The sequence below is a fragment of the Salvelinus namaycush genome, chromosome 3, assembly GCF_016432855.1.
Source record: "Salvelinus namaycush isolate Seneca chromosome 3, SaNama_1.0, whole genome shotgun sequence".
Classification (NCBI taxonomy): Eukaryota; Metazoa; Chordata; class Actinopteri; order Salmoniformes; family Salmonidae; genus Salvelinus; species Salvelinus namaycush.
Genome location: NC_052309.1, coordinates 82088871 through 82160959, shown reverse-complemented (window position 1 = coordinate 82160959; position 72089 = coordinate 82088871). Strand labels below are relative to the sequence as shown.

At 43.3% G+C, this 72089-nt stretch overlaps 3 protein-coding genes across 4 annotated transcripts in view; 1 reads left to right on the top strand and 2 right to left on the bottom strand.

The window, feature by feature from the left end:
- The window catches only part of LOC120040941 (hydroxyacylglutathione hydrolase, mitochondrial), a 6068-nt gene extending 140 nt beyond the window's left edge, over window positions 1–5928 (bottom strand). The window contains exons 1-10 of one of the 2 annotated variants that reach the window (XM_038985929.1): window positions 5727–5928; window positions 5330–5391; window positions 4441–4631; window positions 4278–4342; window positions 4009–4126; window positions 3817–3925; window positions 1953–2056; window positions 1627–1728; window positions 1020–1099; window positions 1–800 (exon numbers count right to left, since the gene is read on the bottom strand). The exon at window positions 1–800 is cut by the window's left edge and continues 140 nt beyond it. In XM_038985929.1, coding sequence (XP_038841857.1) covers window positions 701–800; window positions 1020–1099; window positions 1627–1728; window positions 1953–2056; window positions 3817–3925; window positions 4009–4126; window positions 4278–4342; window positions 4441–4545 — 783 coding nt within the window. In that variant the 5' untranslated portion in view covers window positions 4546–4631; window positions 5330–5391; window positions 5727–5928 and the 3' untranslated portion in view covers window positions 1–700. Of the gene's footprint in view, window positions 801–1019; window positions 1100–1626; window positions 1729–1952; window positions 2057–3816; window positions 3926–4008; window positions 4127–4277; window positions 4343–4440; window positions 4632–5329; window positions 5466–5726 lie in introns of those variants that run through there. The other variant, XM_038985927.1, reaches the window with a different exon arrangement.
- On the top strand, window positions 5556–7135 carry LOC120040962 (acylpyruvase FAHD1, mitochondrial-like). Its single transcript, XM_038985936.1, has one exon. It carries the CDS (start codon window positions 5855–5857, stop codon window positions 6509–6511), a length of 657 nt encoding a protein of 218 aa, XP_038841864.1. The 5' UTR covers window positions 5556–5854; the 3' UTR covers window positions 6512–7135.
- Window positions 7136–14677: 7542 nt separating this feature from the next.
- LOC120044073 (heparan sulfate glucosamine 3-O-sulfotransferase 6-like) lies at window positions 14678–38582 on the bottom strand. The gene is made up of 2 exons (XM_038988660.1): window positions 38155–38582; window positions 14678–15940 (listed from the first exon to the last, which is right to left on the bottom strand). Exons 1-2 carry the CDS (start codon window positions 38580–38582, stop codon window positions 15322–15324), a joined length of 1047 nt encoding a protein of 348 aa, XP_038844588.1. The 3' UTR covers window positions 14678–15321.
- Between the last annotated feature and the right edge of the window lie 33507 nt (window positions 38583–72089).

Here is a 72089-nt window from a genome sequence, read left to right as displayed (position 1 = left end):
TGATTAACAAAGAGCATAAGTTGTTATTTAGTATGAGAGATGTTTGGAAGTGCTTCAGTTGATTTTCTATATGTCCAACAATCACACTAAAGTAGCCCTGGCTTCTCTAAAGGGACTATACACAAACCTCTGAAATATTGTCTTGAGTGAATATACCATATTAAAGTAATAAAACACTTGATAAGAAAGCTTTATACAGAGTTAAAAAGTCTAAATTAATTTACAAACATTGCACATTAAGACATCACTTATTCAAGCTTCTACCTGCTTTTTATAGTTCTGTTTTGCTTCTGCAGATGAGAATTGTTGGGGTTTATTAAAATATTATTTTTCACATTACAGAACATCAATACTGTATTCACTCTACAGCAAACTGTACATTTCAGTAATCAAAGCTAAATTAACTTAATTCAAGTCAAGATTCTTAAATCAATCTGCAATACAGATCAAATTTTATTCTGTAAATCCAGTTTATACTCAATCTCCAGTCTTCCTCGTGACGAGACTACAATATTTTGTTTTGCTTGATGCTTGCATTAGGTCTACAAGCTAATGTACAGAATGTGGAAATGAAGTAAATACAGTATTTTATGTAGTGAATGAAACGGGTAGGAAATATTTTGCCATAGTTGTTAGTAACAAGTCGCAGTGCACTGGTACGCATGTAGTGGAACGGATTTCACTAGACTCCATTCTGCAGTCACTCCTTGGGGACCCGGAAGCCATCTTTCTCCTTACGCAGACTCCTCATGGTTTCAACAGGGTCATTCTGCCCAGCATGCTCTTGCACAGACTTCTCTCTGGAATAGAAAGGAAAGAATATGTCACTTAAATTATTTCACTACATACAGAGTGAGCATTGGCACTTTCACGCTAAAATCCTCTCCCTCGTCTTCCTCTGACACAAAGCTCAAGAGGGCACTTGTGGATTGTCTGATGCTCGTATAAGAGATCAGTGCTGCTTGTGCTCACTTGAGCGAGTGCTTTATAAAAATGTCTGAATCGTTAGTTGTTCTTACTTCACTCTCATAAAGGGGTTGAATTTGAATTCTTCAGCCACAGTGGAGGGGATGGTTGGTTCTCCATTACGGACCTTCTCCTACGGATTTAATAAAAAGCAGATTATACATTTTCTTGATTACATTAAAGATCGCCATGGCCATGAGTTCACACAAAAAAATGTCCAATGCAGCTGTTTCTCAATATAATTTCTGGGTAACAAGTAAATAAATTACTGTGATTTTAATTGAAAACAATGGTCAAAAATAGCTTCTTAGCAAAAGGGACATTTCTAAATATTTAGCTATGACTGTCTTGGAGTGGTCTGAGTGGGAGGGGAAAACTAAACATTTGTTGTTATTGGCAGAGAGGTTTGGAACTGTTTCTTATTGGTCTATTAACTAATTTACCGCATGGTGATTTCACCATGGAAGGCCAAAACGCCATCCTACCAAAAACAGCAGAATTTCAGTCTTTTAAAAGCAGCTCTTACACTAAGGGCATTAATCATCTTTTTTTTACAATTTCACAGTATTATTCCAACCTCAGTGAGGAAATGTATATAAAACTCAGGGAAATCATGTTTTTGACTGCACTGGGCCTTTAATGAAATGTATCAAGATATACCTTTGCCCATGCTAGTTTTTTCTTGATGACCTCGTTGTCAGGCTCCACATGTCGAGCGAACTTCAGATTGTTGACGGTGTACTCATGACCACAGTAAACACGCTGGAACACAAACACACTATTGTTCCCATCTGCTGCGTGACCAAGCATGTGTGCTGACAAACTCTGTCACACGTGCTTGGTCGCATATAATGTAATAATAACTGACCTTTTCTAACCAATAAAGACAGACACTGAATAGTGTTAATACATTAGCTGTCATTACATGTAAAGAAAGTTATATCTAGAAGTTAATTTTTAACACCGCGTGATTGCGGTATATTTACTGTTTCAGGGGGCAGACGTCCCAGCACGTCTATCAATGCCCTGTACATCTGTTCAGCTGTACCCTCAAAGAACTTCCCACAGCCAGCAACAAACAGTGTGTCCCCTAAACAGGAAGATAACAAGGGTCAAAGGGCATCCATGAAAATCTGCTGATTTAATAATACATAGATAACTACTGTAGGTTTACTTATGTAACTCATGTTTAATGATCAGAACTGTTTAAGAGATTGAAGTCCCCTGTGACTGGAACTGTATTACGACGAGTCTATTCAGACTTCAATAGAGTTCTCCTAGCTTTAAAAAACAACAAATGAGATAGATAGATCTATCTATAATAGAAAAGTATGTGGACACCCCTCCAAATAAGTGGATTCGGCTATTTCAGCCACACCCGTTGCTGACAGGTATATGCAATCTCCATAGAGAAACATTGGCAGTAGAATGGACTTACTGAAGAGCTCAGTGACTTTCAACGTGGCACCATCACAGTATGCCACCTTTCCAACAAGTCAGTTTGTCAAATTTCTGCCCCAGTCAACTGTAAGTGCTGTTATTGTGAAGTGGAAACATCCAGGAGCAACAACGGCTCAGCCGTGAAGTGGTAGACCACACAAGCTCACAGAACGGGACCACAGAGAAGCACATTAAAATCGTCTAACACTCACTACCGAGTTCTTAACTGCCTCTGGAAACAATGTCAACACAAGAACCGTTTGTCAGGCGCTTCATGAATGGGTTTCCATGGCCTAACATCCACACACAAGCCTAAGATCACCATGCGCAATGTCTAGCATTGGCTGGAGTGGTGGAAAGCTCGTCGCCATTGGACTCTGGAGCCGTGGAAACGCGTTCTCTGGAGTGATGAATCACGCGTCACCATCTGGCAGTCCGACGAAAAAATCTGGGTTTGGCGGATAACGCTACCTGCACCAATGCCAACTGTAAAGTTTGGTGGAAGAGAAATAATGGTGTGGGGCTGTTTCTCATGGTTCAGGCTAGGCCCCTTAGTTTCAGTGAAGTGAAATCGTAACACTACAGCATACAATGACATTCTAGACGATTCAATGCTTCCTACTTGTAGCAACAGTTTGGGAAAGGCCCTTTCCTGTTCCAGCATGACAATGCCCTGTGCACAAAGAGGTCCATACAGAAATGGTTTGGTCGAGATCGGTGTCAAAGAACTTGACTGGCCTGCAGAGCCCTGACTTCAACCCCTTCGAACACCTTTGGGATGAATTGGAACGCCGGCCTCGTCGCCCAATATCAGTTCCCGACCTCACGTCATGGCTGAATGGAAGCAAGTCCCCACAGCAATGTTCCACCATCTAGTGGAAAGCCTTCCCAGAAGAGTGGAGGAGGCTGTTATAGCAACAAAAGGGGGACCAACTCCATATTAATGCCCATGATTTTGGAATGAGATGTTCAACGAGCAGGTGTCCACATACTTTTGGTTATGTAGTGTACCTCAGGAATGGCTGAACGAACCAATTGGGAAAGAATGGGTTTTTGGGATAAACACCAAAAATAAGGTCTGAGGTTAACACAGGCTTAGGAGAGCTTATACGTTTTGTTCTATGAGAATATCAGTCAGTTAACATGACCTTTATGAATTATGAAGACTTTATGTGCTTGTTTTGATTACTTAAATGCTTCAAAATTCACAAAGGGACATTAGCTGATATAGATTATCTCATAGAACAGAACGTATAAGATCTCTTAAGCCTGTGTTTACCACAGTTCTTATTTTCGGCTTTTATCCAAAACCCCTATTAATTTCCCTTGGGCTTTAGCCAACATGTCATTACTATTGCTCTCTATTACAGTAGGTGATACAGTCAAAGTGGAAAGATACCGGTAGCTTACCTGTGAAGACAGCTGGAGGCTCAGTGCTGTTGTCTTTGGTCACAAGGTAGCAAATGTGGCCAGTGGTGTGGCATGGCGTAAACAAACACTTGACTGTAAGTGAACCAACCTGGCAATGAAATAGACACGTTTTTAAAATATTTTTAGGCCTGTTATGGTTATTACATAGGTTATTCTGGTATAAGGCCTTACTTTGAACGTGTTGGAGTGTTTGACTTTCTTAGTGAGGGCATCCACCCGGTCATCTCCTCCGTACACAGTGAGACCAGGCACCAGCCTCACCATCTTCTCATTGCCTCCCGCATGGTCCCTGTAGAGAGAAGGAGACAACACATGGTACATAGAAATCCTATAATGTCAGTATATCTAATCTCAGTGTTATTGGACTGCTCACAATGGTAATTTCGCTGAGTCATTTGCACTGAGTGATATTCAAAACATTGATTGACAACTTGACTTACCAATGGTGATGGGTGGTCAGAACTGTCGTAAGTCTCACACCGTGCTTTCTGATAGCTTCTACAACCTGAAGAGACAATCAAATGATTATATAATGTATATACATAATATCCTACTGTTGATCCATCAAAACGAACCTACAGCAGGCTATATTTCATTTCATACCTTCACTGGTTCAACTGGGTCTATGATGGCAGCTTCCTTTGACTCCTCATCAATGAGAAGGTACATATAGTTGTCAGTGAGGGCTGGCAGCAGTTCTACCTTCATGTCGCTCTGCTCCAGAAGTAAAGACTTCCTTATCGGGATATCAGGAGCTTCCTTGTGTAGAAGGGCTGCTTGGACGTGCGCAGGGGCTACACAATATTTACAATTCATCACATTAGACATAACAGAACTCACTAACCAATTTGTCATCGTAAAAATATAAATAGTTGACATAATATTAACCAATCCATTTTCGTGGAAAAATACAGTTCACATACAGGTTAAACGTGCTTACAATGTACACAAGGGCTACGTGGTTCTTGGAGAACAGCCAAGTAAAGTTTCGCTATTGTAACCCTGTCAGAGAGAGCTTGTTGTAAATTTATTCAAGCTGTCATTCACATGAAAGTAAACAAGTAAGCCAGAGAGCACAAAGCCAAAGTACTATGGAGTAAGATCAGAATAATAAATAAAAATAACTGGAATCCAATGGTTTGCAAATATTTCGATGCTGCCACATTCTATGCATAGTAGCTAAGCCTTCAGTTCAGTCTGTGTGTGAGAAAATGTTAAGAGGAAATGCCAGACAAGGGGATGATGTAACAGCATCAGAGGCTTGCTAAACGCTGACCAACACCAGTTAGCTAGCCCGGGACAGCTGCTTCAAAGATATATGGCTGCTTTGACAGTAGCTAGCTAGCATTTGACTATGCTGTGCAAATTACAAATATGAACGCTAGCTAACCTTACGTTGGCGTGTCATCAGTGACAGTTCGTTTAGAAACGTTCAGGGTTGTTATGTAGCTGTGAAAAGAACCTGAAAGATCGGGATGTGAGCGAAACATACCAATTTTATACGTTGCAGCGGCTCCAAGAACGCCAAGAGTGCAGGCACTCGCTACCAGTGACCTGTAAAACATAGCAAGCAACACTGTAGCTGTTTGCTAATATCGCAATCGCATGTACAGGAACCAGACAAGTTTGGTTTAAAGAAGAGTTCCGCCTTCTTTAAAGTTGACCTCCGCAGATACGCCAATCGAATGCGGGGGAGTAGCTCGTGAATATCAGCTGGTAGGCTGGAGAAAGCGAACCCACAGAACTTTACGACGTCATATTTGTAATCAGGGTTGAGTTTGTAAAATATATGCACTAATTTAGCTTCATTGTAATATTTATATAATGCATTTCCTTCGTATCGAAATATCTCATATTTGTGAATGAACTTTTATTATGTAACACGTCACCTTTTTTTGTCCACTCTGGGATACCGTACGGTTGACAGGTTTGTTCAAGGAAGCTGCAGCGGGCAAAGGTCGTTTTGATGGTAAGAACTGCTTCGGAGCAGCTGTAGACTTGACAAGATTTCTTTACAATGACTTCACGAAATGTATCTCGATATTGGGAGTGGGGAAAGAAAATCATCTGTGTTGGGAGGAACTACGCCGACCATGCAAAGGAGCTGAATAACGTCGTCCCAACAGAGCCCGTGTTGTTCCTGAAGACACCATCTGCATATCTGACAGAGGGCTCACCTATCCTCATTCCCAAATACTCCAACAGTGTACATCATGAAATCGAGTTGGGGGTGGTCATCGGGAAAGGGGGCACCGCTATCCCCCAATCCTCCGCGATGCAACACGTCGCAGGGTACGCCCTGTGCTTGGATATGACCGCTCGGGATGTCCAGGATGACTGCAAGTCTAAAGGTCTTCCGTGGACTCTGGCCAAAGCGTTCAACACGTCTTGTCCCGTCAGTGAATTCATCCCCAAAGAGCGGATACCCGACCCGGGAAACGTGAAGTTCTGGCTCAAAGTGAACGGCCAGATGCGCCAGAATGGCTGCACCTCTCAGATGATCTTCTCCATTCCCTTTCTCATCAGCTACATCAGTGAGATCATCACCCTAGAAGAGGGGGATCTGATTCTCACTGGGACTCCCAAGGGTGTATCCGCTGTGCAGGTGCACGATGAACTACATGCTGGCATAGATGATGTTGTCAGCATGACTTTTAAAGTTGGCAGACGTTGACAGATGATTAGCAAACTCTATTAAAATCTGTATTTTATTGTACATTTCTGTAATTTGCTTTTAATCAGAGCAGAGAGCTGGATGAAATGTATGGAATTACATTGGAGTCATTAGGCAGGCCTATTTCATGCAGAATGGCCACACTGATCCAAGTACATTGTTGCAGTTCTGAAACCAGCAGAGGGCAGTGCTTACTCAAAGATTCTAATACAGAATTACAATGTAGCCTATTAGACCATTTTTTAAATTGATTTTACAATGGGAAATATGATAGATACAAAACTTGAAGTCTTGTTTTGAATTTCTGGTCCAGTAGATTTCACTAAATCAGATGCTCAACAAGTGGGCCAGGTGCTGATCTTAATCTTATCCTGACCAATTGTTGTTTTCTGGTCTAGACAACAGCCTCTGTCACATCACTGTGATCACAGTTAGAATGTTCGTCTTAAAAATCTAGTCTTTTTCTGTTTGTGAGGAACATTGCCCATGGCATTTTGAACTCCTGTCTACTCTACTATGAATAGGGAAAAAATCTGAGGATTTTCTCTTACAGGTCCAATCCTCTTCAAAGCCAAATCAGCCTGAAGAAGTAGTCACATTAAACATTTACAGCCTGTTCATTTATATTGGCGTGCCTTTTATAATCTCAAACATTTCACAGATGAAATTGAGTCTCCACTACAGTGTCACAGATGAGTGATGTTTGAGACGTGACTTATTGAGAGAGTTAAGGGAGGTTTTTGCTCTAGTTGTGTTGTGGGCCTGCTGCATGCTACCCCATTATAACAGTGGAGAGGAGACTGTCTTCATCCACTGGCTTTATGAGACAGCATATTACACCTGTGTTTTTTGGAAGTGATCAGAGTATCAGACTTCAGGCCTGAGGTAACTCCTTGTCACCCTCCATCTCCACTTGAATCTCTATCTTTTGAAGAGGAACAGACTAAAGGGCTTTTCACATAACTGAGTCAAACTAACCTGAGCTTTTCTGTACTGAGCTTGCCTGGTTATGTGTCCACCATAGTGGCTAGTTGATATTGATATCGGAGCCAGCAAAGCTTGATTCGGGTCGGCACAGTAGTGTGAAAATGGTATGATTTCTTTCAACCTGCAACAACTCAACTGGAATGTTTCTTGTCATAGGATCAAACAAGCCTTTTTCATTTAGCTTCTTTCCAGGAAAGGACTCCAGATTTTCAGGTTTGTGTAAATTCTGTCTGACTTGATTACAGTCCGTCATTTCTCAGTTTCTCAAATCCACAGTCAAATGTATCCTCTTATCTGTAACTGGCTCGCGCTGTGCGGCTCAACCGTTGTCCATGATGGCGGTAAATAAGGGCCGTGTGGGTCTGCCAGCTCTGCCCTCTCCGTAACCACATTCTTCCAGGAGTGTTTAACATCTGTTCCAGGTTGAATTACACTTCCCCCACAGGCCTCTGCTATCAGGATCAATCACAGTCTCAGCCTGGCTTGACCCAGGCCTGTCTCTCCCTGTAACCTGAGTCTGTGTGTAGTATACACCTTCATCATCCCACCTCAGAGGCATTCTATCACCCAGTCTCACAACTATATGTCCCAGCAGCCTCCAGGGGACTAGGGTTATGTCCAACTTGTTCATCATCATAGCAACTATGAAAGGTTCTGTTTTAATATGTCTAAGAATCTCACTGTAGCTGTAACTGTACCCAACTATCGTCTATGATACAGTCTGGTGAACTATGATTGGGTTATAGCATATGCATGTGTACGCTTTGTGTAGCTATAGGTGCTCCTTTTAACGAGATATGATTATTGTCATCTTAGCTTATATGTGTCTGTGGGTATTATCCTCTAGTCTCCTCTATTAGGCTTGAACAATGAGTTCAAAGCCGAGTGTGGAGCCATGGCTTAGCATTCAGCACAGTGAAATGGCATGTTGTCATCGAGCGAGAGGCCTGAGAAGGTACACTTAACATTCTCAGGGAGTGGATTACCTGCAGTCAGACCACAGCGTGTCTTCAAACCAACCCAACACTCACACACTGACAGTAACAATGATGTCATTCATTGCAGGGCATCAAGCCAGTGGGGTAAAAGTGAACCAAAGAGTGAAGTCGCTCTTTGAAGAAAGGGAATCCCATTGTGAAAAGAAAACACATAATTCTTTCTTTTGAGTGGGGAAACAAAAGCAATTCTGCTGTGGGGTATAGCTTTTGCATTTCTACACAAAAATAAGCCCCAAGTTAACATGACCAAATACTGACACTCACTCACTCAGTCACACAAGAAAGCTATCAGTTACCATTTAATTTGTCCGAGATGCTTCCCCTGCGTGTGAACGCAGAGGTGAGTGTGGTGGATCTTTAAAAGATGACAGGGCTGGTAGCTGTCATTCCAGGAGCAGGCAGAGGTGAGGCACACAGGCAGGAAGGAAGGCAGATGAGTTTTGGAGGTTCATTTTACACAGACAGTCTGCATGACACGCTACAACACCTTCATCCATCCTCAGCACTCATCAGCAACACATGACTGGGTGGTAGAGGTAGTAGCAGGTAGGTATCTCTCCTCTCAGCTTGAGGACACTGAGTTCCTGCATTTGGGTTCATACAGACAGCAGCTCCCACCTTTTTTGTCGATTTCTCACCCCAAGCTCAAGCTCATCTGTAGCCCGGGCGCTGATTGGGAAACAGTAGACAACTTAAATTTTTTTATTGTGTCTGTTCATGTGAAGTCATTTTTCAAGTGCACTATTGAGAAGGTCCTATAGACTTGACTTTGAGAGTCCTATAGAGTTTTTTATACAGTCTTGCCACGTCGGCGTTTAGAAAATGACAGTTCGTGATGTTCTGCTTGCGTGCTGTGCTGTATGTATGTCACCAGACTGTACTGTGGTGTGGCCATCCTAAGAAAGCAGACGCCACAGGCACACACAGCTAGTGGAAAGACTGAGTGAGGGAGGATTCAATATCACATGCATGACAACAAGGCACAGATATGTCCACAACGACTAGGAAACTATCGAGGAATAGATAGTATGGGATTTCATTGCTGGCGATTAGCTGAGAAAAATATTGTGTGTAAGTTTGGATTGTGTGTGTGTGTGTGTCAGTCTAGGAAACCAATAGTTACATAGTTTATCTTCTTGTCCTCTTCATAAATGTCCTAATTAATGACTGAATCTTTGACTATAGTTGATCTCCCACACATGGAAGTAATTACTTTGTGTTCAAGTCAATCCATCATAAAGAATTTATAAGTGGGTGGTTGGGTTTAATAAAACCATGGAACATATCAAGAACCAATTAGTGCTTTATATAGGCATGGCAAAGCTTTAGCATAGACTTATATAAAACTAGTCCTATACCATGGAACTTAAATACTGACTTATGGCATGCAGAATGGAGTCCTTGGCAGCTGAAATTGAACTGTGTAACATAACAGGTGTGTACTTCATTAAGTCTTAGCACGGTAGCACCTGAAAGGGAGGTACAGCTAGCCTGGTCCCAGATCTGTTTGTGCCGCCTTGCCTACTCATATATGGTAATTGTTTGGCCTGACTCCAAACAATGACCATATAGCCTATAGGAGTTGAAAAGACAGCATAAACAGATCTGGGACCATGCTACACTTACAAAAAAAGGGTTCCAAACGGGTTTTTCGGCTGTCCCCATAGGATAACTGTTTTTGGTTCCAGGTAGAATCATTTTGGGTTGCATGTAGAACCTTCTGTAGAAAGAGTTCTACATGGAACCCAAAAGGGTTCTACCTGGAATCAGAACCTTTTGGGTTCTAGATAGCACCTTTTTTTCTAAGAGTGTAGGGCACATCATCTCTGAAGGTACTATGCTATCAATTGAAGACATATTCAACGGTGCACTAAGTAGTAGATGTATATTTCGAGGCAATCTCTAGTCTTCAAGGACTCTGTGATATCATCAGAAAGGTATCAGTTACCATTTCATTTGTCTGAGATGCTTCCCCTGCGTGTGAATGCAGTATATTTCGAGGCAATCTCTAGTCTTAAAGAATTCTGTGATATCATTGTGCTTTTCAGATGTTAAGTGATATAGATTCAGTTGTTAGTCAAAACAGAATGCCTGGAATGTGGCGACTGTCAACAGTATTGTAGTAAATCGTTTATTAAAAATCCTGTTATAGTTTAAAGTGTGAAGTTTTCCCATCCAATTGGTAATATTTAGCTCTGCACCTTGCCATTTCTGGGTGTCTGCCATCCTATGAATTTTAATTGTGAGTTTTCCAAAAAAGCCCCAATAAGCTAATTATAAATGACTGGCAACTTGGATGTTAAGTGGTATTGAAGCAAGAGTTTTGTCCTGAAATAGTATAAAGTCCCATTGTAAAACTTCCTAATCCCATCTCTAAAAAACATTCCCTGAAACAGGCTTACTCACCACCAATTTAAAGTAAAACCATTTTGAGCCAAATTACTCTGAACAATTAAAGCCAGAGTCACTCGTTTAACAAGATACAGTGTACTACCCTAACCACAGAGTGTGGGAAATGTGTGGAGTCCTTGTAGTACGGACTGTCTTCATTTATGAGTAATCAGAAGAAACCTCTTTTACACTGTAATCCTGCTTTTATCTGGTGTGTACAAATCAGCCTTTTTTTCTTCAAACTGAGAACCCTCAAAATCGTTCAACCCTCCTCCGTGACTGGTTCTGATTAGTCTGCCATATGCCCATATATGTCTCATCCTTCCCTTACGCAAAATATATAGGTCCCTCATCACAGTTAATCTCCAATAATTACAGGGCTGTAACCGTATCCACGTCAGGTGATTTTCATAAGGGTAAACAAATCCACAATGCTAGGAAGTGATGGCATGCATCAAATTGTGACCTCAGATTCTTAAGAGCTGCATACCACTAGGGCCACAACAAATTGTCTAGTTGCGGAACGGAAGACGTTAAGGTTTATGAACCTGTAATTTAATTGATGTACTCATTCAGTCATGTACGGGTTTTATAGGTCTACATTGTTAAAACCTCCATCCTCTTCAATGTAAACAAATCAGTCAGAACAACTGGATCACAGTTTCATTCTGGGTTTATCTGTGGAATTATCTGTGTATGGAAACTGAAGTGCAATGGTTGGTTATTGTACACTACAGTAATACTACAGTCATAGCATCACAGTTTGTCATTTCTGTTGGATAACTTAGTAGTCTTCTAAACTCCAAAATCCCCTTTTTGGCTCGCGTGTGAGAAATGATGTCTTGGTACTACTGTTTTCACGATGGGGCGCAATGATGTCAGGGTTGTTTTACGATGGCATGTTCAATGTAACCAGGATGGAGTCTTTGACTGTCTACATGATCTGTCACATTACCAGACTTATTAAAGGGTCGAATCATATCTAGCAGATACATAGATCTACAGTACAAAACCAGTCAATTCGGATGCCTACAGTGGATATCAATGAGAGTTATGTTATGCATGCACCTTAAGTTGAGACCATGCCCATAGAATGGAATGATTCAAATACATAGCCATTCCTCCGGGCCCCATTGTGGAATGTTTTGGGACAGCTTTGCCCAGAGCATCCACTCATACCATGCTGTGGTTGCAGTCGGGTTGCAGTCCCATTAGAGCCACAGTAGTTCAGCCCAGTGTATAATAAACATGTAGCCTATGATTCATGTTCCGCTGATTTCATTAAGTTTACTGTTAGGCTGGTACCGAAGACATTGGTGCTAATGACTTGCCCAGATGGAGGGGGAATATAAAAAAATGGACACACGCGCAGGCACACACACACACACACACACACACACACACACACACACACACACACACACACACACACACACACACACACACACACACACACACACACACACACACACACACACACACACACACACACTCCTACCACTGGGCTGGCACTCAGAAAAGGCAGCTATCAGCAAGACAGCTAAATAAAATGTGGTACAGATGAAGTGAGCCAGGGACATTAAATGGTACTGAGGGCACTACTAGCCTGTGGCCAGACGTATTTAAGTGAGGCGGATAGGTGGGAATGTGTGACAGACATAGCCTACTGGGTGTAGGTACTGTATCCTACTGGGTGGAGGTACTGTAGACTACTGGGTGGAGGTACTGTAGACTACTGGGTGGAGGTACTGTAGACTACTGGGTGGAGGTACTGTATCCTACTGGGTGGAGGTACTGTAGACTACTGGGTGGAGGTACTGTATCCTACTGGGTGGAGGTACTGTAGACTACTGGGTGGAGGTACTGTATCCTACTGGTGGAGGTACTGTAGACTACTGGGTGGAGGTACTGTATCCTACTCGGTGGAGGTACTGTAGACTACTGGGTGGAGGTACTGTAGACTACTGGGTGGAGGTAATGTATCCTACTGGTGGAGGTACTGTAGACTACTGGGTGGAGGTACTGTAGACTACTGGTGGAGGTACTGTATCCTACTGGGTGTAGGTACTGTAGACTACTGGGTGGAGGTACTGTAGACTACCGGGTGGAGGTACTGTAGACTGCTGGGTGGAGGTACTGTATCCTGCTGGGTGGAGGTACTGTATCCTACTGGGTGGAGGTACTGTATCCTACTGGGTGGAGGTACTGTAGACTACTGGGTGGAGGTACTGTAGACTACTGGGTGGAGGTACTGTAGACTACTGGGTGGAGGTACTGTATCCTACTGGTGGAGGTACTGTAGACTACTGGTGGAGGTACTGTAGACTACTGGGTGGAGGTACTGTAGACTACTGGGTGGAGGTACTGTAGACTACTGGGTGGAGGTACTGTAGACTACTGGGTGGAGGTACTGTAGACTACTGGGTGGAGGTACTGTAGACTACTGGGTGGAGGTACTGTAGACTACTGGGTGGAGGTACTGTAGACTACTGGGTGGAGGTACTGTATCCTACTGGTGGAGGTACTGTAGACTACTGGGTGGAGGTAGGCAGGAGGCAGAAAGTAGTGCCACTGCCAAGGTAACTGGGTACTAAACATAAACTGAGCCCGTTCATTAACTGTTAATCCTGGAGCTGTTCTGCGTCCATCCCAGTCTACATTTCAGGGGGAAAGTTGGGTTCCTTTAAAAAAAAGTTATTCCACCAGAGCAGATGTGTTTTCTTCCTGTTGGAAGAAAGGAGTGGTGCTAATTCTGCCCAGAGAGGGAAGGATGGGCTCTTTTTAAGACAGCTGACATATTTCATAATTTAAGGCCACAGCCCTCAGACTGCACATGTGGTCTCACTATGTGGAGGGAGAGAAAGAGGGAGAGAGATAGAGGGAGAGCGAAGGGGGGACGAGAGGGAGAGGAAAGAGAGGAGAGGGAAAGAGGGAAGCTGAGGTCTGTGCATGTTTTCTACTGAGGAGGTAGACAGAGTTTAGCCTCTTATTCCAGGCTTCTGAGTTCTCCTAGAATACACAGAACACAATAATACAAGGTCTGGCTACGCTAAACTAGGTAGAGTTGGGTCTTCAGGCCTCCAAGGGACTCCTGATGGTGGGTCTTAATGAGACCTGTTGTGGCTAGTAGAACACTGACAGGTCACAAGAGCATTACCGCACCACTGTGTGTGTTTCAGTAAAAAAAATAACATTATGTATTCATTTCAAATGAAGCTTTACTAAACATCTCAACATATTCTCATTTCAGTATGTACAAGTGTTGTATAGTGTTGTATGTATAGTGTTGTAAACTTCAGTATGGTTTAATATAACATTTTTACAGAGTAATACGAAACAGTTTCCTATACATAATTGAAAGGAAATAAACTTTGACAAACATAATCTTTAAGCATGTAATTTACAAATGACCTGGTAACGTCAGGATAATGATACTAATTGTACATTGCGATTCATCATTGAAGGGTAAACTATATATACAAATCTGTTTCGGTTGCAAAATGGTGTTTCTGTACCCAAAGTGAGGTATCATTGTTGGATGCATCAAAGGTTTGCAAGTAAGAGCATCATTTTAAATGAGGCTTAAATAACTTTGAGTTAAAAGGTGAAATAAGTATCACATCATAATTAGCTCTTTACCCAAGTGGAAGAAAAAGGATTATGTGTACAAAGTCTATGTAATAGAGGTTCATCATCCAATGTAATACTGTCCCAATGGAAATGCTGTAAACAGGGTCTGGTATTAGATTGACTTGACAGATAATGATAGATAGTTACACATTTGGTTTTAGATCTACAGTACCATTGAAAACACAAGTCAAAAGTCAAAAGAAAAGGATTGTCAACCCTGATAAAGAAAGGTTTTGTTGCTTAATTGGGTGGTCACAAGAATAATTAAAGCTACGTACACATATTGCAATAAATAAACTTTTCTTACGGTATCTTAAACATGCACACACACAAACATACATACACACACATACACACACGCTGGTCAGAAACAGGTTAGTTATAATCCTTTGTATAATTCATTGTAACATGAGTCTCCTCACACAGAGGTATCAAGTCATCAACGTCCTTTGGTCTACTTACTGTGACATTTATCCTTATCTCCTGGTTCATGTACTTTACACTGGGAAAACAATTAGTTCTTACATTATTCTTACATGTAGCAACATACAAATATTGTAACTGAAACTATAAATGACAGCTTTATATCACTGTTCCATAAAATACCAAAAAATGCCAACATTTTGTATAATGCATACCATGTCACAAGTCAAAGTGGTAACCTAGAACCCCTGTTCCCTCATTGACAAATGTAATGTCAGTCTTGTGTTTCTTGTCTTGATGAAAGCAGTGACCTCTCCACATGTTTTAAAGTAATCATTTTCATCCTTTAGTTTGATTTTCCATGTAACATTGGTGGACGGCTCAGTCCCATCCAAAGTCTTGTCCAGTCATCCGGTAGAACCTGAGGTTGAATGGCCTGTAGAAGTCCCTGAGCCTCTGCAGTACCTCTGGTGAGATCTGTGGATGAGGCCTTCCTTTGGACTTCCCCAGACACCGGGGCCTGCTGCTTCCCTCTGGCTTCTTCAGACAGGGAAATCCCTTAGTCTGGTTGAAGTAAAAGTGCTTGTCGCTCACCACCCTCTTCAGACCCAGGAAGTCCTGCACCCGGCCCATCTCCCCCGCCGGGTCGGACACCAGCCGCTCGCCGCTGACGAACAGGAAGTGAGATAAGGGGAAGTGCTGGAGCCAGTTCTCCAGGTGCTTGGCGTACAGGCCGATGCGCACGGCGCTCCACGAGGTGTCGACCAATCCCGTAGAGGTATTCTTGAGGGCCAGGCTCTGGAAGGAGGGGAGGCCGGGTTGTTTAGAAAGCGTCTGGGTATAGTCGGAGACTGCCCGGGTCACGGGGTCGCGGACGACTACAATGAGCTTGGTGCGGCAGTTCATGGTGCAGAGGCGACGAGGAGCCTCCTTGGTCACAAAGTAGCTGGGCGTCTTCTCCATGGTGATCTGACCTTCCAGGGTCCGAGGCATCAGGTTCCTGACAACAGACATGGAGAATAATCAGTTACTGTCATTCAACAACATGACAAACTTCACACTATGCAGTGTCATAAAGAGCTGGAACATTGATTCATAATATACTGTACATTGGATATGATTCTTACATCTGTGTGTTTTTACAGAAATAGAGAAGACATTACAGATATATCATTTTAGATACACATCTTTGTCTGAGCCAGATATACATCCTTCAAGTTCAAAACTTTGTCCATTTTTTTTTCTGGAAATGTTTCATTTCCAAAAACACTATTTTCCTCTACAAACTCAGGTATGAAAATTTGCATTCTTAACTGCCACAAATCCAGCACTGTATACCTAAATTAAACCTTCTCCAAAACAGTCATGATTAAAAGAGTACAGTCTATGTTTATGAACCAGTCCCCAGCCCATCCCAGTCCTGGTATAGGAGCCATGGGAAACTGGGAGGCCACAGAGCCAATATGGATCTGATGAGCCAAAGCCACAAGAACCACTTAACAGCAATTTCCTTAAGACTTCCTTCTCCAGCCCCCTGTCCTCCCCCTTTCCTGCACCGCAGAGTGATGTGTTCCCCCCGCAGGCAGGCTCTGTGAAGAATCTAGCAATACCAGACGAAACAAATTCAGGACTACTATGAAACACAAGGCTAGCTAAGCTGCTTAGCTCAGTTACACCGCCTTTCTCACATCTACTTTTAGTCTTAGATCATAGACAACCCCTGGTGAGAGATACTGTATACTGGAAAGAGATACAACACATAGAGTCCCAACTCTGTCCTGTAGGCAAAGATGTAACTGAGGTGTCATAAGAAACTGTTCCATAAGAAACAGTCTAGATTGAGTTCAGTCAGATGAATAAGCCTCTGTCACCTCTCAGCATCTGTTCTCCTATCTGCTCTGTGAATGTTCTGACATGGCTGTTTGCCTCAACAACACCAAAATCAAGTTCAGTGAAGTTTACTATCAAGCTAAAGTATAAATCTGTTGATGTTCCCTTGAGCAAGGCACTTAACCCTAATTGCTCCAGGGTTGCCGTTGATAATGGTTGATCTCTGGCCGTGACCCCACTCTCCGAGGGTGTCTCAGGGGGATATGCAAAAAACGAACTTGTATACTACAAATGTAAGCACCCACCTAATTATTAATTATCTTATCTACTGTACTGTACTGTACTGACCAGGGAAAACTCCTAGCTCTATTGTCTATAATTCTGCTTCATCTAAATTCATCGGAATAAATTCTGTTAAATGCCATGTGTGTCTGGTCTGGGGGATTTGTGGGTAATGTATGGAGACGGTCCAATCCTCTACTGACGTCTGAGGCCGCTGTTTTGTGGTGAGAATGAATTCAGGGAACAAATTGTTTTACTTAACAAAGGATGAGAAGAAATGTTAGTTTATAGCAATTACTTTTCCATCCATCCATTCATTCATCCATCCACATCATAAGCCTACAGATGTAGGATCTTAATTTGAGTCAGTTTGCTACAGCAGGAAAATAATCCTGCAGCAACAGTATGTGAATTATTATGTGGAATATAACTAATGGACATTTTTGCTGGGGTTCATCCACTTTTCGTAAGGGAAAATCAAGTCTGAGTTTATCAGAAGCTTCAGAAGCCTTTTTAAACCTTAAATACACTCTAAGTTATCCTGCAACAAGGTGACCAAATTAAGATCCTACATCTGAATAGTCTGTTATTCTTAAGGAGACCATATTGTGGCTTTACTGAAAATAAACAACTTCAACACATTCTCTATGGACAGCCAGCACTTGAAAAAGTCAGTTTGTTTTTTATGAAAAGTCTTGAAGATTCGCCAAAACAATAATGAAGAATGACAGGAGTCCTTTCAATTGCTTCTATGTTTGACAACAGATGAAGCGCCCATCAAATGAAGTTCAAAGAGTTCGTCCAAACAATGTGTGATCCTAGTTTAATTTTGCCAGTTATTCCCCAGCAGGACTCTGGCAGTGGTTGCTGACTGACTTTGACGATGGCTCAGAGACTTTGACGACAGTTCAGAGATGTTTCTGGGTAAATCAAACTGTTCATTAGGCCTTGTGTCTGCTGCCAGACATGACATGGCACTAAAACAGAATGGTTCAGCTTAACTAAAGTTGGAATGAAAACCAAACCAAGAAAGGAGGGAAGCGAATCAAACGAACAAGTCATCTCAAACAGATTATAGTCATGATAAGCACAGATAGTGACCTCTGTACATTTCATATTTTATTTAAAAGACTTTTCAAAATGCTATTATATTTCAGAAATTGATAGCGTGGGCATCATCTTGGTTGGTTTTTGAGGAGGACTAACAGTGATTTAACTCCTCTCTATAATCTCTCTATAACATATTTTGACTTTAACGTAGTTGATTTACTAGGTGGACCAATACCTTCAACCCTGTTGACATTCTAGAGAGCTTCAACAATCTCTAAAGGCTCAAATCATACAGACAACAGAGTGGAGCAACAACATGACCCCCTATTAGCCCTGAGCTAAGCACTAGTTTACAATAGTTCAAAGAGTCATCTGTAGTCAAAGTACAGGGGTATTGTAGACTAGGTCTCCTGTAATTGCAGGTGGACAGACTAGAGCAGTGGTACTGTAACACCAGTGGAGGCTGCTGAGGGGAGGACGGCTCATAATAATGTCTGGAACGGAGCAAACACTGCAGCATTATACTCAGCTAATGTCTTTTCTGTTTAAATGTAGCAAATAAACACGTCCCATTTATGATTAACATCCCAAAATGTTAATCACCTGTCCTGTCTGTCTGTCCCCAGTCCTGCTCTGCCAGATCGATGTGTCTGTCTCTGTATATCTGTGATGACAACAGATACGGCAGGACAGTGACAACAGATATGGAGGTGATGATGTTGATTGGGTGGCTCTTCTGTCTGTCTCCTGTCTGGCCTTGGGTGTCTCCCCTCGAAAGTGATGTTTGTCATTGCTGTAATTGGCCATAAGAACACCTCCTTCCATAGTTATAAATAGTTAATGTGATGCCCCTTCTAGCCGCCCTCCCCAGGTCCCTATCTATCCCCCTCACAATCTGCCTCATCATTACACAATCAATAAGAGCCACTCTCTCCCTATTATCAATGTCTTTGTGTGCCTTAAGTGTCAAGCACAATCAATATGAATCTGTATAATATTGGGACATGTGCTTCATAGGACATTCTTCGAAATTAAAAAAAAGGAACAGCAATCGTACAGCTAACTACAACATAGTGTTATAAAAACAAGGAACAGCCCCAGAGCTAGCTAAAAGTGTAGCCCAAGAGCTAACTAAAACTGTAGCCCAAGAGTTAGCTAAAACATCCATGTCTGACTGTTACAGCACTTGGAAAGGGAGCAACAGGGCAAGGTAGAGTTCTCTATTTGGGCCTTCTTGGAGAGCTTTGCTGAGCTAGCCACATTAGCTAGTGGGTCCCCGCTGTTAGAGGATGTGGGTATTTTACCCTGAAGTGATATGCTTCTGATTATACGACTGATATGTAGCAACCAATCTGGAGCGGAGCGTATAAGCTACCCCCGCAGCTAGGATGTGGCTGACACATTTCCTGCCTTCACGATCATAACCCTGTAAAGTACTGGTACTACTACTACTACACAACATACTGTGCCTTCCTGTAAGAAAAACATGGGACGTTTTGTGTCTATGGAAACGTGAATTGCTAAGACTTCAATGAATTAAGAATCATGACTGTACCAAAATGTTTATAATATCAACAGTCAAGAAACACTATTTATTTGTATAAACCTCACACCATTCTGCTTTAGAACTGTAAAGTAATCATAATGCCTCCACTTTACACAGAGGCAGAAGAGAAGCTGAAGTTGAAATGGACGTTGGAGAATCTGCTCACTAGGCTTATTGAGCACAGAGCTTGTTGGAAGTAGTCTCTAAGTATTCAGGGCCCATATTCACAGAATCTCAGAGTAGGAGTGCTGATCTAGGATCAGATCCCCCCCTGCCCATAAAATCGTATTCATTAAGATCTGAAAGCCAAAACTTATCCTCGATCAGCATTCCTTCTCTGAGACGCTTTTTGAATACGGACCCAGAACTCTGCCTGTGAGATCCAATTAGACTGAAAATCAGCCCCATAAAAGAGGCAGGAGAGCAAACAGCAAGCTGAAGAACACAACAACTCCCGGCAGTCCTGCTGTGCACAGAGGGTGTCGGACAGAGACAGACAGACGGCCTGGGGGACAGGCAGGGCTGTCTGGCTGACTGTGGAAACCTTTCCCACCATGCAGTGCTTCCTGCCTCTCTGGATAGCTTGATAGCATGTTGTTTACTGTATTCTCCTTCAATGACATGGCACAATATCAGGCTTAAACCTGGAACCTTTTAGGTTTAATGACTGTTATGTGATGTTATGTAAATGACATTGACATTCTAAATGCACAGTGGATGTTTTGACTCTACTCTGTATAGATACTATCCTAACATTCTTCCAGTTTAACTTCATTTCACCTACAGAATGTAAACATGTCAAAAGAGCATGAGTAGGCTTCCATTTCCCCAAAGAGAAAACACTAACTGGTCTCTGATGATGTGATTGGATATACAGATGAAACACTACAACAGGAAACGGGACGCACTGTACAAGAAGAGAGCCACAGAAGCCTTTGACGTGTGTACGTGTGACAATGAATTTAAAATATATATATATTTAACCTTTATTTAACTAGACACCCTACTGGCGCCATGGCCGGGCCAACACTATGACACTATCAAGGATCATGGCAGGCCGACATGCTGACGAACTGTCTCTGATGTCAGGTCTTTGTGACAGCTTCTTAAGGGACAGCTGAGCTGACCAGTCATAGTGTTGGCCTGGCTGTGGTGCCAGTAGGGTGTCATGGCTCGGGCTGTGGCGGTCATAACATTTTGTCAGCCGGTGATTGTCATGCAAATAACTGCTGGTCTCACAGTAAATGACCATTAATATAAACACGTTTAGCATCTCCTGTCTTCCACACACAGCCTACAAGCCACTGATGCAGACATTTGGAACATCTACATTTGAAAAAGTCTAATAAATTCATGTAATATAGCCTACACCATCACAATAAATCCATTAAATATTTTAGACAGGACAAAATAAACATGATGTGAAGAAAATGTAGTCTATTTCAGAAGAACAGAATGGCATACTCTAAGTTGTCTTTATGTTAGGCCCTGATCTGGTTATGCCATATGGCTCTGGGCTACACTAGTTCATTTAGCAGACAAGACTCTAATAGACAAGACTCTAGTTGCATGAAAGGCATGAGCTCTGCTGTACACACTTCATCAAGGCTGTAAACACTTCATCAGTCTCTCATTCACAATTTGACAAGCATTTGATAATGCCTCGAATTTCCCGGCTGCATCCACTTTGTGTGGCCGTAATGCCCCCTAAAAAATCCATGCCTTTTGCGGCCAGTGGCCGTTGTGCTGAATATAATCATTATAATTCCCTTCTCCCTGCTGCATGCCGAAGCACCTCTCACAGTAAGTAAGGTGATCGGGTCTTTCTCACAGACTACAAGTCAAGACCGACACATCGGGGACGGAACTGCATGGGTCCTTATCCAATTCTGAGGCGCATATTGATGATATGGCCTATTTATTGCCTTAACTCCCTTATCTTACCTCATTTGCACTCACTGTATATAGACTTTTTGTTTTCTTTTGTTCTACTGTATTATTGACTGTATGTTTTGTTTATTCCATGTGTAACTCTGTGTTGTTGTATGTGTCGAATTGCTTTGCTTTATCTTGGCCAGGTCGCAGTTGCAAATGAGAACTTGTTCTCAACTAGCCTACCTGGTTAAATAAAGTTTTTTTTTTTTTTTTATATATCTGAAGAACTGTCCACGTTTACTTTTCATCAGCCAACAAGATGAGTAGGCCTAACGAACAGCAAAAGCACTAGCTTATGTCAATCTACTATCCCCCATAGTACAAAAGTTGACCTATTCTATTCTGTGCCATAAATAAATATTCCAAACATAGTCTGGGACAGTTGTCAGATGCGATAGATCCAAATTAATAGAACCACTACCATAAAAAAATACGTTTTTAAGCAATGAGAACGTTTAGCTTAAAATGTTGATAAACTATTAGGCTATTTCTTCACATTATAAGCGCAGCAATGCACACACGGCAGTAGGCAAAAAGCGTATGTTCCATTAGCAGGAAAATACCACCAAGTGACCACAAATGCAATTATGCATGTATTGCTTTTATTATAAAGGTGTGTTTTTATGATGAAAATGATCTTCCCCAAACTTGAAACTCAGTTATCTCTACACCCGTTGTAAAGCGGTTGAATGTGCTTCATTTTAAGACGTTATTTGGCCACTTTAGTTGTGATACAAACCTTATCAAAACATTTAGGCCTATGGGCTAGGCTACATGAGGTGTGCGACTATGATTTGAAAAAGTCGCACAAAAAAGCATGTGCTGTTTGCTTTAAGCTGGTGATAATATATCATTCAATATATCAAGTGACAGGCTAATACTGTCACCCATCACACTATTCTTGATTTAATCTTGTCTTTACATATACCAAATAATATGTGTGTGAAATTTGTCATGACTCATGACCGCCGGTGTGGCGGTAATATGGTCACCGTGACAGCGCTAGTCATGGCCGCCAGACGCCTACAGTGTTGGGGCAACACATGGTGCAACACACCATGGCCTAAGGATTGGCAGGGCTGCTGAGATTGAACACCAACACTAGCCAAGCAATAAACAACATTCTGTACCAGTCTCAGTAAAGACCAGAACCCACAGAGCTGTAGCGATGGAGCCAGAGTTGGGGGTGCCCCCATGATTGCATGACTGAGAATTAACCATGAACTCACCCACACATCCGTACCATACCACTCTACCCTCTCTGTCCCTCTCCCTCCAACCACTCTATCAAATGACTCTATCAAATGCTATGGAGCCAGAGACCAGGGGTGCCAATGTTTGATATCCCCATACCACACACACATCCACATCACTGCACCCCCCCCCCCCTTTCCCCCTCCCCCATTATATTCTATGAGGCTGGGGGTGCAATGTCTGAATCACAGCAACATCCCCTCCCCCCCACATGCACACACACATCCTCACCACTGGAGCCTTGAATCCCCCTGCCCCCTCGCCCCCCATGACACTCTATCAAACACTATGGAGTCAGAGACAGTCTGAAAGATACAGTAACACTACCCACACACCCCAGACACAGCCTCACATCCACACCACTTCTCCGCCCGCTCCCTCCCTCCCTCCCTCCCTCCCTCCCTCCCTCCCTCCCTCCCTCCACACACACACACACACACACACACACACACACACACACACACACACACACACACACACACACACACACACACACACACACACACACACAATGAAGCACCAGAAAGGCCAGGACAGCAGGATCTGGTGTGTCTCAGAGACGTAGTGTGTCAGACTGGAGGTGAATGCCTGTGGATTCACAGTGTGTCTCCCGCCAGGCTCTACTGCCCACATCCACCCATTCATACTCAGACAGGAAGAGGAAAAGAATGGTTATACATAATATATAGTAGAGTAGGGGGAAGTATCTACACCAGAGCTTGGGACTAAAAGCTATATTTTCAAAAATATGATTCTGAGATAATTGGCTTTAAAGTTCAGAACACTCATTTGATTTGAATGGTTTCAGCATTTATAAAAATATATCTTAATGTTTTTACAACATTAATTGGGGGTATTTAGAGCATTATATAGGTAGAGAACATTGAACAGAACAAGGCTATGTCAATAACTCAATTTTGACAAAAATGCATATTGAACCGTATAGTCGCAAGCTCTTGTAACAGGCTCCTTAAACAAGAGTAGGATACCATTATCATAGGTGTGATAGAGAGGAGATGGACTCGCCAAATCTGTAAAAAAAGAAATGTGTGTGTGTTTGAGCGTGCACGTGTATGCGTGTGTGCGTGTGTGCGTAGGCTTCTCTTTTTAGAGATGAAGTGCAGTGGAGCCCATTACTAATTAGTGACTAGAATAGAAGAGCCCAATCATATTGAAGTATCATCACAGGGTCTGAGGTCAATGATGCGTCGCCGGAGAGTTTTCTGGGGAACGGCTAATGGCTTCAACATTTACACACATTAAAGTACATAGGCCAAGCAGTCAAAAACCATGTAGCCGCTGTCAGACCTGGGCTCAAATACTATTTGAAATGTTTCAAATACTTTAAGCGTTTGTTTTAGCCTGCCCATGATTGCCAGGCGGGCGGGGCTTGGACTTTTGGGACCTTTCTATTGGTTCAACTGCAACAGGCAAGGTTAATGAGGCACAAATAAATTACTTCAAATTATTTTGAATAGCATTTGAACCCAGGTCTGGCCGCTGTTCAAGTCCATGACATGCTGCTGCCATTCTATATTCAACTGTACATACAAATGAAAGTTATCTTTAGAAACATATACTTACAAGATTTTTACGTTACTGCATTTAGCTCTCGTATGATTGAGAACTTGAAACAGTTTGATTACGTGTGACAAAGCCATTGGCCCGTGAGCACTCAGTGTAATTTCAGCTTATTTCCATTAAACGTTTTTCATCGTTTTTAACCTAACATTATTCTTTGTGGGGATGGCAGAGAAACCATGCATGACAACACAAGGCATCTGAAACATTTCATTTTGGCCTGTCGAAGCGAGCTATTCATTCTCCTCACAAACACGTTTCTCCTTCCTACTCCTGACCGACCGACCGACCGACCGACCGACCGACCGACCGACCGACCGACCAACCGACCGACTGACTGACTTATTACTGCTGGGAGTGCAGCTAAAATGGCAAAACGTTCTGATGTCTCCTCAGTACTTTCTGGGATCGCTAAAAATGGACCACAATGCACCTCAAATTATTATAATTCCCACCATATGGGGTGTGAGTATAGGGCCTAGTAGCCTACTGTATCCCAATGGCGCCACTCCACCCCCACCTCCACCTTAACTCCAACCCACCCAGGCCCAACACTATTAAAACACTATGCAACTGAACGCTACAGCCACTTCCTGTTCTGTTTGCAACTAAACGCCACAGCCACTCCTGGTCTGTTAGACAACTCAACACGGCATCCAGCCTCTACTTATCATTAATGGCCAAAGGGCAGGACAGTGAGGGAATGAAGTGTGGGGAAATCCCCTTTACTCTAATGGAAAATCAGGCCTGCGTACTGTACTGTAACAATGGGTTACTTTTACAGTCCGTTTTATACATTGTCTGGACTGAGAGTGATGCTGTGAGATTTTGGGTTCTACCTTCAAATACAGTAATAGTATGTTTTTGTAAGTTTAGCAGAGTTAAATCATCGTTGTGTAAGATTTAAAGAAGAAAAAACCCGTAATTTAATTGGAATTTGTATTTAATTAAAATGTTTTCATATTTTATAAACAATACAAAACATACACATACAATCGACAACATCATACAAACATCAACTACATCAGATCTGCCCAGACCCACTAGCATACACCCCCATCTCCAGCACCCGCATCACTTTCTGCCACATGGCCTCAAACTGCACCATTTTGTTTCTCTCCATAGCTCACGCACTTTCAACATTTAAATAATAAATCATTACATTTTTACATTGTGTTAATGATGGTGGATTGATTGACTTCCAAGTTTTTAGTATACGTTTTTTCAAGATGAGTGATGAGAAGAGAATTGTCCAGCCCATTGTATCTCACTACACCCCCATATGCCATATGTATTGAGATATGCAGACAGACGAATTAAAAGTAAGTTTACATTGTAATAGTTCTGACAGACAACCTTTTAGCTCTGCTCCCAACTTCCGGATTTTAGAGCATTCCCAGAAAACATCGATTACTGAGTCAGTTTTACACACAGAATTTCTTATTCGGTACTAATGATATGACCAAGCCTCATGGATTGATGCAGTGAGTGTCAATTTTGCTTGTATAGTTTACAAAATCAGATCCATAATCAGAAAAAAATTATAATTGTTTTTATTTTGATTGAAACCAGAAGGACTCGTCCATAAATCTACAGTTTATGTCAGATGGATAGGAGATACATTTATCTTGTCTAATCAATATTGTGTCATGCATGATCAATGTGTTTCAAATGCTATTATTATTATTGAAACAGATGGGAGGGGAGTGAGAAAGAAAGGATAATTGTCTTCCATATTGATATCATTGAGCATTCCACTATTCTTACAGAATGTACACATGGAATTCTGAAGCGGGTTATAACACCAACAATAAGGTTATAAGTATACATTGACTTCAGTATTATTTAGCTTGACAGAAGTGTCCCGCTCCTGCAAGCTTCCAGTAGGCCTACAGTACCTTTTTCCTGTGTAGAGAGAGAGTATGGTGTAGCTGTGTGCTAAACAGCCTATTTAAACTGTGTTTGGCTTCCATAATGGTCATTGCAATGGATCTTTTTACATGTGGTTGATAACACCAATGAGCATATCACTGATAACAACAATAACCAACAAGGACAGTGAAAATCCACCTGTTGTAATCATCACGTCCATATTGTTGTGAATTGTTAGATATTACTGCACTGTTGGAGCTAGGAACACAAGCATTTCGCTACACCCGCAATAACTTCTGCTAAATATGTGTATGTGACCAATACAATTTGATTTGATTTGATTACTACATGACTTAATTGACGGCACTTTGTGAGCCTATGGGATTTCCAGTAGTATTGACGTTTCCCCGTGCCCTTATGCCATTGCTCTGAAAGGATTTATACTATAATTTAATTGCAATCCGATTGGCTGAGGCCTTCGGTGTCAGGGGTAAAGGTCAGCCAATTGACAAGCTGTCAAAATATTGATGACATCACTTGCGTATTGGAGTTTGTCCTCAAATTGAAATGCAGTAATGATCTTTTCATGAATCACGCAGTATCATCACTGCGCACATTCACTGACTGGCTGAGTACTGTATGCTTGATTGTATTCATACACAGTACAAATCATGATAAGAGGACATACACATTCACTGACTGGCTGAGTACTGTATGCTTGATTGTATTCATACACAGTACAAATCATGATAAGAGGACATACACATTCACTGACTGGCTGAGTACTGTATGCTTGATTGTATTCATACACAGTACAAATCATGATAAGAGGACATACACATTCACTGACTGGCTGAGTACTGTATGCTTGATTGTATTCATACACAGTACAAATCATGATAAGAGGACATACACATTCAACAGCTTGCCTACTGTATGTTTTTAGAATTGCAATATGTAGCTAGTTTATCTTTCTGTATGAAAGTGAGGAGTGGAACAAGTGAACAGCATCTTATTCCTAATTCTTTCATCTTTATGAAAGCAATATGAAAAACATGTGGAGATCCATTTTGTCTAGTCAAGACACTATGGCTGAGTTTACACAGGCAGCCCAATTCTGATCTTTTGTCCAATTATTGGTCTTTTGACTCTTTTATGGTCCAGATGTCCGACTGGACTGTAGCTCTTCTGATGTGATGTCTGACTGGGTTTGATCCCAACCCAAATAAATCTCCTCTCTGCCTCAGAGGCATACATGAAGAAGCTACTCTCATATAATTCACTGTCTGGGTGAAACATGTCAGAAGGCACTGACTTACGGATGGACTTTGTCAACGATGTCACACATCTTGAAGCCAGCTTGCAGGTTTTGAAACATGGCACAAATTTACACTGTATGAAATTACACTGCATATTCAGTGGTCCTATTCACAAGAGGGTTCTCTTTTGGAGGGATATGTGTGACATTCTTGCTGGGATTTGAGAAGTTAGGAGGTGTGTGTGTGTGTGTGTGTGTGTGTGTGTGTGTGTGTGTGTGTGTGTGTGTGTGTGTGTGTGTGTGTGTGTGTGTGTGTGTGTGTGTGTGTGTGTGTGTATGTGTGTGTGTGTGTGTGTGTGTGTGTGTGTGTGTGTGTGTGTGTGTGTGTGTGTGTGTGTGTGTGTGTGTGTGTTGGGGGGGAGGGGAGGGGGTGTTAGCAGGAGAAAGCACAAAAGTAGAAAAGCATGTTTCATACAATTTGGTTTATTGACACAGTATAACTCAATAGGACTGGATAGAATTCCATGATCTCTCTTGATCCATCTGTCTTAAATAAGTCTTTAAGGCGGTTTCACGCTGGTACACACAATGATTTAGTGGTTTGTAATATTTGTAATATTTGTTAGTCATCAATCCATTAATCAAATTGAAAAGTGAATAGGAGTATTTTCTACCATCAGCCTTTCCAAGAAGTCTGTTTTCTCCCAGTCCCTCCCTGCTTTTCCTGTAGAGGTGTTTACACACCATCTCCAAGAAGTCTGTTTCTCCCAGTCCCTCCCTGCTTTTCAAGTAGAGGTGTTTACATGCCATCTAAAAGACACGTTTTCCCCCCAGAATGAGCCAACGATGCATTTTGTCATTTCCATACAATAAAGATTCAAAACGTTCATAAGAAAGCAGAAAGACAAATGAGTTCATTATAAAGTCTTCAACAACAGGAGGCCGATATATAAAACAGTGACAACTCATGTACTTCATTGTGCCCATGTCGCGGTGACATAAGCATAACAATCCATGCCATTGTGCCACGGAAAGTTGAGGTTTGCCGGTTTTCCTGTTTCAACTGTGTCTGGTGTGGCTCTCACAGGGCCCATATGAAAAACATTGGCCCTAAGTCTATTTAAACCCATGAAACAACACAGAAAGTCATTAAATCCCCCTTTTGATTCTGATGGGACTGTTCTGTGGTTTTTTCTAGTTCAGTAATGTCCGTAGGCACACATGCACACTACACAGACACACACATGCACGCACTCACACACTCACAAGCATAGAAGCACGCGTGGACGTACCGTTCACAGACACACACCCACCCACCCACCCGCCCGCACCCGCACACACCCGCACCCACCCGCCCCCGCACACACACACCCGCCCCCGCACACACACACCCGCCCCCGCACACACACACACACACACACACACACACACACACACACACACACACACACACACACACACACACACACACACACACACACACACACACACACACACACACACACACACACACACACACACACTAAAGCTCCAGAAAGCTGAGGAAAAGAGCTGGCAAGAATCACAGAGAGAAGTCAGTGGAAAACACTTAAAAGAGGTCTGAGCAGTTTTGTCTTATAGCAGACAATGATTTTTGGAAGACAATGCGTGGGATTGGATTGTGTGTGTGTATTACAGCTTTTAACAATCACTTTGGCACTAATTTCAGAACCTTGTGGTCATTTTTCAAAACTCTAGACACAAAACTCAAAACGGTCATCACTTGTAACACAGGCTGTCCAATGTTCAAAACATTGCATTGTGCATTCATATCGTTAAAGAAACCTTGCACTTGCAGAATCATAGGTTCAAATAACTCATTTATCATGAAATACCATAGGAACATTCATTTAGATCACCCACACACAAGATACCGATAGTTTCACTGTGTAGTTGTTCGTACAATCATTAAATATTGCAGTACAAAATATGTGACACATGTTTCATTATGCTACTACACGTAAATACATCACTGTAAAAGGACTAGTAGAGAGAATACTACAGACACAGTGGAATCATTGAACAAAATATGAAATTTATTGATGAAATACAATGAAATCACAACATAGGTTTCTTTGAATCAAAGCTAAAATAATTAGATAGAAAAAAAGAAAACAACTACAGTAAAACGTCAACTGCAGTGTTCCTCACCTGGCTTACTGTAAAAAGCAAAACAAAGGATTACTGTACTTCTATATTTCCATCAACCCTGTCTTGTGGATTTGGCCACAGGTTCTCATCCACATCACAATGGATGTTTTCATTAGCCAAACATCTTGTTAAGAATCTTCGGGCATGGCGAATCCAGGCCTGACACTGGTCTGCCGTGATGTCATTGCATGCGTCATCCATGGCCTGGAGAAGGGTGGCTTGTTCGTGAGGACGCCTATCATACCTTCCACCTCCATGTGGAGAAAAATTCCTCAATCGGGTTAAGGAAAGGAGAGTATGGAGGTAAGTACAGGGTGGTAAATTGTGGATGGGCCTGAAACCATGCTTGCACCATTTGAGCATGGTGGAACTTGACATTATCCCACACAATGACATAGGTCATGCCATCAGCTCTACAGACCTGATTTAGCTCATCAAGGAAGGTTACATTCGAACAGCGAATCATGTGGCTCCCTGCAACTCAATATATAGAGTATATAGAGTAGAGAGCTTAAGATGTTGTTCGACCAAACATTAGAACGGGCAAGATGAGTAATCTAAGCAACATTGACTGTGGTATGATTGTTGATGCCGCACATGGTGATTCCAGCATCTCAGAAACAGCTGCCTTCCTGGGATTTTTACACACTACAGTCTCTAGAGTTTACAGAGAATGGTGCGATAAACAAAACACATTCAGTGAGCGGCAGTTCTGTGGGCAAAAAAACCTTGTTAATGAGAGAGATCAGAGGAGAATGTCCAGACTCATTCAAGCTAACAGGAAGGCCACAAATACTCAAATAACAGCTGTTTAAAACAGTGGTGTGCAGAATGGTATCTCTTAACGTACAACACCATGAATAATTCAGGCTGTTGTGGAGGCAAAAGGGGGTCCTACCCAGTACTAGATAGGTGTACCAAATAAAGTGGCCGGTGAGTGTACAGTAATGTCAAATCTGAAAACATGGTCTGGAAAAGTGGTACATGGGACCATAGAAACATCTCGTTATCCTGAAACTTTCATGATCTAAACATGGAATATTGTTTGTCAGTTTCCATAAAACTATGCATTATGAGTAATGCAACAGTTACTTATCATTTTGAGCAGTTATATCAATTGATAGTTAGATCATTGTAATGAAATGAATAGACAGTCATCTCAGATGTAATGTGTGAATTGCATTTTGAAATGGTAATACTTTGATGTTAAGCTGTGTCATTTTGAACAGGTGATTTTAGTTCAATGAACAAATGATCTTAGCTTTATGTGTATTGTATCCAAGCAATTGGAAAAAGTGTTAGAGTTTTGAAAAATTAGCATTTTGATCATTGGTTGTACATTTTGTGTCTAGAGTTTTGAAAAATGACATCAAGGTTCCGAAATTAGTGCCAAAGTGATTGTAAAAAACTGTAAGTCTCTTCAGTATGCATATTGCGCCTGTATGTCCCTGTGGTTGACAGTCATAAATGATAATGTTTTTTATGACAGTGCACGAGCAGTCCCTCTCCCACTCTATTAGAATCAGATGCAGTCATCATATTTCACTGTCCAGGACACATGGCTCCAGACATATAATCACAATGCACTGCTGTCAGCTCCCCCAACTGTCTTTCTCTGTCCATAATCATGTGTCTCTCTGTCAATGACAACGCATTTGGTTCCAAAACTGCATGAGGCCAAGGGTCACACAATGTAGATAAAAAGTTACAGTTGTAGATAAAACGTTTATAATGTTGTTCTCGTTTTAAAGCATTTCAAAGCTATATTTTTAGTTGATTATATTCAAATACAAGAAGCGAGATTCACAGACCATTTGGCGGGTAGCTAAAGCTCTGTTGACAGTATGCAGCTGTCATGTATTCTGAGAGGAGGACAGAAGTTCATACACACTGACATGTCAAAGCAAAGGGCTTCAAGAGGAGGCTGTCACAGTGTGTGTGTGTGTGTGTGTGTGTGTGTGTGTGTGTGTGTGTGTGTGTGTGCGTGCGTGCGTGCGTGCGTGCGTGCGTGCGTGCGTGCGTGCGTGCGTGTTTGTGTGTGTGTGTGCACCCAGACATAACAGTGTGTTGAGTTTCTGCTAACTGAGCACGGCGGGCACAGAGGGGTCAGGTGTGTTACCCTCACGGGGACCCCCAGTCAGTGCGTAACATACGTACCGTAGCTGAGCACTACAGAATGGTTCTGGTAACGTACGTACCGTAGCTGAGCACTACAGAATGGTTCTGGTAACGTACGTACCGTAGCTGAGCACTACAGAATGGTTCTGGTAACGTACGCACCGTAGCTGAGCACTACAGAATGGTTCTGGTAACGTACGTACCGTAGCTGAGCACTACAGAATGGTTCTGGTAACGTACGTACCGTAGCTGAGCACTACAGAATGGTTCTGGTAACGTACGTACCGTAGCTGAGCACTACAGAATGGTTCTGGTAACGTACGTACCGTAGCTGAGCACTACAGAATGGTTCTGGTAACGTACGTACCGTAGCTGAGCACTACAGAATGGTTCTGGTAACGTACGTACCGTAGCTGAGCACTACAGAATGGTTCTGGTAACGTACGTACCGTAGCTGAGCACTACAGAATGGTTCTGGTAACGTACGTACCGTAGCTGAGCATTACAGAATGGTTCTGGTAACGTACGTACCGTAGCTGAGCACTACAGAATGGTTCTGGTAACGTACGTACCGTAGCTGAGCACTACAGAATGGTTCTGGTAACGTACGTACCGTAGCTGAGCACTACAGAATGGTTCTGGTAACGTACGTACCGTAGCTGAGCACTACAGAATGGTTCTGGTAACGTACGTACCGTAGCTGAGCACTACAGAATGGTTCTGGTAACGTACGTACCGTAGCTGAGCACTACAGAATGGTTCTGGTAACGTACGTACCGTAGCTGAGCACTACAGAATGGTTCTGGTAACGTACGTACCGTAGCTGAGCACTACAGAATGGTTCTGGTAACGTACGTACCGTAGCTGAGCACTACAGAATGGTTCTGGTAACGTACGTACCGTAGCTGAGCACTACAGAATGGTTCTGGTAACGTACGTACCGTAGCTGAGCACTACAGAATGGTTCTGGTAACGTACGTACCGTAGCTGAGCACTACAGAATGGTTCTGGTAACGTACGTACCGTAGCTGAGCACTACAGAATGGTTCTGGTAACGTACGTACCGTAGCTGAGCACTACAGAATGGTTCTGGTAACGTACGTACCGTAGCTGAGCACTACAGAATGGTTCTGGTAACGTACGTACCGTAGCTTTTGTATAATTTCATCAACTGTCCGTTCAAACAATGTGTTGCTCATGACATCACTTATGTGACTGAACACTGTTTCTAGTTGCCGTGGCCACATCTGCATGTGATTGTGATGGTGTTGTGCCTGCTACAGCCCCGGCAATTAAAACACACATAGTACCACACTACCCTGCCCTGCCCTGCCTCCTGGAAACCAGTGCTGCCACAGATATTATACATAAACACTTCACCTCCTTCATCTGCCACTCTTAATGAACAGAGAGAGAGCAGGAGGGATGGAGGGAGGGAGGGAGGGAGGGATGGAGGGAGGGAGGGAGAGAGAGAGAGTCTGTGTGCCTGAGAGAGAGAGAGAGAGAGAGAGAGAGAGAGAGAGAGAGAGAGAGGGAGAGAGAGAGAGAGAGAGAGAGAGAGAGAGAGAGGGGGGGGGGGTACCAGCAGCATGCTAAAATGATCAGTGGCAGAAGTGTTTCCATGTTTCCATGTGTTCGTATGTTTTAAGTTTAAATGCTGCTATAAAGGTTAAGAAAAAAGAATTAAAATATTAAATTACAGATGAGAATTTCACGCTCACTTTCTCTCTACTGTCTCCCACTTTCTTTTTCAAACTCAAACTATCTGTTATCAAATTCTTTCCCACTTCATCTTCCTGCATGTTGTTTCTATATGAGAGAAAGGCTTATCTACAATAGCCTGATCCTATATCAGTATGTGCTGTAGCTACAATAGTCTGATCCTATATCAGTATGTGCTGTAGCTACAATAGCCTGATCCTATATCAGTATGTGCTGTAGCTGCAATAGCCTGGTCCTAGATCAGTATGTGCTGTAGCTACAATAGCCTGATCCTATCAGTATGTGCTGTAGCTACAATAGCCTGATCCTATATCAGTATGTGCTGTAGCTACAATAGCCTGGTCCTAGATCAGTATGTGCTGTAGCTACAATAGCCTGATCCTAGATCAGTATGTGCTGTAGCTACAATAGCCTGATCCTATATCAGTATGTGCTGTAGCTACAATAGCCTGATCCTAGATCAGTATGTGCTGTAGCTACAATAGCCTGGTCCTAGATCAGTATGTGCTGTAGCTACAATAGCCTGATCCTAGATCAGTATGTGCTGTAGCTACAATAGCCTGATCCTATATCAGTATGTGCTGTAGCTACAATAGCCTGATCCTATATCAGTATGTGCTGTAGCTACAATAGCCGGATCCTATCAGTATGTTTTTTAAATTTATTTTATTTTTAATTTCACCTTTATTTAACCAGGTAGGCCAGTTGAGAACAAGTTCTCATTTACAACTGCGACCTGGCCAAGATAAAGCAAAGCAGTGCAACACAAACAACAACACAGAGTTACACATGGAATAAACAAACAGTCAATAACACAATAGAAAGTCTGTATAGAGTGTGTGCAAATGAGGTAAGATAAAGGAGGTAAGGCAATAAATAGGCCGTAGTGGCGAAATAATTACTATTTAGCAATTGAACACTGGAGTGATAGATGTGCAGAAGATGAATGTGCAAGTAGAGATACTGGGGTGCAAAGGAGCAAAAAAATAAATAACAGTATGGGGATGAGGTAGTTGGATGGGCTATTTACAGATGGGCTATGTACAGGTGCAGTGATCTGTGAGCTGCTCTGACAGCTGGTGCTTAAAGTTAGAGAGGGAGATATGAGTCTCCAGCTTCAGTGATTTTTGCAATTCGTTCCAGTCATTGGCAGCAGAGAACTGGAAGGAAAGGCGGCCAAAGGAGGAATTGGCTTTGGGGGTGACCAGTGAAATATACCTGCTGGAGCGCGTGCTACAGGTGGGTGCTGCTATGGTGACCAGTGAGCTCAGATAAGGCAGGGCTTTACTTAGCAAAGACTTATAGATGACCTGGAGCCAGTGGGTTTGGCGACGAATATGAAGCGAGGGGCAGCCAACAAGAGCATACAGGTCGCAGTGGTGGGTAGTATATGGGGCTTTGGTGACAAAACGGATGGCACTGTGATAGACTGCATCCAATTTGCTGAGTAGAGTGTTGGAGGCTATTTTATAAATGACATCGTATGTGCTGTAGTTACAATAGCCTGATCCTAGATCAGTATGTGCTGTAGCTGCAATAGCCTGATCCGATATCAGTATGTGCTGTAGCTACAATAGCCTGATCCTAGATCAGTATGTGCTGTAGTTACAAAATCCTGACCCTAGATCAGTATGTGCTGTATGTAGCCCAATCCTCTGACTATCATTGTCATCCTAAACATGTCAAACACAGTCAGAGGAATCGGCCAAACTAAAGAACATGGAGCCTCTTCACACTTACTACACTTTTCATCAAAATATCAGCTACAGTACACGTATTACTCAAATATAAACTGACATACTTGCAGTGGTGGGAAAAGTACCAAATTGTCATACTTGAGTAAAAGAAAAGATACCTTAATAGAAAATGACCTAAATTAAAGTGAAATTCACCCAGTAAAATACTACATGAGTATAAGTCCAAAAGTATTTGGTTTTAAATATACTTAAGTATCAAAATTACATGTAATTGCTAAAATATACTTAAGCATCAAAAGTAAAAGTATACAATTCCTTACATAAAGCAAACCAGACGGCACAGTTTTCTTGTTTTTTAGTCAGGGGCAAACTCCAACAGTCAGACATCATTTACAAATGAAGCACGTGTATTTAGTGAATCTGCCAGATCGGAGGCAGTAGGGATGGCCAGTGATGTTCTCTTGATAAGTGTGTGAATTTAACAATTTCTCTGTCCTGCTAAGCATTCAAAATGTAACGAGTATTTTTGGATGTCAGGGGAAATATGAAATATGAAGTTAAAAGTACATATTGTCTTTAGGAATGTAGTGAAGCAAAAGTAAAAGTTGCCTAAAAATATAAATAGTAAAGTGAAGTACAGATATATAAAAAAACATAGTCGTAGTACTTTAAAGCATTTTTACTTAAGTACTTTTACAACACTGTGTACTTGCTATGTCTCGAGCGCATGACACTCCCCCAACAGTTGTCCCCCTTGAAGCAGGGCAGTGTGAACAGAATTGTCTTGTTGAGCCAACACTCCTACAGTATAATTCTTACAGTAGGCATTTCACTGTAAGGTCTACACCTGTTGTATTCCGCGCATGTGACAGATAAACATTGATTTGATTTAAATAGTAATAGCAGAGCAATGTTTTTGAAACAGCTGAAATGTGTAGACATTTTCCTAATATTTGAAACTTGTTTCATTGAGTTTTTACTGTAATTGCCGTAACAGCCTGAAATAGTTTTCCTGGGGCCCAGAGTTTTTCCTGATCTGGTAGTAGGCTAGCCTAGCCAACTCCAGGCCCTAGTTGTAGTAATAAATCAGCTGTAAAAAAGTATTTATATTAAACTTCTGGACAAACTCCTGACCCTGGGGAGGATGAAAACATCAAAACCCTATTCATAAAATGTCTCAGAGTAGGAGTGCTGATCTACGATCAGTTTAGCTTTTTAGATCATAATGAATAACATTACACGGACAGAGGGAACCTGGTCCTAGATCAGCGCTTCTAGGCGCTGTCAAACAGTCTCTCTCCTCAGCTATGACATTCTCCAGCAGGATCCTCCAGTCCAGACATCTGAAGGTAATCAGAACCTCCAGCCATCTCTAGCTCCATAGGCCTGCAGTAAGGCAGGTAAAGGGCCATCAACATCCATATCCCTGCAATAGGGTTGCTAGGGCCATAATTACACCCCAATTACAGCTATGGTCAGCTGCGTCATCTATTACCAGCAGATCCTATCACCTCCAAAGTAGCTACAGTGCCTGGGTGGAGATTTTACTGTATATACCAAGACATTATAAGTTTCAGCCTGTATCACACTGTGGCTGTATTCACTCTTGGCCAAATCCAAAATCAAACTACTGCAAAGAAGTATATATCTTCTATTGAGACCAGTTCCTGCTGTATATGAAGTATAGACTACGAGTTGGGCGTGCTGTATATGAAGTATAGACTACGAGTTGGGCGTGCTGTATATGAAGTATAGACTATGAGTTGGGCGTGCTGTATATGAAGTATAGACTACGAGTTGGGCGTGCTGTATATGAAGTATAGACTATGAGTTGGGCGTGCTGTATATGAAGTATAGACTACGAGTTGGGCGTGCTGTATATGAAGTATAGACTATGAGTTGGGCGTGCTTATTGATTCAACCCTCTTTAACTACAAAGATGAGACTGTAACGTTTAAGTTAACATTTAGCATTTCAGTCATTTAGCAGATGCTCTTATCCATAGTGACTTACAGTTAAACTTACAATACTGTAGCTAGTTGGGACAATCACATATCTCAGTCATAGTAAGTACATTTTTCCTCAATAAATGAGCTATAAGCAAGGTCAGAGAGCTAGTAAGGAGGAAAAAGTCTGGTTAAAGCCTATGATCATTCAAGAGGACATGGGCTTTTAATGGGAGTGCACCATTCCATTCCAATAGAATAGACATGGATTGTATGTTAATATGGGATGTCATGTTGAACTGAATAAATTGTGTTTAAAACACTGTCATGATGATTAACAACACCCCAGGGACGTATAGACTCTTCATCTACATCCAGCCCTACATCAAGTCAGGCAGGGTTGTATTGACACACACACATGCTCACACACACACGCACACACGCACACACACACACACACACACACACACACACACACACACACACACACACACACACACACACACACACACACACACACAGTACTGGATATCTGACTGTCAATGTGCAAATATCTATGTCTGTTATTGACAAGAACCTTCAGCAGAGTTCTCCACAGGTGAATAGCTTCCCCAGGGGAGAACACTACTCCTCATCTACCTGTCATCCTATCTCCATTCATCATCCTACAGTGGCTGAGGTGTCATCTTTCTCCAAGGCTCAACATGCAGCTTCAACTGAAACTGTTGTGAACAATACAAATACAACTAAATTATATGTTAGATGTTTGTATTGCAACAGATTTGATATGTATGGAAGGTAGCCCCAGCCCCCAATTCACAGATTCGATTCAAGATATCGCAATATCAGAGTAGGCTAGAAGCCGCGCATGGTTTGTACTGGCGCTGATAAACACTCTATGGACATTGTAAAGTAGCAGAATATGTGCCTTACCTGTACCACTCAAGTCCTTTCTCGTAGAACCTGTCGAAAAAGTGAGGTTCTGCCCCGACAGCTCTCACATCCGGATGAATCCGTAGGAACTCCAGCAGAGCGCGCGTTCCGCCTTTCTTCACACCGATTATGATGGCTTGTGGGAACTTCTTACTCTCAAATGTGTTGGACATGGGGATGCCGTTAGCAGCTAGATTTTCCTTAGGGCTATTCGGTATCTCTTGTGGGAGCAGTCCGCCTTCAACCCACTTTAGCGTGGCGACCTGTTCGTCTGCACGGTGGAGCGCGGCGCCCGTTGAAGTGTCTGTCCTGTTCCAGGGAGTCGGTGCGCCCGGGTGGTGAGGATAGAGTCGCGCTGGCGGCAGCAGGTTGTCGTACGTACGGTCCGATACATCATAGTCTCTGTTTACAGTATGATGGTCGAACATCTGTCTCGGCGCCGAGTCACATAATCCGGTAAGACAGTAGAAGAAATAGGTGAAAATCACGACCATGGTAAAACACACGGATACTTTGGACAGCGCCTTTCCAAAGTTGAGCCTTGTTCTACAGCCCACACTACATCCCATGAGTCGCTGTCCTGTTCGGTGAGCAAGGAACAAAATGTTGTCAGCATACTGCTTTTCCTTACGTTGAGTAGCCTAACTGTTCTCTATATAACTATTTCCTGAATCCTGAAAAGTGTAGCTGTTTCATAATCATAACACCCCAAAATTGGAGCATTGTCGTCGAACTTATCAAGGTGATCCTCATACCGTTGTCACGCATCATTACACAAGACAGAAAACGGGTCTTTAACCTCTTTAAACAAGCATTTGTCATTCTGCATGGCTCAATACTTCAATTTTCACTGAGTAATGATTCCACTGCCTTGCTGTGCGCTCAAGTCAGCTCTGGTGATCTCTCATGCATGGTTTCCCCTCTCCTTCAAAGATTGCTGACACACCCAACAATCTCTACCCGTCCCTTCTCCAGCAATGGACAACATGCCCCATGAGACGTTTAGCAGCATTCAATGGTGTAAGCTATTGTCAACTACTGGTTCTTTATTCTACTGTACTTATTGTACACCTCTCTTCATCCTTCCAGACCTGGGTGTGTAACAAGCATACATTTCAATCAATTTACAACCAACAGAAAATAATACCATCACAATTTAACACGTTTTATGGTGCATGCTGACTCAGGAAAAGGACAAAAAATGAATAACAACCGTTCCCCCTTTGAACCTCATGATAGATGAAACGTTCCTCTTATGAATGAGAAAGGCCCTCAGGACATCCATCCAAACCTTTATCTGCACCTTGAGACTCCTTGTCATAAGAACAAGTGGTGCGGCAGTCCTTTCATATCTACTGACACAAGTCTCACAACAAAGACTTGAAAAGCAGAGCCCTGCCCCAAACTCATTCCCAAGCATACCTGTTGTAGATACAGTGTTATGGTTTGGTGTAACCTAGCAGGACAGAAGGCATTGCTGAGAGAGAGATCATCACATCACACAGTAGGTCTATAATGTATATAGTTTCAGGGCTGACAAAGGTGTATGTGTGTGTGTGCACATGCATTTGTGTGTGTGTGTCAGGTCCTTTGAACCTGACCAATACCAGCGTCTCCAGTTTGAATAAACTGGAGGAGAGATCATCTGTCTGGGAACCACATGCACACAGTCAGCTAGGTGAAGTCAGCTAGCCCAAGTCAGCTAGTTGAAGTAAGCTAGCCCAAGTCAGCTAGCTCAAGTCAGCTAGCTCAAGTCAGCTAGGTGAAGTCAGCTAGCCCAAGTCAGCTAGTTGAAGTCAGCTAGGTGAAGTCAGCTAGATGAAGTCAGCTAGCCCAAGTCAGCTAGGTGAAGTCAGCTAGGTGAAGTCAGCTAGCCCAAGTCAGCTAGTTGAAGTCAGCTAGCCCAAGTCAACTAGGTGAAGTCAGCTAGCCCAAGTCAGCTAGCCCAAGTCAGCTAGCTCAAGTCAGCTAGCTCAAGTCAGCTAGCCCAAGTCAGCTAGTTGAAGTCAGCTAGCCCAAGTCAGCTAGCCCAAGTCAGCTAGGTGAAGTCAGCTAGCCCAAGTCAGCTAGCCCAAGTCAGCTAGTTGAAGTCAGCTAGCCCAAGTCAGCTAGGTGAAGTCAGCTAGCCCAAGTCAGCTAGCCCAAGTCAGCTAGCTCAAGTCAGCTAGCTCAAGTCAGCTAGCCCAAGTCAGCTAGTTGAAGTCAGCTAGCCCAAGTCAGCTAGCCCAAGTCAGCTAGGTGAAGTCAGCTAGCCCAAGTCAGCTAGCCCAAGTCAGCTAGCCCAAGTCAGCTAGCCCAAGTCAGCTAGGTGAAGTCAGCTAGCCCAAGTCAGCTAGCCCAAGTCAGCTAGCTCAAGTCAGCTAGCCCAAGTCAGCTAGTTGAAGTCAGCTAGCCCAAGTCAGCTAGCCCAAGTCAGCTAGGTGAAGTCAGCTAGCCCAAGTCAGCTAGCCCAAGTCAGCTAGCCCAAGTCAGCTAGCCCAAGTCAGCTAGCCCAAGTCAGCTAGCCCAAGTCGGCTAGGTGAAGTCAGCTAGCCCGAGTCGGCTAGGTGAAGTCAGCTAGCCCGAGTCGGCTAGGTGAAGTCAGCTAGCCCGAGTCAGCTAGGTGAAGTCAGCTAGCCCGAGTCAGCTAGGCCGAAGTCAGCTAGCCGAAGTCAGCTAGCCGAAGTCAGCTAAGTGAAGTCAGCTAGTTGAAGTCAGCTAGGCGGAGTCAGCTGACCGAAGTCAGCTGACCGAAGTCAGCTAGGCGAAGTCAGCTGACCGAAGTCAGCTAGGTGAAGTCAGCTAGGTGAAGTCAGCTAGGTGAAGTCAGCTAGGTGAAGTCAGCTAGGCGAAGCGAACGAGTGCTCCCATACTCCCTTAAAAGACATTCAAGAAAAAAGCAGCAATAGTACTGTTTGTCCATTTAGAGACGCTGTAGCCAGTAGACACTTCCTCAAAATAGTCAGAATTAATCTATGATAACTCAAGAACTCTGTCATTGATTTTGACGTTTTTGCAGAGGAGATCTTAGTCTGGCAATTTTACATCTAAAGAAAATGTTTGGTGCAGTATTTCTAAATGACAAAATGTGCATGAAAACAAGTTGTCTCTCATTGAATGACAACAAAGACTTTATTGAAGAATCCCTGTTGTTGACCAATCACCGCCGAAGGGGCGTAGACTTCGGCTACCATTTTCAGCTTGTCTCAAGAGAAAAGGTTGTGTGGCCAAACAACCGAAGTCCAAAACGAACAAAAACGTCACAACATGTTGGCATAATATAATAAAATTAAATAAAATTGTATTTGTCATACGCCGAATACACAGGTGTAGACCTTACAGTGAAATGCTTAGTTACAAGCCCTTAACCAACAATGCAGTTTTAAGAAAAAAAGTGTTACGAAAGTATTTACTAAAATAAACTGAAGTAAAAAATGTAATAAAATACAAATTAAATAAATAAAAATAGAAAGAGTTTGTGCAAATAATATATGCACAAACTCTTCCGAACTGTTTCGGCTGGGAAGCGTGCAGACACCTTAAGAGAGAGATGAAGGCCGAGAACGTCGACAGATAGTTTTGAAACAGTCAATATGAATCATGAACAAAAATTTGGCACATATCTGTCAGCTGGTTTTTCCTATTTGTTACACGTCACTAACATTCCCCTATTCATTTTCTATGAAGAATAGTTTTGCTGCAAGCTCCATGCATAGTCCATTCAGAGACCAATTAACAGTAAAACTAAGTAAAAGTGCTTAAACAATGGTCTCTATGGATACTGGCATCTGCAGAGCAAATATAGAATAATGATAGGTTTTTAAGCATAAACAGCCATTGTAAATCCATGTAAGGAGAGGGCAGACTGGCACTGTGGAATTCACAGCTCTGAAAATGACTTCCTGACTGCGTTCAAAATGACACCCTATTCCCTATGTAGTGCACTACATTTGACCAGGGCCCATAGGGTATATATAGGGTGCCATTTCAGACGCAACCTTCTGTGATTTAGGAATAGGAAAGACGGACAGAGTCACAATGAGGTCAACATGCAGCCTTTCTTTCATCAGACGTTTTTGGGCTTTTCTCCCGTACTAATTGCTCTATCTGGGCCTGTATGCTGACAGTTCTGGATCCAGAAATGTAAACGTAGAAAATGGAGAAACAAACAGTTTTTTCTGGTGGTGATGTTGAAAACACATGTATGAAGAAAGAATGTGTGTGTCTGGGGGTGGGGAGGAACGGTGTATTTGTGTGTGTGTGTGTGTGCGTGCGCGTGCTGGTGTTCATGTGTGTGTGTCTATATATCTACGTGTGTGTGTGTACGTGCTGGTGTTCATGTGTGTGTGTCTATATATCTACGTGTGTGTGTGTATGTGCTGGTGTTCATGTGTGTGTGTCTATATATCTACGTGTGTGTGTGTACGTGCTGGTGTTCATGTGTGTGTGTCTATATATCTACGTGTGTGTGTGTACGTGCTGGTGTTCATGTGTGTGTGTCTATATATCTACGTGTGTGTGTGTACGTGCTGGTGTTCATGTGTGTGTGTCTATATATCTACGTGTGTGTGTGTACGTGCTGGTGTTCATGTGTGTGTGTCTATATATCTACGTGTGTGTGTGTGTATGTGCTGGTGTTCATGTGTGTGTGTCTATATATCTACGTGTGTGTGTGTGTATGTGCTGGTGTTCATGTGTGTGTGTCTATATATCTACGTGTGTGTGTGTGTGTGTACGTGCTGGTGTTCATGTGTGTGTGTCTATATATCTACGTGTGTGTGTGTGTATGTGCTGGTGTTCATGTGTGTGTGTCTATATATCTACGTGTGTGTGTGTGTGTGTACGTGCTGGTGTTCATGTGTGTGTGTCTATATATCTACGTGTGTGTGCTATTGATACATTTCCATAGCTAGCGGCCGGCAGATGGTGTGTACATGTGTCAGCCATTACGGCAAATTACAAGTCCTCCCCACCGAAAAGGAGAATGTTCCGCTCTCATTTTGTCATTTCCAGGACTGGAGAAGATGAGCTCTGGGCTATAGTTGTGAGAGCCACAAGATTCCCAGCAGAGATGGTTGAAAACCATTATGACAGATCCCTCTACCACCACCCATGAGAGGGTAGTTAGCGTCTACATGGATATCTGGAGTCCTTTACAAAACCTTACTCGATGGATGCCTATATTGTGGCTGCCTCCCAAATGACAACCTGTTCCCAATAGAGTGCACTACTTCTGACTGGGTCAAAAGTAGTGACCATATAGAGAATAGTGTGCAATTTGGGACGGACAAATTTTGTCTGAATGTTTCTATGTCCTCTTCATCAAGATATTTAGTAATAATGGTTTCCACATTGAGGACATATTAGCCTCCTTTTCTCATCATCACTGTACTGGATCAGTTTCACATGACATGTTTTTATTTAACTAGGCAAGTCAGTTAAGAACAAATGATTATTTACAATGACGGCCTACCCCAGCCAAGCCCAGACGACGCTGGGCCAATTGTGTGCCGCCCTATGGGACTCCCAATCACAGCCAGATGTGATACAGCCTGGATTCGAACCAGGTACTGTATTGAAGCCTCTTGCACTGAGATGCAGTAACTAAGACCATTGCGCCACTTGGGAGCACATGTATTCCTTTGATTTGATTCTCATCTGATACCAGTTCATATAGTGATCCACTTTAGTTTAGTGACATTAACATTTCACAGTAATTGGATTATGTTGATTCCATTATATTGTGTCCCAAATGGCACCCCATGTGCAGGATTTTATGACCCTGGCCCATAGGGCTTTGGTAAAAAGTAGTGCACTATATAGGGAAAAGGGTGCCATTTGGGACACAACCATAGTCGGTATATAGAACTTCTATTGTGATGTGTATCGCTTATTTTGTAGTAATTTAAAGTAGACCACCCCTCACACCAATCACCAGAGATCTAGTGTAGTACAAGGTAGTGTCTGAAGTTTGTCTTGTGTGAAAAGAGAATAGAAATCTCCCTTACCCCCAGGGGCGCTAAGTCCATCTCTCCATTCCCACACACACTCACACACACACACACACACACACACACACACACACACACACACACACACACACACACACACACACACACACACACACACACACACACACACACACACACACACACACACACACACACACACACACACACACACACACACACACACACACCTCTGATTGTAAAAGGATATCCCCTGGGTCTACAGTCAGACAGGATCACAGAATTCAAAGAGATACAACAAAGTCGATGGTGACACAGTTCTATACAGTGAAAGCACCACCCCTCCTCTCTTCCTCCCTCCTCCCTTTTTTAAGCTTTTATCTGAATGCCACAGGTGAATGATAGATGGATGGAGAGATGGAGGGTTGGGTGAGGTGACTGATCTCTCCATTTAACCCATCCTCCAGGGTCCCTACACCAGTGTATATCCTACCCCCAGGCCTCCCCTCCCCTCTTCCACCCCCCCAGCCTAAAGCACTACCCAGACCCATACAGGTGCATCCATGCAGCTGGCCTCCAGGTTGGCTTTCATAACATAGCAGACCCTAAGGCTTGTAGGGACACCACTAATAAGGTGGTCTTTTGGAATAGAAAGTTATTGCAACTTACTCTAAAAACCTCAAAGGCTGTTTGGATCAACAGACTGTTGCACACATGATGCTGTTGGGCTTAGATATGGTGTAGATGGTGTAGATGGTGTGTGATGTGTGATTGGAAACATTGGTTTACACACCTGTTGTTGATTTGTGGTTGAAGTCTGGTTAAAATATGCATATATTTTGCGAATTCAACAGAAAACAATCTATATATTGATCAGTATGTTGAAAAAAAAGATTTAATTGATGTAATGTATTTTTGCCTGGTGGGAGGTTTGTTCATTATGAAAGATCAACATAACAATGTGTTCCTATTTAATACATGTATAGTTACAGTATCCACTGTGATAGGACTGTGAACAAGATCGATGCAGGTCTTTGTCACACATCCAGAAGCCAGCTGAGGAGAAACCGTTTGTTTTCTGTTTGATCACATTGGCTATAAAGAGCTTTTCAAAGTCTTTGAAAGGGACAAGTCCATACAGGAGTCTTTCATCTAGTTTTATTTACCTTCACAGGAGTCTCTATTGTACCGAGGGAGGGAATCAGGTATAGAGCACTCTGACAGTAAGGCTGGGAATTACTCTGTATGACAATTATGTCATCACATAAGCCACACAGCATTTGGGAAACGCCTGCTCTACTAATCCAAAACACTGTGGTGAAAGGAGTTCAGAATGTCAAAGTGTGTGTGTGTGTATATGTGTACAGCGTGTGTGTACATGTGTAGCGTGTGTGTGTTTGTGTGAGAGAGAGTGTGAGAGAGAGAGAGTGAGAGAGAGAGAAATGAGTGAGAAGGAGAAAGAGGTAGAAAGAGCTCTGATTAGTTCAGTATACAGTTTCCTGCCTTGGAGCTCGCTTGAGGGATTAACTAAGACTTGTGGCTGCAAAGCTGACAGCCCCGTAAAGGTGTGTGTGTGTGTGTGCATGTCCACACGCATGAGGAAATGTGTGTGGGAGGGGAAAGATGACCTTTAATCTTTGTCTGTATTCCATATTCACGTGCACATCTGTCTCTGCAGTGTCACACACACACACACACGCACGCACGCACGCGCGCGCACGCACGCGCACACACACACACACACACACACACACACACACACACACACACACACACACACACACACACACACACACACACACACACACACACACACACACACACACTGAGGTGTTGTCTAAATGCTTTTGGGAGAGTCCCTGTGGCTTTCTTTCATTCAAGCCTCGTAGTCTTAACCTCTACAGCCATGACGTCAACATGAAACCACAACCCCCTTTTTTTTATGTGTTACTGTCACCATGCATTTCCACCCAGCTCTCTCTTCCATTGAACGATTCACTTACCGGAAAGGGAAGACTGGATCCTGGGCCGGGTGGCTTGACCACACCAGAATCACTCTCCAGCTGGATTTTCTCCTTAACACTTAAAGGTTTTCCACAACACTATATCAATCCACAATACCTAGGGGGTGTGGAAACAGAAATAGAGAGAGCACGAGAGAGAGGAGAACAAAAAAAGCAGCCGTTAGTTGGGTTTCCGGAGTCAGTAATTATTGATTGGGTCAAGGATGCGCCTTTTGAAATTCCCCTGTCACCAAAGGAATGTGGCACGCCACCCTGACATCACCTGAGATCTCACAGAGGCACAACAGCTGAGACACTGTCCTCTTGATTGATTGATTGACTGATTTTATACATATATACATAGTACATAGCTGTCCTCTTTGACCATGGTGTCCTCTTTGACCATGTGTCCGCTTAAATTATGGTGTCCTCTGACCATGGTGTCCTCTTAAATTATGGTGTCCTCTTTGACCATGTTGTCCTCTTAGACCATGTTGTCCTCTTAGACCATGTGTCCTCTTAAATTATGGTGTCCTCTGACCATGGTGTCCTCTTAAATTATGGTGTCCTCTTTGACCATGGTGTCCTCGTTGACCATGTTGTCCTCTTAGACCATGTGTCCTCTTAAATTATGGTGTCCTCTGACCATGGTGTCCTCTTAAATTATGGTGTCCTCTTTGACCATGGTGTCCTCGTTGACCATGTTGTCCTCTTAGACCATGTTGTCCTCTTAGACCATGTTGTCCTCTTAAACCATGGTGTCCTCTTAAACCATGATGCACATCATGTCCACTGCCTCACTGTCGAATCACGTCCAGTAGAACACATATCACATGGCTTGTGAGAACACGCACACCCCAGACAGAGCATTGGCTGGTGATGATATCTTCAACCGGAGGGGACAGGAGTGTACCAGATATGTGCATGTCTGATGTCTTCCTTCAGTGAGTGAGGGGGAGAGCCATGGTGGATGGCCTATGCTCCCGAGGGGACACTGAGCATTAGGTTAAGAATGTATTTCCTCTGTAACAAGACACAGTTATGAGAGTGGAACTTCAAGGGGGGTGAGGGGGTTTCCTTCAAAAGTCACTCTCTTAGGGAAGTATGGGTACCTCTACCTTAGTCTTGGTATTTTCAGTCTTAGGGAACTCTGGGTACCTCTACCTCTGTCTTGGGTAGAGGAGAGGGTTGGAGTTGGGCGTCTGTGTTCCCCAGTGGATGGAGGGGGTTTGCTCTCTCTCTCTCTCTCTCTCTCTCTCTCTCTCTCTCTCTCTCTCTCTCTCTCTCTCTCTCTCTCTCTCTCTCTCTCTCTCTCTCTCTCTCTCTCTCTCTCTCTCTCTCTCTCTCTGGATTATGGGGGTTAAAGGGTGTCTGACGGGGGTCTGTCATCTTCAGTTCCTCAGTTCTGTGGGAATCTGCTCAGGCTCTGACCTCATCATTAAACTAACCCCTTTTTCCCTCTTCCCCTCTCCACCTCTCTCTCCTCTCCCCTCTCTCTCCTCTCCCCTCTCCCTTCTCTCCCCTCTTCCCTCTCCCCTCTCCTCACTCCCCGCTCCCCATCCCCTCGCCATCTAGAGGTACTTTGGCTTTGGGCTGTGTTCTGGGGTCTGTGGACACACACCAGACAGGGACTCTTATGCCACAATAAAAGTATATTAATGCTGTGGGAGATTTCCCCACATACTTAAGTAATTGCATCATTTGCAAAGAGTTATGTTGTTTGCATCAACCTCATTCGCATAATCCGTTTCTACAGTTGATAGGTTGTTTGTCACAGATTGCTGTAACAAAATGATTTACAACTGAGTCTAAGTCTAAAACTCCCCAGCCTGAAAGTAAAGATGCTGTAACAGTTCCAACATCCAGTACATTTGAAAGAGCCGCTGCACTGTGGCTGAACCTGCTCTCCTCTACAATGTGTGTGTTTGTTCTGTATGGGGGTGGAGAGAGGAGCAGAACCTGCTCTCCTCTACAATGTGTGTGTTTGTTCTGTATGGGGGTGGAGAGAGGAGCAGAACCTGCTCTCCTTTACAATGTGTGTGTTTGTTCTGTATGGGGGTGGAGAGAGGAGCAGAACCTGCTCTCCTCTACAATGTGTGTGTTTGTTCTGTATGGGGGTGGAGAGAGGAGCAGAACCTGCTCTCCTCTACAATGTGTGTGTTTGTTCTGTATGGGGGTGGAGAGAGGAGCAGAACCTGCTCTCCTCTACAATGTGTGTGTTTGTTCTGTATGGGGGTGGAGAGAGGAGCAGAACCTGCTCTCCTTTACAATGTGTGTGTTTGTTCTGTATGGGGGTGGAGAGAGGAGCAGAACCTGCTCTCCTCTACAATGTGTGTGTTTGTTCTGTATGGGGGTGGAGAGAGGAGCAGAACCTGCTCTCCTCTACAATGTGTGTGTTTGTTCTGTATGGGGGTGGAGAGAGGAGCAGAACCTGCACTCCTCTACAATGTGTGTGTTTGTTCTGTATGGGGGTGGAGAGAGGAGCAGAACCTGCTCTCCTTTACAATGTGTGTGTTTGTTCTGTATGGGGGTGGAGAGAGGAGCAGAACCTGCTCTCCTTTACAATGTGTGTGTTTGTTCTGTATGGGGGTGGAGAGAGGAGCAGAACCTGCTCTCCTTTACAATGTGTGTGTTTGTTCTGTATGGGGGTGGAGAGAGGAGCAGAACCTGCTCTCCTTTACAATGTGTGTGTTTGTTCTGTATGGGGGTGGAGAGAGGAGCAGAACCTGCTCTCCTTTACAATGTGTGTGTTTGTTCTGTATGGGGGTGGAGAGAGGAGCAGAACCTGCACTCCTCTACAATGTGTGTGTTTGTTCTGTATGGGGGTGGAGAGAGGAGCTGAACCTGCACTCCTCTACAATGTGTGTGTTTGTTCTGTATGGGGGTGGAGAGAGGAGCAGAAGACCAGTTTCTCATTGACGTAACAGTTGGATTAATAAAAAGTTGTATTGTTGAACTGAAGTAATGTTTATCCATAGAGCAGTGGTTCCCCAACTTTATTAAACCACAAGCATAAAGCATGGGATATGAGGATTTTACAGCATTTCATTGCACCATCTGTCACGTTCGTCGTAGTGAGGAGACCAAGGCGCAGCGTGATTTGAAGGCATTCTTCTTTAATAATAAATGAAGAACACTAAACAAACTAACAAAAATGAACGTGACGCTAATTACAACGAGTTCTGACATGCAACTACACATAGACAACTACCCACAAAACCTAAATGGAAAATGGCAACCTAAATAGGATCCCCAATCAGAGACAACGATAAACAGCTGCCTCTGACTGGGAACCAATTCAGGCCACCATAAACCTACATTACCTAGACATACAAAATCCCCATAGATAAACAAAACCCCTAGACAAGACAAAAACACACATACCCACCCTCGTCACACCCTGACCTGACCAAAATAATACAGAAAACATAGAAAACTAAGGTCAGGGCGTGACACCATCCATACTTAGAGCGGACGAATCTAACCCTCTCTCATGTCTTTGATGAAAATGGACCACACAACACGCGTTCCTAACCAAGTCTTAATACCTGTGTCAGTCTGGTCCACAGTACACTCACGGTACACTCTGTACATGGCTACAAAGACATTGAACCCAGTGGAAAGAAGCTGACGAATAGACAGAATAAATACATGTCAGTTGAATGATTTGGAGGATTAGGAGGTATTTGCCTCCTTGGCACGCCATTCAAAGAACAACATGTGAAGGCAGATGTGTGAATAATAATTCTGAACTGGCCAATTTCAGATACTAAATCAAAGTTTTTTCAATGGTGAAATATGAATCATGTTTGAATTTATTTCGTTGATTTAGTTATTTCAAAAAGAGATAGTCTGGATCTGGTTGATGGTCTTGGCGTTGTTCATATACAGTATAAAGTCATGTCAATGAATCGCTCAACATCTCTTTCATGTCAGGATATTATACGCTCTTAGAAAAAAGAGTTCCAAAAGGGTTCTTCGGCTGTCCCCATAGGAGAACCCCTTTTGGTTCCAGGAAGAACCTTCTGTGAAAAAGGTTCTTCTGTGTCAGAGACAGGTGTGTGTGTGTGTGTGTGTGTGTGTGTGTGTGTGTGTGTGTGTGTGTGTGTGTGTGTGTGTGTGTGTGTGTGTGTGTGTGTGTGTGTGTGTGTGTGTGTGTGTGTGTGTGTGTGTGTGTGTGTGTGTGTGTGTGTGTGTGTGAAGCAGGTTAGGGAGGTGTGTTCACACAGGAGGAGCTGAAGGGCAGAAAGCTGTAGAAATACGGAATTCCCCTCAATCAGGTGATGAGGGGGATCCAGATGTTAATAGAAATGAACACACATGTTCACACACACACACACACACACACACACACACATACACACACACATACACACACACACACACACACACACACACACACACACACACACACACACACACACACACACACACACACACACACACACACACACACACACACACACACACACACACACACACACACCATGTCTCCTCCACGGTGTAAATTTGGAACAATCCCGCCTCTCCTCCTCTCTTCCTCCAACACTGGTGTTTATCCACACTAAAGAAAGACAGCCCTTCTCCATATCTCCCATCTATTTCATCACAGTATCTCCTGTTCTCATCCAAACACACACATCCTCCCTCTCATCTCTGGTTAGGGCTTCTAGTGTTATATGAGATGCAGATCACGTTGTGCGTGTTTGTGTGCATGTGTGTGTGTGTGTGTGTTTGTGTGTGTGTGTGTGTATGTGTGCATTGCATGCATATGTCTGCATGTGTGTGTGTTTGTGTGTGTGTCTGCAAGTTAGGACCCCCCAGGCCCCAGATGGGGGGTCCTAACTTCTCCTCTGGTAGTCCTGGTTGCTAACCTCTGTGGTATAAATTCAGGGTGTCTTGGGAGATCCAGATCCCCTTTCTTCTCCTGAATTTAAGAGGACACCATGGTCTAAGAGGACACCATGGTCTAAGAGGACACCATGGTCTAAGAGGACACCATGGTCTAAGAGGACACCATGGTCTAAGAGGACACCATGGTCTAAGAGGACACCATGGTCTAAGTGGACACCATGGTCTAAGTGGACACCATGGTCTAAGTGGACACCATGGTCTAAGTGGACACCATGGTCTAAGAGGACACCATGGTCTAAGAGGACACCATGGTCTAAGAGGATACCATGGTCTAAGAGGACACCATGGTCTAAGTGGACACCATAATTTAAGTGGACACCATGGTCTAAGAGGATACCATGGTCTAAGAGGACACCATGGTCTAAGTGGACACCATAATTTAAGTGGACACCATGGTCTTCGAGGACACATTGGCAATTACCCATAATTCAAACCATCCCCCAGCATATGAGGGGGGTTATGGAGCCATGTGGATGTATGTGTTTGGATTTTACGTTATAACCTGAACACAGCCTCAATAACATAAACACATTATAACCGGAACACAGCCTCAACACCATAAACACATTATAACCTGAACACAGCCTCAACACCATAAACTCATTATAACCTGAACACAGCCTCAACACCATAAACACATTATAACCTGAACACAGCATCAACACCATAAACTCATTATAACCTGAACACAGCCTCAACACCATGAACACATTATAACCTGAACACAGCCTCAACACCATAAACACATTATAACCGGAACACAGCCTTAACACCATAAACACATTATAACCTGAACACAGCCTTAACACCATAAACACATTATAACCTGAACACAGCCTCAACACCATAAACACATTATAACCTGAACACAGCATCAACACCATAAACACATTATAACCTGAACACAGCATCAACACCATAAACACATTATAACCTGAACACAGCCTCAACACCATAAACACATTATAACCTGAACACAGCCTCAACACCATGAACACATTATAACCTGAACACAGCCTTAACACCATAAACACATTATAACCTGAACACAGCCTCAACACCATGAACACATTATAACCTGAACACAGCATCAACACCATAAACACATTATAACCTGAACACAGCCTCAACACCATAAACACATTATAACCTGAACACAGCCTCAACACCATAAACACATTATAACCTGAACACAGCCTCAACACCATGAACACATTATAACCTGAACACAGCCTCAACACCATAAACACATTATAACCTGAACACAGCCTCAACACCATGAACACATTATAACCTGAACACAGCCTCAACACCATAAACACATTATAACCTGAACACAGCCTCTCTTCATATCGTGTTGCTATGTGTTTCCTTTCTTATTCTGTTGCTTTGGTCTACTGTACCATCATGGTTGATGATAAAAGCAGACAAAGGTAAACAATCAGAGACATCTTATTAACCTTTTCAAGGCCTCCTCTCTCTCTCTCTCTCCCAGTCCACCCTCCATCCCTCAACAAAAAGTAAACTTGTCCCTGATCCGAGAGACACCCAGTACAATACCAGCAGCTCACACCCCTGGTTGGTTGGTGTATACTGTAATACTCACTTTGAGGCTCTCAGAGCCAGCCGGCTCTGTCTGGCGGTTCCATCACCAAAGACAACGATGACAGCCCAGATAGGAGGTTGTTTTTCCAAACACCTGCTATTCATCCAACATCCAACTGACCCTTAGAGCAGGGAAGTTACAGGAATGTCAACTCTACGCCTGGTACAGTAGATGGTGTGATAAAGTCTGCTATAAAGGAGGTTAGGCCATTTGAAGACCTATATCATTTCTCAGATGTTTCACATTGTTTATGTTCTCAGTAGAGACCCACATAGAGACCCTCTTGCTCGGCAGTTCACGTAGAGTACCTCATATTTTACTGTACTTGTCGTCCAATTTCACAACATACTGTCCCCTCTCACTATAAATGAACTGACCAAAATGAACTAAGTAAGAGAGGCTAGTAAGAGAAAGACTGAGTTAGCTTTAAATCATATTGTTACAATGTCGGTTTCTCACAAGTTCTAACACACCAAAGGCCTTTACTGTACAATGTTGCAATGTTTATAGTCTGTATGTTGTGACAGACATGCTGCCAATATATACCATTCATCTTATGCAGTCTGTAAACTACACATCAGGTTACGTTACACTTCACCTCTATCTGAGAGGCAGAGACCAAGTAACCTCATTATTTCCCAGGTTCTCCTCTACACTAGAATCGCCGTCTATAACACATGTTCACCTGATAGAGTGGAATTAGAACAATGCCCAGCCTGGAGCAGTGCCACGAGTCCCGGATGTTCTGAACGTTCCCTTTGATCCTCAGTAGAAAATCACATTCCCATTCCATTTATAAAAACACTGTTTATGCTTTCATTCATCGCGTAGGGACTGGGAGAGAGACAGATGTTTGGCTAGGCTGTGGAAAGGCCCATATGTATGCCCCTCGGAACCTGGGTTCAAATACTATTTGAAACCTTTCAAATACTTTGAGAAATTGCTTTAGCCAATATGGAATGCCAGGTTGGTGGGGTTTGGACTTCTGGGACTATTCTATTGGTTCCATTGCAACAGGCAAGCTCAATTAAGAGCTTGATCAAGTATTTGAAAAGTTAGCAAAGAGGATTTGAACCCAGGTCTGGCATGCCCCTTAGAAACACATGGATGGCAGCCCCCTTATGTAGGACCAGGCAGCCATCCTATAGCACCATGTGTAAGATGGTAAGGTGGTGGTGGTAACACACATCTTGTAGATATTATTCCATGATGAAAGGATGGTTGTGTATTAGTGTTAAGGACAGGAAACAAAAGCTTTGTTCTCTGTATACACAGCACAGTACGTGCAGGGGCCTTCAACATCTGACCAAGGCCTCTGTGGTGTGCAAAGCAAACCACCAAACCAGTGTAATTGCTGATGGATGCCTTGAGTACGTGTTTACCTTGATGAGGCTGTATAAAGGCCTATATACTGTATGTAACATACTACTGCCACTGGTCACTGTAATAGGCCTATATATGTACAGTACAACTGCCACTGGTCACAGGAAATGGTCCTTTACCGTGTGGTTCCAAATAAAAACAGGTGCCTCTATGAAAAACATCTACCGACAAGTGGCTGTGGTATCATCAGATCAAGATGTGCTATGAATGAGACAGTGGATATGTGTGTGTGTGATCTGAGGAGTGTTTAGACTTGATGCTGGGGGGAGTTAGTAGTGCTTTAATCTGATTAAGGCTTTCCTGTCCTTTATTATCAGAATGGGGCCCCAAAGGTCAGGGGAGGAAAAGCCCCAAAGGTGTCATGACGTTGGCCTGTGGGTAAGGTTTATGACCCCCTCATAAATACCTTTCTCCCTTCCCTCTCTCTCTGACTCTACTGAAGAACTCTTGAATAGCCTTTGTTAAACATAGAGAGTCTGGGAACATCAAACAAGTGGAGGGAAAGGAACCATATTTCGGTAATAGAACCAGTTGAAAATATGCGTTGGTACTTAATGAATATGATGTCAGTTCGGTTGTCATCTGAGACATTATGACTGATGACAGGACGACATAAACTGTATCTGGGAAAGTCTACACATTGTAGTTATCAGATTCACATGGAATTGTTGTGCAATTTAAATGTTTAAATATAACACTATTTGTGAAAAGATGAAATATAATTTTAGCTTCCAAATGAGAGAATTGGGTTTTCATAAGGTTAGAGCTCTGCTCAATCAGTGGCCCGCCCCTGTGTAGAGACATTGGTTATAAACTATGAAACACACCCTTCTCTCCCTCCACTATATAAGCCCTTGACGAAAATGTAACCTCCTGTTCCGAGTACGCGAGGCCTGCAGCCTCTGCGTTAAAAGGGCGAATAACTTTCTGTTCCGGGTACATTAGGACGAAGGTCCGATGTCAGAAGGATTCAGATAATAACTACAGAACTAAGCCAACCTCAGCGTGAGCTTTGGTTGCAAATGGTATGAACTTTGAACTCTTATTCACTACAGAAGTGATACCTCCTAGCCGTTGAGTTAGCAGCGGCCGCTGTAAACGTGGGCTAGGAAAAGACGGACGACGTATCCAGTCTAACACACAACGACGATACTACAACGTGTACCATTTACTACCAGAGACATTCTTCCGAGGACAGCAAGATCTCTGTTGGGCAACACGGCCAGCATCTACGACCAACCAGCTCAGAGTAAATATTTATTGCATTTCCCTTTTCCAAATGGGCGGTAATTTTAGAATGCATAAGATACTGTATTTACGATAGCATAGCCTCTCCCTTTGTTCCTCAGTCTTCCCGCTCTTTCACTCAAACCCAACCCCCTTTCCTTTGTGTAACCAGCCGTCATGTCGGCTCCGTCCACCAGGGACGTTTTCTGTATGACATAATTTGCATTCTGTGTATATGTAATTCTGTGTGATTAGTTAGGTATTTAGTAAATAAATAATTAAACCCAATTTTGTATTGCTGATACAACTTATTAGCCAGGGTTCGTGTAGATAATCAAGAATTTACAACTTTCAGACGAGACTGAAATAAGGTGACGATTAATATTGACTGCTATTGATGTAAAATATTACTAGGTCTTTAAGAGTTTATTCGGAAGATAACAGCTCTATAAACAGTCTTTCGTGGTGCCACGACTTTCTAGTTACTTGATTAGCTCAATCAGGTAATATTAATTACAGAGAAAGGATTTTATAGAATAGCATGTCATATCACTTAATCCGGCATAGCCAAAGACACAACAAAGGTCAGGGGACGAAAAGCCCCAAAGGTCAGGGGAGGAGAAGCCCCAAAGCTCAGGGGAGGAAAAGCCCCAAAGGTCAGGGGAGGAGAAGCCCCAAAGCTCAGGGGAGGAGAAGCCCCAAAGGTCAGGGGAGGAAAATCCGCAAAGCTCAGGGGAGGAAAACAAGAGTTAGAGCCTCACTCTGTCCCATCATATTCTATCTGAAAGTTACTACTTCCTCCTTCCTCTGAGGCTTCCTCTGAGGCTTCCTCTGGACATACAGCTGTGATGTTCCTCACAGCTCGTACCCCTGTCTGCTTCTAATGGGCACTCACTATGCCATCTGCATCCTCTGGTACTACTCAGAATACTACAGAGACAGTACACAGCACAGGTTCCCAACAGGTTTACAGAGACAGCACAGGTTTCCAAACAGCCATCTCTATGAGGGGGCATGACATGAGGAAAGTAATACCCTACCACATTAATTAGAGACTGGGGGTGAGGGCTGCTTCCTAAATTATACCCTTTTCCCTATTTAGTGCACTACTTTTGACCAAAGCCCTATCTTTGACCAGAGCCCTAGGAGCCCTGGATGGTCGAAAGTGATGTACTATATAGGGAATAGGATGCCATTTGGGACTCAGGCAAGGTCAATGCTGCCGGTCATCAGGCTTGTCGCAGAGGAAGAGGAACATGTGTCATTAATTAACCAGTAAGGGGATTAGACACGGTTTCAGCTTCGCCCCATTATGATATCAAGACTCGGTTCCCCAACGTCTAGAAATGGCTGAACTTGGCTTAGAGATACAAGTACACAAATACACTACCCTCCAGTGGTGGAAAAAGTACCCAATTGTCATACTTGAGTAAAAGTAAAGATATCTTAATAGAAAATGACTGAAGCAAAAGTGAAAGTCACCCAATAAAATAGTACTTGAGTAAAAGTCTAAAAGTTTTCGGATTTAAATATACTCAGAAGTGAATGTAATTGCTAAAATGTACTTTAGTATCAAAAGTAAAAGTATAAATCATTTCAAATTCCTTATATAAAGCAAACCAGATGGCACCATTTTCTAGTTTTTTTTAATTAATTCAAGGATAGCAAGGAGGCACACTTCAACACTCAGACATAATTTACAAATGAAGCATGTGCATTTAGTGAGTCCGCCAGATCAGAGGCAGTAGGGATGACCAGGGATGCTCTCTTGATAAGTGTGTGAATTGAACCATTTTACTGTCCTGCTAAGCATTCAAAATGTAACGCGTACTTTTGAGTGTCAGGAAAAATTGATAGAGTAAAAAGTAAAGTATTTTCATTAAGAATGTAGTGAAGTAAAAGTAAAAGTTGTCAAAAATATAAATAGTAAAGTAAAATACAGATACACAAAAAAACTACTTAAGTAGTACTTTAAAGTATTTTTTACTTAAGTACACCACTGGTAGTACCTCTGGTGTTAACGTTTATGGTGTAGGGATATATATAAACAAGTAGGCTATCTGTGTCATGGCTGTTGAAAGATGAGGACCAAGGTGCAGCGTCGTGAGCGTACATTTTCTTTATTTTATCAAAATGACGCCAAACAAAACAATAAACACCACAAAAACAAACCGTGAAGCTCAAAGGCAAAGTGCCCTAAACAAAGTCAACTTCCCACAAAGACAGGTGGAAAAAAGGGATACCTAAGTATGGTTCTCAATCAGAGACAACGATAGACAGCTGCCTCTGATTGAGAACCACACCCGGCCAAACACAAAGAAATACACAACATAGAACATAGAATACCCACCCCAACTCAAGCCCTGACCAAACCAAAAATAGAGACATAAAAAGGATCTCTAAGGTCAGGGCGTGACAATCTGCAATTTGCAACAAATGAATGTGAACATGCCTGAAACTCAATATGCTATCAAATCAAATTAAAGTTTATTTATATCACTTGACCATTTGTGATTTGACCACAACTCTCTCTTGACTAAAGATCCTAGAGATCAAACTAACAAATTATTCCGATGGTATTTATTGTAATGTTGACTAACAAACAACACCAGTCATATTGAGCAATTAGTTGACAACCTGCTTCAAAAGCACTAGGACAATGCATGTTTGCGGTCCCTGTCCCCTAATCCCATACTTTACACTGCCACCTTTGAACTCTCCCTCTCTGATCCTCTGTCCTTTGAAATGAGCTGCTCTACACCTGCTCCGCAGAAATATAAAGAACTAGAGAGCTTGAACGTGCCCCCAATCCTTCCTTTGTTTGGGATTCCTCTGAGTAGTGGTGGCTGTAGGTGTTTAACACACATCTGCTCAGCAGTGTTGTTTAGGGTTTGGTACTGTACTGTACTAATCTACCATGCTGGTGTTGGTACTGTACTATACTATACAACTCTACCATCCTAGTGTTGGTACTATACTGTACTAATCTACCATGCTGGTGTTGGTACTGTACTATACTATACTACTCTACCATCCTAGTGTTGGTACTATACTGTATACTGTACTGTACTATACTGTACTAATCTACCATGCTGGTGTTGGTACTGTACTATACTATACTACTCTACCATCCTAGTGTTGGTACTATACTGTACTGTACTATACTGTACTAATCTACCATGCTGGTGTTGGTATTGTACTATACTATACTACTCTACCATCCTAGTGTTGGTACTATACTGTACTGTACTATACTGTACTAATCTACCATGCTGGTGTTGGTACTGTACTATACTATACTACTCTACCATCCTAGTGTTGGTACTATACTGTACTGTACTATACTGTACTAATCTACCATGCTGGTGTTGGTACTGTACTATACTATACTACTCTACCATGCTGGTGTTGGCACTATACTGTACTGTACTATACTGTACTAATCTACCATGCTGGTGTAGGTACTGTACTATACTATACTACTCTACCATGCTGGTGTTGGTACTATACTGTACTGTACTATACTGTACTAATCTACCATGCTGGTGTTGGTACTGTACTATACTATACTACTCTACCATCCTAGTGTTGGTACTATACTGTACTAATCTACCATGCTGGTGTTGGCACTATACTGTACTGTACTATACTGTACTAATCTACCATGCTCGTGTTGGTACTGTACTATATTATACTACTCTACCATGCTGGTGTTGGTACTATACTGTACTGTACTATACTGTACTAATCTACCATGCTGGTGTTGGTACTGTACTATACTATACTACTCTACCATGCTGGTGTTGGCACTATACTGTACTGTACTATACTGTACTAATCTACCATGCTCGTGTTGGTACTGTACTATATTATACTACTCTACCATGCTGGTGTTGGTACTATACTGTACTGTACTATACTGTACTAATCTACCATGCTGGTGTTGGTACTGTACTATATTATACTACTCTACCATCCTAGTGTTGGTACTATACTGTACTGTACTATACTGTACTAATCTACCATGATGGTGTTGGTACTGTACTATACTATACTACTTTACCATCCTAGTGTTGGTACTATACTGTACTATACTGTACTAATCTACCATGCTGGTGTTGGTACTGTACTATACTATACTACTTTACCATCCTAGTGTTGGTACTATACTGTACTATACTGTACTAATCTACCATGCTGGTGTTGGTACTGTACTATACTATACTACTCTACCATCCTAGTGTTGGTACTATACTGTACTATACTGTACTAATCTACCATGCTGGTGTTGGTACTGTACTATACTGTACTAATCTACCATGATGGTGTTGGTACTGTACTATACTATACTACTTTACCATCCTAGTGTTGGTACTATACTGTACTATACTGTACTAATCTACCATGCTGGTGTTGGTACTGTACTATACTATACTACTTTACCATCCTAGTGTTGGTACTATACTGTACTATACTGTACTAATCTACCATGCTGGTGTTGGTACTGTACTATACTGTACTAATCTACCATGCTGGTGTTGGTACTGTACTATACTATACTACTCTACCATCCTAGTGTTGGTACTATACTGTACTAATCTACCATGCTGGTGTTGGTACTGTACTATACTATACTACTCTACCATCCTAGTGTTGGTACTGTACTATACTATACTACTTTACCATCCTAGTGTTGGTACTATACTGTACTATACTGTACTAATCTACCATGCTGGTGTTGGTACTGTACTATACTATACTACTTTACCATCCTAGTGTTGGTACTATACTGTACTATACTGTACTAATCTACCATGCTGGTGTTGGTACTGTACTATACTATACTACTCTACCATCCTAGTGTTGGTACTATACTGTACTGTACTATACTGTACTAATCTACCATGATGGTGTTGGTACTGTACTATACTATACTACTTTACCATCCTAGTGTTGGTACTATACTGTACTATACTGTACTAATCTACCATGCTGGTGTTGGTACTGTACTATACTATACTACTTTACCATCCTAGTGTTGGTACTATACTGTACTGTACTATACTGTACTAATCTACCATGCTGGTGTTGGTACTGTACTATACTATACTACTCTACCATGCTGGTGTTGGTACTATACTGTACTGTACTATACTGTACTAATCTACCATGCTGGTGTTGGTACTATACTGTACTGTACTATACTGTACTAATCTACCATGCTGGTGTTGGTACTGTACTATACTATACTACTCTACCATCCTAGTGCTGGTACTATACTGTACTGTACTATAGTGTACTACTGTACCATGCTGGTGTTGGTACTATACTGCACTGTACTACTCTACCATACTGGTATTGGTACTATACTGCACTGTACCATGCTGGTGTTGGTATTATACTGCACTGTACTACTGTACCATGCTAGTGTTGGTACTATACTGCACTATACTACTGTACCATGCTAGTGTTGGTACTATACCGCACTATACTACTCTACCATGCTGTCGTTGGTACTATACTGCACTGTACCATGCTGGTGTTGGTATTATACTGCACTGTTCTACTCTACCATGCTTGTGTTGGTACTATACTGTACTGTACCATGCTGGTGTTGGTACTATACTGTACTACTGTACCATGCTAGTGTTGTTACTATACTGCACTATACTACTGTACCATGCTAGTGTTGTTACTATACTGCACTATACTACTCTACCATGCTGTTGTTGGTACTATACTGCACTGTACAACTCTTCCATGCTGGTATTGGTACTGTACTGTACTGTACTACTGTACCATGCTGGTATTGGTACTATACTGTACCATGCTAGTGTTGGTACTATACTGCACTGTACTACTGTACCATGCTAGTGTTGGTACTATACTGCACTGTACCATGCTGGTGTTGGTATTATACTGCACTGTTCTACTCTACCATGCTGTTGTTGGTACTATACTGTACTGTACTGTACTGTACTACTGTACCATGCTAGTGTTGGTACTATACTGCACTATACTACTCTACCATGCTGTTGTTGGTACTATACTGCACTGTACCATGCTGGTGTGACATTGTAGCTACTATATGTGATATAGTAGCTGGATGGATAGAGAGGTGTGGTGGTGAGGTTTCACCAGAGAAACTTTCTAACAAAAGGGCTGCATGGCTGCATAACCTGTTTATTTGCCGGCTGATTTGTAGAATTAATGACAAACATGATAAAACAAAAGCATAGAAATAATGATATGACACAAAAGCGTATTGAACTGTCTAGTGGCTTGACTCATCTCTAATACCATCTCCATGTCAGATACATTGTGGTCACATGGCCTTTGAATGATTGAGGTTACAATAAACACCAAAATACATCCTCTCATGTACAAATCTTCCATCAGCCAAACGCTTAACAGACTGTAGGTTACAAAGAAAGTATGAATCTCGATCTACAAGGGACTAATATTATGGAAGTGGGCAGCACCATCAACAGGTGAAAAGCTGCAACTGCCTCTTCATGGAAGGTGGACGGTTTGGGATAGTTCCAGTATGCAGAGCTGGTAAGAGCAAGCCTGCCTGTCCTCCTGACCACTATATTCTGTCCAGTCATGGTTGCGGTCAGAAAGCTTTTTCCATCCACTTAGTTATTGAAATGTTTCGATTACTAGAGTACTACAGTTATTATTTTATTACAGTTTATCTCAATCCCGTACAAGCATTTTTTGTCGATTTTCAAAACAAGAATCCACAAGACACAGAACTTTGTGGCCTTTTGCAAAACAGTAAATGTGTTTTCAAGGTGAAGTTGCCTTCTCAAAACATAAATCAATTCATCAAAAGAACATGACTGCCTGCAAGAACATTAACACAACCATACTTATCTCTCGAGTCCAAGCAGACAAAACAGGAAGTTCAAGTATTTTAAAAATCCCAGTAGATCAACACATTTTATTTGTATTTCTATTTTTTAGTCACTAAATCCTGATGATTAAAATTGGAAGCACAACTATCTAAAGGTGTGGAATTATGGGCAATGACTCTGCTTTTATGCATATTTCACCAAACAATTTCATATACATGATATCAAATATAATTCCTGGTAAAAACATTGAATAAAAAATAAGCACATTGTGTGCAGGACTCATTCATCGGTATCATCACAATCCAATTCCATGTATTCAATACAAAGGCTGGTTTGCTGATAGTTTTATTTTAACTTTCCATAGCTGCACAGAAACACAATTCACAATAGAACATGGAAAAGTGAATACAATGGAGAAACACAACTGATGTGAACATATAAGTCTAAATCCACACCAAAGCAAAGCTCTATAATGGAAGGTCACAGTGTTGGAGATGAAAAGGAACCCAACTTAATTGTTTGCGTCTCTGCATGTCCGCAATACTGCAAAAAATCAGAACAATTAGACAGTCCCCATTGTCTAGATCTTCCCATATATTGTACATGGTATGACACTGATGGGATGATTTATAATGTTGTCCAGTAGTATTTACTGATTGCCGGACATTTCACACATTTCTCTTCTGATGAAAACAAAGTGTTAATAGTCCGTGAACCAAACACTTAACAGTGAATTATCGATATGCGAGTCACCGGCTCAGAGACTGAGCCCATGCAGCTGGGAGGTATTCGCATCTCGACTAAGGAGAGGGAACGGAGAATCACCAACCGCCTTTGCCTCTATTGCGGTTCTGCTGGACATTTTGTTATTTCATGTCCAGTAAAAGCCAGAGCTCATCAGTAAGCGGAGGGCTACTGGTGAGCGCTACTACTCAGGTCTCTCCATCAAGATCCTGTACTACCTTGTTGGTCCATCTACGCTGGTCTGGTTCGGCTGCTTCCTGCAGTGCCTTGATAGACTCTGGGGCTGAGGGTTGTTTTATGGACGAAGCATGGGCTCGGAAACATGACATTCCTCTCAGACAGTTAGGGAAGCCCACGCCCATGTTCGCCTTAGATGGTAGTCTTCTCCCCAGTATCAGATGTGAGACACTACCTTTAACCCTCACAGTATCTGGTAACCACAGTGAGACCATTTCCTTTTTGATTTTTCGTTCACCTTTTACACCTGTTGTTTTGGGTCATCCCTGGCTAGTATGTCATAATCCTTCTATTAATTGGTCTAGTAATTCTATCCTATCCTGGAACGTTTCTTGTCATGTGAAGTGTTTAATGTCTGCTATCCCTCCTGTTTCTTCTGTCCCCTCTTCTCAGGAGGAACCTGGTGATTTGACAGGAGTGCCGGAGGAATATCATGATCTGCGCACGGTCTTCAGTCGGTCCAGAGCCAACTCCCTTCCTCCTCACCGGTCGTATGATTGTTGTATTGATCTCCTTCCGGGAACCACTCCCCCTCGGGGTAGACTATACTCTCTGTCGGCTCCCGAACGTAAGGCTCTCGAGGATTATCTGTCTGTTTCTCTCGACGCCGGTACCGTGGTGCCTTCTTCCTCTCCCGCCGGAGCGGGGTTTTTTTTTGTTAAGAAGAAGGACGGTACTCTGCGCCCCTGCGTGGATTATCGAGGGCTGAATGACATAACGGTTAAGAATCGTTATCCGCTTCCCCTTATGTCGTCAGCCTTCGAGATTCTGCAGGGAGCCAGGTTCTTTACTAAGTTGGACCTTCGTAACGCTTACCATCTCGTGCGCATCAGAGAGGGGGACGAGTGGAAAACGGCGTTTAACACTCCGTTAGGGCATTTTGAATACCGGGTTCTGCCGTTCGGTCTCGCTAATGCTCCAGCTGTCTTTCAGGCATTAGTTATTGATGTACTGAGAGACATGCTGAACATCTTTGTTTTCGTTTACCTTGACGATATCCTGATTTTTTCACCGTCACTCGAGATTCATGTTCAGCACGTTCGACGTGTACTCCAGCGCCTTTTAGAGAATTGTCTCTACGTGAAGGCTGAGAAGTGCGCCTTTCATGTCTCCTCTGTCACATTTCTCGGTTCTGTTATTTCCGCTGAAGGCATTCAGATGGATCCCGCTAAGGTCCAGGCTGTCAGCGATTGGCCCGTTCCTAAGTCACGTGTCGAGTTGCAGCGCTTTCTCGGTTTCGCTAATTTCTATCGGCGTTTCATTCGTAATTTCGGTCAAGTGGCTGCTCCTCTCACAGCTCTGACTTCTGTCAAGACGTGCTTTAAGTGGTCCGGTTCCGCCCAGGGAGCTTTTGATCTCCTCAAGAAGCGTTTTACATCCGCTCCTATCCTTGTTACTCCTGACGTCACTAAACAATTTATTGTCGAGGTTGACGCTTCAGAGGTGGGCGTGGGAGCCATTCTGTCCCAGCGCTTCCATTCTGACGATAAGGTCCATCCTTGCGCTTATTTTTCTCATCGCCTGTCGCCATCGGAACGCAACTATGATGTGGGTAACCGCGAACTGCTCGCCATCCGCTTAGCCCTAGGCGAATGGCGACAGTGGTTGGAGGGGGCGACCGTCCCTTTTGTCGTTTGGACTGACCATAAGAACCTTGAGTACATCCGTTCTGCCAAACGACTTAATGCACGTCAAGCTCGTTGGGCGTTGTTTTTCGCTCGTTTCGAGTTCGTGATTTCTTATCGCCCGGGAAATAAGAACACCAAGCCTGATGCCTTATCCCGTCTCTTTGGTTCTTCTGTGGCTTCTACCGACCCCGAGGGGATTCTCCCTGAGGGGCGTGTTGTCGGGTTGACTGTCTGGGGAATTGAGAGACAGGTAAAGCAAGCACTCACTCACACTGCGTCGCCGCGCGCTTGTCCTAGTAACCTTCTGTTCGTTCCTGTCTCTACTCGTCTGGCTATTCTTCAGTGGGCTCACTCTGCCAAGTTAGCTGGCCACCCCGGCGTTCGGGGTACGCTTGCTTCTATTCGCCAGCGGTTTTGGTGGCCTACTCAGGAGCGTGACACGCGCCGTTTCGTGGCTGCTTGTTCGGAATGCGCGCAGACTAAGTCAGGTAACTCTCCTCCTGCCGGTCGTCTCAGACCGCTTCCCATTCCTTCTCGACCATGGTCTCACATCGCCTTAGACTTTATTACCGGTCTGCCTTCGTCTGCGGGGAAGACTGTGATTCTTACGGTTGTCGATAGGTTCTCTAAGGCGGCACATTTCATTCCCCTCGCTAAGCTTCCTTCCGCTAAGGAGACGGCACAAATCATCATTGAGAATGTGTTCAGAATTCATGGCCTCCCGTTAGACGCCGTTTCAGACAGAGGCCCGCAATTCACGTCACAGTTTTGGAGGGAGTTCTGTCGTTTGATTGGTGCTTCCGTCAGTCTCTCTTCCGGGTTTCATCCCCAGTCTAACGGTCAAGCAGAAAGGGCCAATCAGACGATTGGTCGCATATTACGCAGCCTTTCTTTTCGTAACCCTGCGTCTTGGGCAGAACAGCTCCCCTGGGCAGAATACGCTCACAACTCGCTTCCTTCGTCTGCTACCGGGCTATCTCCGTTTCAGAGTAGTCTTGGGTACCAGCCTCCTCTGTTCTCGTCCCAGCTCGCCGAGTCCAGCGTTCCCTCCGCTCAGGTTTTTGTCCAACGTTGTGAGCGCACCTGGAGGAGGGTCAGGTCTGCACTTTGCCGTTACAGGGCGCAGACTGTGAGAGCCGCCAATAAACGTAGGATTAAGAGTCCTAGGTATTGTCGCGGTCAGAGAGTGTGGCTTTCCACTCGTAACCTTCCCCTTACGACAGCTTCTCGCAAGTTGACTCCGCGGTTCATTGGTCCGTTCCGTGTCTCTCAGGTCGTCAATCCTGTCGCTGTGCGACTGCTTCTTCCGCGACATCTTCGTCGCGTCCACCCTGTCTTCCATGTCTCCTGTGTCAAGCCTTTTCTTCGCGCCCCCGTTCGTCTTCCCTCCCCCCCCCCCGTCCTTGTCGAGGGCGCACCTATTTACAAGGTACGGAAGATCATGGACATGCGTTCTCGGGGACGTGGTCACCAGTACTTAGTGGATTGGGAGGGTTACGGTCCTGAGGAGAGGAGTTGGGTTCCATCTCGGGACGTGCTGGACCGTTCGTTGATTGATGATTTCCTCCGTTGCCGCCAGGGTTCCTCCTCGAGTGCGCCAGGAGGCGCTCGGTGAGTGGGGGGGTACTGTCATGTTTTGTCATTGATTATCATGTCTTGTCCCTGTGCTTCCCTTCTATTCGTTTCCCTCTGCTGGTCTTATTAGGTTCTTTCCCTCTTTCTATCTCTCTCTCCCCCTCCCTCTCTCCCTCTCTCGCTCTCTCTCTCTATCGTTCCGTTCCTGCTCCCAGCTGTTCCTCATTCTCCTAACTACCTCATTTACTCTTTCACACCTGTCCCCTATTTTGCCCTCTGATTAGAGTCCCTATTTCTCCCTCTGTTTTCCGCTTCTGTCCTTGTCGGATCCTTGTTTGATGTTTGCTGTTCTGTGTCCTTGTTCCGCCCTGTCGTGTTTTTGCCTTCTTCAGATGCTGCGTGTGAGCAGGTGTCTATGTCAGCTACGGCCTGTGCCTTCCCGAAGCGACCTGCAGTCTGTGGTCGCGTCTCCAGTCGTTCCTCTCTACTGACGAGAGGATTTCAGTTTTCCTGTTTTGTATTTACCTAAGAGAATATCCAGGAGTATCGTTTTTGTTTAAGACTGGAATAAAGACTCTGTTTCTGTTAAGTCGCTTTTGGGTCCTCATTCACCAGCATAACAGCACGGCTCCTATCCCAGCCTCGGATGCGTCCACCTCCACTATGAACGCCAAAGAGGGATCCGGATGGGCCAGTACGGGAGCCGAGGTCAACAGAGCTCTCAGGTAACCAAAAGCCCTGCCCGCCTCAGCCGACAACTACAAACGTACCGGGCCCCCCTTCAGCAGTGAGGTAATGGGAGCCGCTACCTGACTAAAACCACGGATAAACCTCCGGTTGTAATTGGCAAACCCTAGAAACTGCTGCACTTCCTTTACTGTGGTGGGAGTCGGCCAATTACGCACGGCTGAAATGTGGTCACTCTCCATCTCCACCCCCGAGGTGGAAATGCGGTACCCTAGGAAGGAGACCGACTGCTGGAAGAACAGGCATTTCTCAGCCTTGATGTACAGGTCATGCTCCAACAGTCGACCAAGCACCCTGCGCACCAGGGACACATGCTCGGCGCGTGTAGCGGAGTATATCAGAATGTCATCAATATACACCACTACACACTGCCCGTGCAGGACCCTGAAAATCTCATCTACAAAGGCTTGGAAGACTGATGGAGCATTCATCAACCCGTACGGCATGACGAGGTACTCATAATGCCCTGAGGTCATACTGAACACCGTCTTCCACTCGTCTCCCTACCGGATACACACCAGGTTGTAAGCACTCCTGAGATCTAGTTTGGTGAAGAAGCGCGCTCCGTGCATTGACTCAATCGCCGTGGCGATAAGAGGTAGCGGGTAACTGTACCTCACCGTGATCTGATTTAGGCCTCGGTAGGCATTACACGGGCGCAGACCTCCCTCCTTCTTCTTCACAAAAAATAAACTTGAGGAGGCGGTTGAAGTGGAGGACCGAATGTACCCCTGACGCAGGGATTCGGTGACATATGTTTCCATAGCCGCCGTCTCCGCCTGTGAGAGGGGATACACTTGACTCCTGGAAAGTGCAGCGTCTACCAGGAGATTTATCGCACAATCTCCCCGTCGATGGTGTGGTAATTGAGTCGCCTTCTCCAAAAAGGAACCAACCCGGCACCGACCGGCAGTGTGACCTCTGCGGCCACAGATGGTGCACGAGCCGGAACCTCCTCCAGTCTCCCTACGCACAGCACCTCCCAGCTCCATGGGTACCGGAGCGGCGGTGCTGGGGGATGGAACCGATAGAACCCGATCTGGACGTCCGCGGGTGGCCAGCAGGTTATCCAGTCGAATGGACAGGTCCACCAGCTGGTTGAAAGTGAGGGTGGTGTCCCTGCAGGCCAACTCCCGACGGACGTCCTCGTGCAAACTGCAGCGATAGTGGTCGATCAGGGCCCTATCGTTCCATCCCGCACCGGGGTCCGAAAATCCATGGCGAACTCCTGGGCGCTCCTCGTCCACTGCCTCAGATGGAAGAGACGAAATGGTCCAGCGCCGCATCTCCTTCTCCCCACACATCGTTGGCCCACTCCAAGGCTTTCCCAGAGAGGCACGAGACGAGGGGGGACACCTTCTCACGACCTGAAGGAGCAGGGTGGACGGTTGCCAGGTAGAGGTCGAGCTGTAACAGGAAACCCTCCCTGGCAGCGTGCAGCCGTCCCATCATAAGGAAGGGCGAGGGCGAATCCCACTGGGACCGGGTGAAGAGGGGGCGAGTAGTGGAGACCCTGGTTGTGCTGGTGGAGGCACTGGAGGAACTCCCTGTCTCACCCAACGGTCCATAGTTTGGACAACACGGTCCATGGCGGTGCCGAGATGGTGGAGCATCGCCGCATGCTCCCGGACGCACTCCTCCACCCCTATTCCAGGGGCACCTGCTCCTGCTGACTACATATAGTTGGTGTGGGATTATGTAAGGGGTGCGTAACCGGTGGCAGGGAAGTCAGACGCAGGAGAGCAGAACTTGGTAATAGCCGGAGCAGTTTAATAGCAAAACCAACGGCATAAAAATAACAAGATATGGGTACAAAAACCCGTCGCGCTCCAAACAACATGTACACAAGCACTTACAATAAACAATCCCACACAAAGACATGGGGGGAACAGAGGGTTAAATACACAAGTGATTGAGGGAATTGAAACCAGGTGTGAGGAAAAACAAGACAAAACACATGGAAAATGAAAAGTGGATCGATGATGGCTAGAAGACCGGCAACGCCGAGCGCCGAACGCCGCCGAGCGCCGCCCGAACAAGGAGAGGACCCGACTTCGGCGGAAGTCGTGACAGCTTATTACATATTATTTGGGTAGTATTCATTTAACAATTGTTGCACAGCCTTCCATTTGTGTAAAAGTGTAAAATCTGGAAATCTATACATTTTGCAGGAAGTCTATACATTTACCAATGTGGTCAATATGAAGACCTCCAGATAAATGTAGATTAGAAAGAGACTTTAAACAGTGATAATGTCACGACCGTCGTATGAATAATTGGACCAAGGCGCAGCGTGTGTAGAGTTCCACATTTTAATGATAGTGAAACTTCCAAAACAACAAAGATAAAACGATCGTGAAATACGTAGCGCACATGAGCATACAAAACAATATCCCACATAGCAGGTGGGAAAAAGGACACACTAAGTATGATCCCCAATCAGAGGTATTCACCTCAGCTGCCTCTAATTGGGAACCATACACACACACCAACATAGAAATGTAATACCTAGAAAACCCCCTAGTCACGCCCTGACCTAAAACACCATAGAGAACCCCGAGGGCTCTCTATGGTCAGGGCGTGACAGATAAGCTTCAAGAGGCTATTTAATGTAAGCAGATTGGCTCCACTAGCACAATGCTGCACATAATTAACCAATAATTTTGTAAAGCAAAACATTATAATTATAAAATGAGATTATCAACATGAAATTCATGAAATTGTAGGCTACTCCAAAATATGATCACTAAGTGATGGAAGGTATACTTTTGATTCTTTTCCCTTGGATACTGCTGTAAGAGTAAGCCTACAACATATGAAAGCAGTCCTAGAAACAATCATTAATGTCTTCAAGGATCTCCTTATACTCTGGGGTATCCCGGTCCAGATGCATCTCTCTTTTCACCCATATTTTGAGGTCTTTTGCTTGACCATCGTTGATTATCCCCTTGTAGAGATATTCATCGACCAGGTCAGTGTGGCCATATCTGTAGTAGCTCCTTGTGCCTTCATCAGACATGTCAACTTTACCCTCTGTACGTAGTGCGGCGTCAACAAATCCTACAATAACAGTGCAGATTTTCACATTTACAAGGGATTTTTACACGTTGAGAGAATGAATGTTAGTGATTCAAACACTAGTCCTTCTCAACTACACATTTTGCCTAGGCAGCCAATAGTGCATGGGTGCTAGATCTGCACTATCATCTAGCTAGGCTTGATGTGCATATCCGGTAATACAGTCGTGTCTCCCGTAGAAAAATCATACTAATACAAAAAATTACACACAAAACAAATAATCTCACAAAAGTAGTGCACTGGGCCTTTTTTTATGCCAAATCATAGCACCATCACCCCCAAACATCTTCCCGCAGCTATGCTAAATGATAGTGCAGATCTAGCGCCGGGTGTGCTATTGGGTGCCTAGGCTACTACAAGTTCATTAAACAATCTAAAACATTGACGGAAAGACAAACACTGGATACCTTTGTAAGATTTATCTTTAACACTAAATATCCATATGATGAGGGGAATATATACACTACTGGTCAAACATTTAAGAACACCTACTCATTGAAGGTTTTTCTTTATTTTTACTATTTTCTACATTGTAGAATAATAGTGAAGACATCAAAACTCTGAAATAACACATGGAATCATGTAGTAACCAAAAAAGTGTTAAACAAATAAAAATATATTTTATGTTTGCGATTATTCAAAGTAGCCACCCTTTGTCTTGATGACAGCTTTGCACACTCTTGGCATTCTCTCAACCAGCTTCACCTGGAATGCTTTTCCAACAGTCTTGAAGGAGTTCCTACATATGCTGAGCACTTGTTGGCTGCTTTTATTTCACTCTGAGGTCCAACTCATCCCAGACCATCGCAATTTGGATGAGGCCAGGTCATCTGATGCAGCACGCCATATTCTCCTTCTTGGTAAAATAGCTCTTACACAGTCTGGAGGTGTGTTGGGTCATTGTCCTGTTGAAAAACAAATGATAGTCGCACTAAGCCCAAACCAGATGGGATGGTGTATTGCTGCAGAATGCTGTGGTAGCCAAGCTGGTAAAGTGTGTTCTAAATGAATTCTACAATATAAATCACAGACAGTGTCACCAGCAAAGCACCCCCACACCATCACACCTCCTCCTCCATGCTTTACAGTGGGAAATACACATGCAGAGATAATCCGTTCACCCACACCGCATCTTACAAAGACACAGCGGTTGGAACCAAAACTCTCCAATTTGGACTCCAGACCAAAGGACAAATTTCCGTCGGTCTAATGTCCATTGCTCGTGTTTCTTGGACCAAGCAAGTCTCTTCTTCTTACTGGTGTCCTTTAGTCATGGTTTATTTGCAGCAATTCGACCATGAAGGTCTGATTCACGTAGTCTCCTCTGAACAGTTGATATTGAGATATGTTTGTTACTTGAACTCTGTGAAGCATTTATTTGGGCTGCAACTTCTGAGGCAGCTAACTCTGATGAACTTATCCTCTGCAGCAGAGGTAACTCTGGGTCTTCCTTTCCTGTGGCGGTCCTCATGAGAGACAATTTCATCATAATGTTTGATGGTTTTTGCGACTGCACTTGAAGAAACGTTCAAAGTTCTTGAAATGTTCCTTATTGACTGACCTTCATGTCTTAAAGTAATGATGGACTGTCGTTTTTCTTTGCTTATTTGAGCTGTTCTTGCCATAATATGGACTTGGTGTTTTACCAAATAGGACTATCTTCTGTATAGCCACCCTACCTTGTCACAACCCAACTGATTGGCTCAAACGCATTAAGGGAAGAAATTCCACAAATAATTTTTTAACAAGGCACACCTGTTAATTGAAATGCATTCCAGGTGACTACCTCATGAAGCTGGTTGAGAGAATGCCAAGAGTGTGCAAAGCTGTCATCAAGGCAAAGGGTGGCTATTTGAAGAAAAGTATTGTTTAACACTTTTTTGGTTACTACATGATCCCATATGTGTTATTTCATAGTGTTGATGTCATCACTATTATTCTACAATATAGAACATAGTAAAAATAAAGAAAAACCTTTGAATGAG

Bases quoted from the DNA above. Each gene is read 5' to 3' on its own strand.
- LOC120044073 (XM_038988660.1), bottom strand. From the start codon at position 38,582: ATGTTCGACCATCATACTGTAAACAGAGACTATGATGTATCGGACCGT. The intron at 15,941-38,154 runs GTAAGGCACATA...GTCTGTTGTCAG, and splicing joins AAAGGACTTGAGTGGTACAG to GAACCTGATGCCTCGGACCC.
- LOC120040962 (XM_038985936.1), top strand. From the start codon at position 5,855: ATGACTTCACGAAATGTATCTCGATATTGGGAGTGGGGAAAGAAAATC.